Consider the following 72,089-nt stretch of genomic DNA (forward strand, 5'->3'; position numbering starts at 1 on the left):
TCTGATTATTTTTTCCCTACCTACTGTAAAGCCTGCAGGAGAATCACCACAATGAAGTGACATGGGATTTTGTCAGAGGCTTTTTTAGCATCCAATGAGATGTGTTTTGTTTCAGAGGTTTTTGTTGTAGTTTTCTTTCAGTTTGTTTGTGTGTTTACATTTACTGTTTTCCTGTGTTGAACCACCCCTGCATCTCTGGGTTTTAGCCTACTTGATCATGATGGATGATATTCTTTATGTGTTTTTGGATTAGATTTGTGAGTACTTTACTGAATTTTTATATCTATGTTTATGAGGGAAATTAGTCTGTAATTCTCTTTCTTTTGTTGAATCGTTGTGTGGTTTGTGTGTCAGGGTGACTGTGGCCTCATAAAAGAAATTCCTCAATGTTCCTTCTGTTTCTATTTTGTAGAATAATTTGAGTAGTATTGGTGTTATCTCTTTTTTGAAATCTGGTAGGATTCTGTACTAAAACAGTCTGGCCCTGGGATTTTTTTTTTTTTTTTTTTTTTTTTTTTTTTTTTTGCTTGTGAGACTTTTAATGTCTACTTCTATTTCCTTAGGGCTATAGGTCTATTTAAACTGTTTATCTGATCTTGATTTAACTTTTGTAAGTGGTATGCATGTAGAAAATTACCTGTTTCTTTCAGATTTTTCAATTTTCTGGAGTACAGATTTTTAAAGTATGACATGATATTTCTTTGGGTTTCCTTGGTGTCTGTTGTTATGTCCCATTTTCATTTGCGATTTTGTTATTTTGGATATTCCTTCTCTGTCTTTTAGTTGGTTTGGATAAGCTTTGTCTATCTTGCTGATTTTTTTCAAAAAACCAACTCTGTTTTAATGACTCTTTGTATTATTCTTATTTCTTATTGTTTCCATTTTAATGATTTCATCCCTCAGTTTCATTATTTCCTCCTGTCTCCTAGTCTTGGGTATGCTAGCTTCTTTTTGTTCCTTTCAGGTACACTGTTGTTAGTATGAGATCTCTCCATTTTCCTTATGCAGGTACTTAGAGCTATGGACCTTCCTCTTAGCACTGCTTTCATAGGGTTGCAAAAGTTTGGGTGTGTTGTGCATTCATTTTCATTGAGTTCTAGGAAGTCTTTTATTACTTTCTTTATTTCTATCTTGACCCAGTAGTCATTCATTAGAGGGTTCTTCAGTTTCCATGGGTTTGTAGGCTTTCTGTTGTTTCTGCTGTTGTTGAAATCCAGATTTAATTTGTGGTAGTCTGATAGGATGTAGAAGGTTATTTCAATTTTATTATATCTCTTGAGACTTGATTTGTGACCCAGTATGTGGTCAGTTTTGGAGAAAGTTCTGTGAGGTGCTGAGGAAAAAGGTGTATTCTTTTGTGTTTCAGTGAGATGTTCTGTAGATATCTGTTATATATCTGTATGTCTCTATTTAGTGTTTGTCTGAATGGCGTACCTATTGGTGAAAGTGGGGTATTGAAGTCTTCCCCTCTCAATGTGTGAGGGTCAATGTGTGATTTAAGCTTTAGTAGTGTTTCCTCTACAAACGTGAATGACCTTGCCTTTGAGGTATAGGTGTTAAGAATTGAAAGTTCATCATAGTGAACTTTGAAGTATCAAGTTTCCTCTGTCACTTTTGATTAATTTTGGCTTGAAGTGTATTTTGTTAGATATTAGAATGATTACATGTAGTCAAAAGTTTCTCAGGTCCCACCTGACCCCCATGGTCCAGACAAATCTCTCTCACCTGCAGTCTTGTAGGCGCTCATACCCACATAAACACACAGAGGTTTATATTATTTGCAAAATGTATGGTCTTTGGCAGGCCTCTTGCTAGCTAGCTCTTATGTCTTAAATTAACTCATTTCTATTAATTAACCCATTTCTACTAATATATGTTTTGCCATGTGTTCCGTGGCTTTACCGGTCTGCTGGCATGTTGTTTCTTGGGTAGTAGGCTAGCATCTCTACCATTCCACCTTTCTCTTTCCTGTCTTTCTCCTTCATTTTTCTGCCTGCTTCTAAGCTGCCTTCCCATAGGCCAAAGCAGCTTATTTATTAACCAATAGGAACAACATATATTAACAGTGTACAGAAAGACATCCTCCAGCTATTACATCACCTTGTTTCTTAGATCCATTTGCTTGAAATATCTTTTCCAACCATTTATTGTGAGGCAATGTCTATCTCTGATGTTGAGGTATGTTGCTTGTACACAGCTGAAGGATGGATCCTGCTTTCATCAATTCTGCCAGTCTGTGTCTTTTTATTGGGAAATGAATCCTGTTATACTTAGAGATATCAATGACCAATGATCGATAATTCATGTTATTTTGTTGTTGTTGTTGTTTTGGCAATACGTTGGGGATGTGTGTGTGTGTGTGTGTGTGTATGTGTGTGTGTGTGTGTGTGTGTGTGTGTGTGTGTGTGTGTGTGTGTGTGTGTGTTCCTTCTTTTGGCTTTGCTGGTGTGAGTAATTTTTTTTATTTCCTGTGTTTTCACAAATATGATATATCACCTTTACTTGGAGTTTTCCTTCTATTACTTTCTGTAGGGTTGGATTTGTAAAGAAAGATTGTTTAAATTTGACTTTATCATGGAATATGTTGTTTTCTCCATCTATGGTGATTGAAAGATTTGCTGAATATAGTAGCCTGGGTTGGCATCTGTGGTCCCTGAGACACTGTAAAACATCTGTCTAGACTATTCTGGCATTTAGAGTCTCCATAGAGAAGCCAGATATAATTCTAATAGGTGTGCCTTTATATGTTACTTGGCCTTGACCTTCATCCTTAAAGTTTTTAATATTCTTTCTTTGTTCTGTATGTTTAGTGTTTTGATTATTATGTGGTGAGGGAACTTTCTTTTCTGGTCCAATCTATTTGGTGTTCTGTAAGCCTTTTGTACATTTATAGGAATGCCCTTCTTTAGGTTAGGAAATTTCCTCCTCCTCCTCCTCCTCCTCCTCCTCCTCTTTCTTGTTAAAAATATTTTCTGGGCTTTTGAGCTGGGATTCTTCTCCTTTATTCCTACTATTCTTAGGTTTGGTATTTTCATAGTGACCCAGATTTCCTGGATGTTTTGTGTCAGGAAGTTTTTATATTTAACAATTTTCTTGGACCAGTGTGTAATATTTCTTCTACTGCTTTGTCAATACCTGAGATTCTCTCTTCCATATCTTGTATTCTGTTGGGGATGCCTGTGTCTGTTCCTATTCCCCTCCCTACGTTTACCATTTCCAGTTTTCCTCAGTTTGTATTTTCTCTATTGTTTCTATTTCCATTTTTGGGTCTTGAACAATTTTATTCATTTCCTTCAAGTGTTTCTTCTTTTTTTCTTGGGTTTCTTGGCTTTCTTTAAGGGATTAATTCATTTCTTCTGATTTTTTGTTTGTCTTTTCCTTGATTTCTTTAATGGAATTATTCTTTTCCCTTTTAAGGACCTCTATCATCTTCATAAAGTTTGTTTTAAGGTCATTTTCTTGTGCTACAGCTTTGTTGGAATATTCAGGACTTGCTGTAGTAGGATAGCTGGGCTCTGATGATGACCTATTGCCCTGGCTGTTGTTTACTGTGTTCTTACACTGGCATCTAGGCCTCTGGGTTTTGGAGTAATTATAGGTCTACGGTCTGAATTCTGAGTTTGTTTTTGTTACATGGGTGGGGTTTTGTTTTGTTTTCTGTTTCCTCTCTGATTCTTTCGTTGGAGTGGTCTGTGGTTGAGTATAGGGTCTCTACCTGAGTTGGGAGCTGAAGTTCTTGTGGCTGGCATGGCCTCTGTTCCAGTTGAGGGTCCTCCACAAGAGTTGGAGGCCAGGATATGGTGATGGTGAGGGGTGGGGTAACTGGGGGTATGCTGACCAGACCTGAGTGGGGACAGTTTTAGTACTTACTAGCTACCTGCATTTCTAGTGACTGAACTACACTCTGATCCAGCAGGGTGCCTCTGCTGGATATGGTGACAAAGAGAGGGTGGCCAGTTGGGGGTAGGCTGTAGAAACACTGAGAAAGTCATGCCAGTCTACATGCAACCAGCCTGCCTGAGGTTCTGGCAATTGGCATGGCCTCTGATGAGACAGGTGGCTTTCACCAGAGTTGTGGGCCAGGGTACTTATAGGGGTAGGCCGGGCAGGCATTGAAGGAGTGTTGACTGTCTATAGGAGGAAGGCTTACCTGGGATTCTAATTGCCTGCTTGGACACTGGTGGAGCAGAGGAGTTGTGGGAGTTGTGGGTGGAAGATAGAAGCAGGAGGATAAGAAATTCAAGGACTGCCTTAGTTACAAAGTGAGTCGGAAGCTGTGCTGACCAACAGGAGACCCTGCTTTATTTACTTTCTATAATAAGCACTATTCACTGGAACCCACAGAGAACATGGAGACGTTGTCTTCTAAGCAACTAGAAAGCAGAAGCAAGCAGGAGCAGCTTTACTCATAAGTAGCAGAGCAAAGCTAGAGGCCATTATACGTCATTAGAAAGAACACACATCCAGAAGAAGAATGAGAGTAAACAGGTGTGCAATGAATGGTGGTGTGACCAAGGCCACAGGACAAACAGTTCTAGATGTGAACACCACCACAGAACTATAATTAATCATGGAAATACCTTAGTACCGACACCAAAAAATTGACAAAGACATTTCAGGGTGAAACTACACTATAAATCAAATGGTTTTATCAAGTAAGTATAGAAACATTATTCCACCCAGCAACAGAAGAATGCATCTATCAGACACTCGGAACTTTCTCCAAATTAGAATATGTTTTAAATAGAAAGCAAGTTACAAGAAAAAAATGAAACCACAAATTAACAAGAGAAATTATAGAAAATATATAAACATATAGAATAAAACAATGACTTTTTAAATGATTTTAAAAGACAACAAAGGGGCATTAAGTATGATACGTACATGCAATGGAATTATACTCAGTTGTGAGAACCACTGAAATCATGAAATTTATAGATAAATGGATGAAACTGGAAAATAATATACTGAGTGAATATATCCAGACTCAGAAAGACAACTGCCAGTATATTCTCTTACTTGTAAATATTAATTCCAAGTCTTTAGATTTTGGTATATAACTTGAAATAATAGGAGAAGGTAGGGAAGACAAACGGGACCACAAGGACAAGAAGGAGACAGAGCTCTAGCGATGGTAGTGGGAAAGGATGATACAGGTGCTAAGAAAAGGATAATGGGGAAATGTGGACAATTTAACTGGGGGATGACAGGAGGTAATGAAGAGGAGTAAAGAGGGAGGAGGGATGAATAACTGTAAGGATGTGCATCCTTTACCTTTCTATTTCATGACACAATGAAAGCAACTTAGAGGAAAAGGTTTATTAGGGCTTGTAATTCCAACGGCACAACAATCCATGATGGCAGAGCAGAGGCAAAGGGCATGGAGAAGGAATTCAAGCAGGAAGCAGAGAAAGGATGATTTGAATCTCAGCAACTTCAGACCCTGAACCCACTCACTTATTTCTTCCATCAATGCCATATCTCCTAGACTTCATGTTAGCATTTGGGCATCTGTACTGACCTGCTGTTAGAGCCCTGATAGGATTAAAAACCTCAGCTGCAGCCACTAAAAGCACCCCCTGTGTGCATTCATTCATTATGTTTCCTTATAAGGTGGGCCTTGTACACTTCCCATCTCTTTCTCTTTCTCTTCTTCTGCTTTCATCCCCAGGGACCAGTCTCTGCCCCCTTTTCTGCCCCTTCACTCTCCTCCCATCAATAAACCTCCCACATGGGCTCTGTTGTATGGTGTGACTCCTTCCCACTACAGCACTTCCCCAGTCAGTACCAACAACTGGAAACCGAGGATTCAAATGCCAGAACCTGTGTAGGAAATTATCGTTCAAACTAGCACAGGGTGCAGGCAAAAAAAATACTGATAATATAAGTACATACACATATGTGCATATATTTTTAATGGAGATATATTACATGAGGTCATGATACTCCCACCAAGAGCCATGAACTAGCTAAAGAAAATGCCAGAGTCAGTGATAGGGAACCATCACTCAAGTTCTTTATTAGAGGATACAGTTGTCTGCCAAAACAATATGGGCTATTGTCATTGCATGGATGACTTTCAGATGTTGGAAAATGACTGGTATTTCTGAAGACATCATGTTCTTTGTACACAGAACCGGGAGGAATTGATCTGGAACTAAACCTGGTAGCCTTCTCTATGAGGACTATCTCTCATAGTGTAGGAAGGTTTTATGCAAGCTGCCAAGTGAGGAAAAAAAATCAGTTGTCCTACCTAGCTTGATAGCTCATAAACTACAATAACAATTGGTTCAGCAAATATACCTATAAACCAATAGTGACACTTTTATCTTGGGATTAGGCAACAGCTGTCTAATGAATATAAGGCACAACTGGTGGGAGGGAATTCACATCTGGTAGTGTAACATAGCCAACTCCTCATAGTTCTAGAAGTCATAGACCCTAGAAGAGAAATTAGAACTACTACCTTCTTAACAGAATATAATTGAACAATAAATATTCATTTCTATACACACTGATGAGTGTAACATCACTCCTGATCAAAGAAGAATCTTACTGCAAGAGATGGGGACTATTACAGAGAGCCACAACTGGTCAGAATGCAGAGAACTAACCATAAAATGTCTAACCCCAGTTGGTGAATCTTTAATATAACACTTCACTAAACCCAGGGCTTGGGGAAAATCACAGAAAGGGAACAGAAAGAATTTAAGAGCCAGAGGACCAGAACATCTCCGGCTTCTAGACATGACAAAGACTCCAGTCACAAACTCTCAACAATATGATTGCATGAACAAGACCTACTTAATGGTACCACCAGTTGACATGCTGACACAGATTTCAGGATTTCCACAGGTTCCAAACCCTAGGTGAAAATCTACAGGTGGTCAGTGGCTGCTGAGAAAGAATCAGTGTCCTCCAAAGATGATCTCCTGCACAGGTTATTCACTTTCAAGTGGTCAGCCCTGGACACATGTTCATAGAATCAGTGGTAAATGGACTTGTTAAGTTGTATATTCATTGCTGAAAGAGTGTATTAATTAGAAAGGAGGGGAAGGGGGAGTGGGAGGGACAGGAACAACATAGATACAGTGCTCTTGTGTGAAGTTCTCTTTTAAGGCAACAACAAAAGAAACAAAACAAAGCAAACAATTCCACAGGAGCTGAGTGCTGGGATCACATGACAAGGAGCTGAGATTGGTGATAGGGTAGGAAAGCAATGAATGGTGGTCCAACCAGTGCCACAGAACACATAGTACTAGATGTGAAGACCACCACACAGTTGTAATTAACCATATAAATACCTTAGCCAGTAAGTATTGACATAATATTTTACCCAGCAACAGCAGAATACATCCATCAGAAACACAGAACTGTCTCCAAAACAGAAAATCTTTTTGACAGAAAGCAAATTACAAAAACAATGAATGAAACTATAAGTTAATAAGAGAAATTGTATGAAATATATGAACATAAATAAATAAAGCAGTGTCTTTTGAAATCATCAGTGGGTCACTGAAGTCATCAAAATGGCATTAAATATGTTATTTATAAGTAATGTAATTAATATTTAGCTGTAAAGACAATTGAAATCATGAAATTTACAGGTAAATGGATGGAACTGGAAAATATCGTACCAAATGAGAATAATGCAGACACAGAAAGACAAATGCCAAAATACTCTTGCTTATTTGTAGATACTGATTCTAATCTTTAGACTTAAGTATATAAATTGAATAATAGAAGAAGCTAGAAATGTAGAAAGGACCATGAGGGCAAGAAGGAAGGAGGAGATCTAGAGAGAATAAGGAGATGGGATAATACAGGTGCGATGAAGAGGATAATGGGAAAATGGGGAGACTTTAACAGGGAGGGGTGTGAAGGGAAACTCAGGGTGAGAGGAATGGAGGAGAGATAAATAACACAAGGATATGTACCCTTGACATTCCTATCTTGATAATGAAATGCCACAATCAAGACAACAAAAAAGGGTTCATTCGGGTTCATAATTACAAAGGCACAGCAAGAGTCCGTGATGGCAGAGCAGAGGCAAGAGGCATGTGTAGTGGGTAGCTGGTCCAGCTTTGATCTGGAAGTTCCAACCCCCATTGAGGCTTTGGCAACTGTCATGCCTACAAGGCAGGGCCAAGGGAGGCGCCGAGAGACCCGAGATCTGGATGGGCCAGCTCTCTCTCTGTTCCGGGACACTGGACGGTGGAGGTTGACTGAGCAGAGCTCCAGAGAACACCACTGGACTGCCATACACCTTCCCCAGACCCCGTGACCTACCTACCCCTTCATTTGTAAGTTACCCACTAAATAAATCTTCCTTTTAACTACGTGGAGTGGCCTTAATAATTACACCAATAGTCATGCAGGATGGAACTGAAGCAGGAAGCAGAGAAAGCTCACTGGGAATGATGCAAATCTTTGAAACCTCAAATCCTGACCCAAGGACCTTACTTCTTCCATCAATGCAACATCTCATGGACCCACCCAATGAGTACCAACAACCGGAAAGTAAGTGTTCAGATGCCAGTGCATGTGGAGGAAATTATCATTCAAACTCTCACATGGTGTAGACAAATAATAATGATAATATATGGACATATGTACGCATATATATATTTAATGGAGTAACATTTCATAAGGTACTCTCACCAAAGGCCATGAGCTAATTACTAAAAATGCCAGTGTCAGTCATAAGAAACTTTCATTCAGGTTCTTGATTGGAAGAATACAGTTGTCTCCCAAAACAATATGGGCTATTGTCATTGCATAGATGACTTTCAAATACTTATAGGGGCTGGTATTTCTGAAGACATTATGTTCTTTGTACACAGAACTCAGAAGAATTGATCTGGAACTAAACCTGGTAGCCTCCTCTCTGAAGACTATCTCTTCAAGCATAGGAAGGTGTTATGCAAGCTGCCGAATGGGGAAAAAAACCAACTGTCCTTCCCAGCTGGACAGTTCATAAACCACAATAAAAATTGGTTCATCAAGATATACCCAACAATTCCAACAACAGAGAGGGAGAACAAGGAATAGGTGACCATGGTAAATGAAGACCACATGAGAATAGGAAGAAGCAAAGTGCTAGAGAGGCCCACAGAAATCCACAAAGATACCCATACAACAGACTGCTGGCAATGGTCGAGAGACAGCCCGAACTACCTACTCTGGTGATGGGATGGCCAAACATCCTAATTGTCGTGCTAGAAACCTCATCCAACTACTGAGGGATCTGGATGCAGAGATCCATGACTAGGCCCCGGGTGGATCTCTGGGAGTCCAATTAGCGAGAATGAGGAGGGTTTATATGAGTGAGAATTGTTGAGACCAAGGTTGGATAAAGCACAGGGACAAATAACCAAACAAATGGAAACACATGAACTATGAACCAATGGCTGAGGGGCCCACAACTGGATCAGGCCCTCTGAGTGGGTGAGACAGTTGATTGGCTTGATCTGTTTAGGAGGCATCCAGGCAGTGGGACCGGGTCCTGTGCTCATTGCATGAGTCGGCTGTTTGAAACCTGGGGCCTATGCAGGATCGCTTGGCTCGGCCTGGGAGGAGGGGACTGGACCTACCTGGACTGAGTCTACCAGGTTGATCTCAGTCTGCAGGGAAGGCTTTGTCCTGGAGGAGATGGGAATGGGGGCCGGGCTGGGGGAAAGGTGAGGGGGGTGGGAGGGGGGAGAACAAGGGAATCCGTGGCTGATATGTAGAACTGAATTGTATTGCAAAATAAAATAAAAAATAAAAAAAAAGAATCAGTATTTAAAAAAAAAGATATACCCAACAATTCAATAGTGACACTTTTATCTTGGGATTAACCAACAGCTGTCTAATTGGACATAAGGCACAGGAAATGAGAGGGCATTCATATCTGATAGTGTAAGTTAGCCACCTTTTTATGAATCTAAAGTTGATAGACCCTAGAATACCTAGAACTACCCTTTCCTAACATAATGTAATTATATTTTAAATATTTATCTTTATACTCACTTGTAAGTATAGCATCACCCATGGACAAAGAAGAATCTTACTGCAACAGATTGAGACTATGACAGAGATCCACAACAGTTTAGAATGCATAGAACTAACCATGAGGAACCTAACACCAATTGACACATGTTTAATATGGCCTCAGACTAAACATAAAGCTCAAAGGAAATCCCAGAAAGAGAGCAGAAAGACTGCAAGAAACAGAACACCAGAGCGTCTCCCTCTTCCAGACATGAGAGAAGATCTACAGCCACAAAGTCTCAACAATATGATTGCCCAAATAAGCCCAACATAAAGATACTACCAGCTGGCATGCTGACAAGGATTGGGGAACTTCCACAAGGTCCAACCTTGCGAAAAAGGATGAAAGGGAATGAAAATGAAAAGCTACATGTGGTTAGTGGTGGCTGAGAGTCAGTGTCCTCCAGAAAGGTTATTTACTTTCAAGTGGTCAGGCCTGGACACATGTCGATAGAACCAATGTTAAATGGACTCAATTGTATATTCACTGAAAAAAAGACAGGGTATGAATTTAGAAAGAGGATGGGGACACCAGGGAAGTTGAAGGGCAAGAATGATACAGATGCATTGCTCATGTGTGAAGTTCTCAAAAATATTTTACAACAACAACAAAAGAAACAGTCCAATCCATTCACAGAATTTGGAAGGATTATCCAGAATAAAAAGCTTGCAAACCAACTTGAATGGTACATTTCAAAGAGTATACACTGTAATCCACTTGGATTCATTCCAAAGAAGGACAAATGTTTCAACATGCCAAAACTAAATGTCAATTTGACAGACTCTAGAGTCACCAGTTGATAAGCCTCTGGGCATGCCTGGGTGAAGCTATTTTAGCTATGTTAATTGATGAGGAAAGACACATTTTGACTATGGGCAGGACTGTTCCATGAGCATGGGATCCTGGACTGCATGAAGTAGAGAAATCAAGCTGATCACATGCTCACCTTTGTATTTCCCTGTTTCCTCTTAGTGGGTATGTTATATCCAGTATTTTGCAGGCTTTTTTCAACTTAAAGGGTATGTTTCTAAAAAGATTTAAAAAAATAGAGCTTGGTATATTAGATGTTTAAAAAGTCAATCTTACCTAGTGAAATAAAACACCCAGAAACACCCTTTTCGTTTTCTACATTGGAAAAATGTGTCACTGGAGTGAACTCTTTGCTACTGTGCATTTATAAAAAAGTTAATGAACACAATGCAAATAGCCCAGTTACAAAGACTCACTAACAAAGACTGATGCCTAAGTAAAAGAACAAAAGTCATTTATTGTAACGGATGGAGTCTTCTCAACAAGTGATACTGGAATAACAGTGTGTACATGTACATAACAAGATGAATCTAGACTTAGACATCATATCCTCCACAAAAGTTAATTCAAATCAAATCATAAATACCAACTGTAACAGTATAAAAGATCTTTAATAAGGCATGAGAGGAAGCCAGAATGATCTTGCTTATTTGAATCAAACAGAAGGTATCATCTCACAAAAATGTACTTGATTGTCTGGTCTTCACCGAACTAAACCTCTTGTGTAAAACACTAGTTCAAAAGGATAGGAAGGCACTCTGTACATTTCTGGAAACTATGTCTAATATATATATTGATAAAATACTGCTATCCCAATCAGGCAAATAACTCCCAACACAGTAAGGGAATGAAGACAGGGTAGATAGCTCAGTGGATAAGAGTCTTTGTTTCTGTCTAAGTCTGTCAACCTGAGTTTAGGTCACCAGAACCCCCAGAAAGGCCAGACTGAAAAGCAGGAGCATCCATGAGCCCAGTGTGGAAATTGTGACAAGAATGAGGGGAGTAGGGGGTATGGGGAAAGGAGAGAAAAAAAGGCACAGCTTGTGAGGCCTTAAAGGCAATGAAAATACACACCATGATATCTGAATGGCGGACACAATTAAAACACAGGTCAAAAACATAGACAGAGAGCCAGGCAGATCTCTGTGAGTTCAAGGCCAGCCCGGTCTACAGAGCAAGATCCAGGACAGGCAATAAAACTACACAGAGAAATCCTGTCTCAAAAAAAAAAAAAAAAGAAAGAAAGAAAGAAAATAGACAGTATGACACCAGGAGTGAACTCTAATACACAAGATAAGGACTTTAGATGTCAACAGAGAATATAGGCTCACTGATTACATCGATTTTAGAATTTGGTGAAGAATATTGATGATAAATTGAGAGTATATATTGGTGGGTAGGAGCATATGGGAATGCTTATATTATGAATTAATGCATCTCAAATTCTCTAATAATAAAACCTACTTAAATCACTATTTTAAGAAAAAAGACAGGTAATGGGTATGCAAAGGTTATCTTCTGATTTATGAATATGTGCTCTGAAACACGGCATTGTGCCCAGACACACACACACACACACACACACACACACCGTTTACATATACATACACACAAAGAAACCCTTTTAAAAATTATTGTTCTATAAAAATATTTGAAAAAAATTACAATTAAATGCCAAATGAAAATATCTATAACTTAAATGTGTCTCAGAAAATATTAATGTCAAAAGTTTAAAAGTCTTTTGAATTTTCACTTCAGATTAACAAGGAATTTTAAGGACTAGGTAGAAACTGTCCTAAAAACAACTGAAAGATGGCTGGAATTTGTAAAACATAAACAGACAGAGAAGAAATAAATGTGGGCCTACACTTGTCCTTTTGGCTGCCTAGAGAAAATTTTCCAGTTCACAGGGAAGAAAAGGCCACTTCAGTGGACATCCTGGGCTCTGAGGAGAGGACATGCCAATCAAAACATTTTATGCCCTGCCAGGGATGGCATATAAGATGCCTGACGTGCTGCCAGCAGAGATTGGAGAAAAGGGAACCCGAGATTGTGGACCATCAACCCTCCATGTGTTCCCCTCCAGATCTTCTGCTTAGCGTGCCTCTAGAGGGCCAAGGAAGAAATGCCTACGTGTCCCAAGGTCATGCTTTATGGCGTGCACATGACATGTCATCCTCCATATAAATACTTCTTGTAATACTAGTCTTTTTCTTCTATCTGATCTTCATGTTCTGTGTTCCTAGATCAATGGTGATTTCTGTGATGCAGGAAAGGAGTGATATAATTTCACAGAAAATTATACAGAGATGATCACCCAGGCTGAGGTTAAGGCAGTTATGTAGTTCATGGAAAAGAACCTGAAGCCTGGAGAAGCTTTTTAGGCTTGAATAAACTGTGCCAAATGTGTGGTCAACTATAGCAGATGGTATGATGTGTATCAACACACTGGACTTAAATTGGCCATGATGAATAATTCAGTTTCTGAGGATATTCCAAGGACATTGTGTAAAACTTGAGACCCTAAGGGGTATTGACTGAAGACTATGGATGGAGTAACATATAGATGGGATGACAAACTAAAAGTGCTGGAACCTAGAATAGGAGGAAAATAGTGGCCTTCACCAAGAAAGGGAGATGGCAACTTTAATTCAGATACTTTTTATTCCTCCTGAAGGAGTGTGGAGATAATGTGACAATTGATGGAGTGATTGCTACAAGCTTTATTGGGTTCCTAGATTGAAAGGAGCTGCCAAGAAAGGTGAGCTTCCTTTCATAGAAGCTCTATAAATTAGATTAGGTCTTCCTTGGAATTGTTGGAGATAGAAGGACAGAAGTTGCTGACTTGCAGGGACAAATTTCTTGTCTGAGGTCATTGGAGCCCACCAGTCATGGAGCTTAGTGTTTGCAGAGGGCTGAGGAGGAACTTAGGCAGCTACAGGGGTCTTGAGGTTGGAGCAGGCTGTGTTAGAAGGAAATAACTGTCTGGTACATTGACCATTGTTCTTATTTTTATCATTTTTGCGAAAATGCATGTTGCTAGCCTTTGGGTCAAGTACTCAAAAGATTATATACTCATTAATAATAAAAATAGATTATGCTTGCTTTGGTGTTAAGTCTGGGATAGTTCCTGTGTTTAGTAAAAGATGATGAAGAATATATTGGAGATGGTCTAAGAATAACCTTTGGAATCATGAGAACATTTTGTATTGGGTGATTTTCCCTTTTCTTTCTGTTCCCCCTTTACTTATGATAATAAAAGACTGAGGTCACCAGGGCAGAAGCAGAAGCTAAAGAAACTGTAGCAAAAACTAAGTGAAACTAAGAGAAGCCAGAGAAGTTAGAGAAACTAAGAGAAGCCAAGGAAGAAAAAGAAACTTAGCAACTGCAGAAGCCCGAAGTGACCTGTCAGCTTGCATGAACATTGTCTCTGAGTTGTTATTGCTCCTTCCAGGTATCCCATCCTTCAGACCCCCGAAACTGCTGAGGCTGGCCCCCGACAATGCCCATATCAAAGTAATGAGCTTTTCCAATTTGTCATCTTCTAAGCACCAGCTTTTTCAATCTTTATCTTACATACCCATGTTCCTACATCCTTAGTTTTAACAGAAACGCGAATTTATTTGAGGATTTCCAACTGGGCTACCACATTATCTGGAATATTCTCTACAAAGAGAGAAAATTACTCAAAATCAAAGTTAGTGGAAACATAAGGCCTACATTTTTATTTTATTTCATACACAGCCATATTCAGAACAGAAGTGAAAACTGAGTTAATTTTAACAAGATCAAACCACTCTACACACAGAAAGGAATGTTGCTTTATTGTGACTATATGTTAATTTCAACTTTTAAATTTTTTCCTTTAACTGGAAAAAAAAATAAATATTTTAAATAGCTAAAATTTTAAAAATTAAATATTATAAATGTATAAAAGTAACCTGTAATTATAAAATTAGTATAATCATGAAAACATTATGCATAAATCTACACATAAGCATATCAAACCATATTAATATTAACAAATGTCTTTCCTAAACACGCAATGAATTCAGGTTTGGTATTTTTTAATGCAGTGGGGTTTTTTTTTTAAAAAAAAAAAAAACAACTATTACAATCCAGGCTACTTATTCTGTTTTTTTATTTGTTTTAATTCAGATAGAATCTTCTAATGTAGCTCAGGCTGGCCTTGACTCAAAGCAATTCTCCTAATTCAGCTTCATAAGTGACAGGGCTCCAGGTGCATGCCTGACTCAAAGCCCTGATTCTGTTACAGGGTAATTATTTTATTTACTCCTTCTTACAAGATTTAATATTTTGTAAGAGAAACCCTGATGATGTTTTTTTCTTTTCATGTGTTCTGTTAGTTTATTTTACATATTATATTGCTGTCATCTTACTTCAGATTCTCTCATACTCTTCTCAAGTGTAATATTTACTTGTTGTCTATATTTCCCTTTACTATTAGTATAAATCAAATATAAAAGTGTGTGTTTCATCACAATTCCATTCTATTATAAATTTTTATGAGTTCTTGCTGTGGGATGATCTGTATGTCAAATGTGTTGCTGATTGGTCAATGAATAAATCACTGATTGGCAGTGGCCAGGCAGGAAGTATAGGCGGGACTAACAGAGAGGAAAATTGAGAGAACAGGAAGCTGGGAGAGAGACACTGCCAGCCGCCATCAGGACAAGGAAGATGTAAAGTACCGGTAAGCCACAAGCCACGTGGCAAAGTATAGATTAATAGAAATGGATTAATTTAAGCTGTAAGAACAGTTAGCAAGAAGCCTGCCACAGCCATACAGTTTGAAACCAATATAAGTGTCTGTGTATACTTGATTGGGTTTGAGCGGCTTGGGACTGGCGGGTGAGAGAGATTTGTCCTGACTGTGGGCCAGGCAGGAAAACTCTAGCAACAAATGGCGTCCAACGTGGTGGCAAGAGTTTCCACCTAAAACCTGAAAAAAAAGGTTCTAAAACGGAGCTAAAAACAGCTCCTAGTTGTTTCTTTTAAGCTAACGGCAGCCTGCGTGTTTGAGCTACTATGGCGGGTTCCTGGCGTGCATGTTCGACCTGCAGTATGGTGGGAATGAGGCCTCTGCAAGTGGCACATTAAGCTGTGTGGTGGATTTAGCCTTTGCTAGTTCAAAACAAAAAAAAAAGAGGTTTCTGGGCTACACACTGCTTTGATAGAAGCATAGACCCACTATTTCTGAGAGTTGATGGCTCCCAGAGCTGGCGGAAAACGTATCACCGCCATGTTGGGAAGCTGAAGTGGGCGGAGCCAGCAGCCACAGCGCCAGCGCCGTTTCAGGCTTAGAAGGCTGCAGTTTAAAGCAATAGGCTCAAGCTAATATAAAAAAATAAGCCACGTAAAGATGGCTACCACACAGAGAATCTGGATTATGTTCTCTTTGATATTCGTAACTGAAGAAAAACATTTGATTACAAAAGCTGTTGAGTTATGCCAAAATGTATATTTTAAAGGTACCTTGACTTCAAAATTTGGATGTAAGGATATGTTGCTTTGGAAAGGAGGCTCTGCTTTTGTTTCCACAGAAAGCCAGAGGCTATGGATTTGCTCAAGATTAAGACACATCAGGTTTGACCAGCCAAGACCACCTGAAAGGTCTCCGATGACACCATGGCCCACATGATCCAACATCCAGAACGGTTTCAAGGCAACTGGCTCAGATGATACAGCCTCACGGACTACTCCATGATCCTAAAATTTTCTTTGTTTCCCCAGAAGATACAGCGGCCCCCTCCAGCAGGAAGTAGTAAGAGAAGCTACGCCCAAATTCCCAAATATACCAAGCTGACTTTGGAGATGTGTAAAGGTTAAAACCTTCCTTTTTAAGAAAAGAAAAGGGGAGGTGCTGTGGGATGATCTGTATGTCAAATGTGTTGCTGATTGGTCAATGAATAAATCACTGATTGGCAGTGGCCAGGCAGGAAGTATAGGCGGGACTAACAGAGAGGAAAATTGAGAGAACAGGAAGCTGGGAGAGAGACACTGCCAGCCGCCATCAGGACAAGGAAGATGTAAAGTACCGGTAAGCCACAAGCCACGTGGCAAAGTATAGATTAATAGAAATGGATTAATTTAAGCTGTAAGAACAGTTAGCAAGAAGCCTGCCACGGCCATACAGTTTGAAACCAATATAAGTGTCTGTGTTTACTTGATTGGGTTTGAGCGGCTTGGGACTGGCGGGTGAGAGAGATTTGTCCTGACTGTGGGCCAGGCAGGAAAACTCTAGCTACAAGTTCTTATTTTGTATGTTATTTTAAAAGCATTTTGATTATAATCATTCTCTTAGTAACAGCTTTACCTGGGACTGTGGCTTCCATTAAAGAATACAGAATAAATATTCACTCACTCTTAGCTGCATGTGATTTTACTCATAAGCTAAACTTGAGTGTCTTTCAGCAAAGTTAATGTGTATGAACATCTCTTCTTTTTCTTGAGGACAGGGGATGTACCTGGACTGTTCTTTCTCTACCCACTTGGCTAGAATGTGTCAATAATTGAATTCATGTTCCTGTTTCAAGCAATGGAAACCCAAAGCAGGTGATGGCTATGACAACCTCAGGATTTGTCTACCCTGGAATGTTACAGGAAACAAAAACTAGTCTATTTTCTGAAAAATCAAATTTAAACTGTATTTATTATTATCAGTGAGTCAAAATTGAAGTTTCTGAATACACTGTAGACTGGGTAATTATTTATCCCTAGAGTTTGTGTTGTATTGTAGGGTTGTGAGTGTCATCCTCAGCTACTGATGCTATGTGTCTGTACCAGAATCCTGGATGGGTAAATAAAACCTTGGTGACCTGATCCAGTTCCATTGGGGGCTCCTCAGCTATTGGTTCACAGTTCATGTGGTGTTTGCTCAGCCTAGTTGAAGGGAGGAGGGGACTGGACCTGCCTCAACTGAATCTACCAGACTGAGTTGAATCCCCAGGGGAGACCTTGCCTTGGAGAAGGTGGGAATGGGGTGTGGATTGCGGGGAAAGGCTTGGGGGTGGGAGGAGGGAGGACAGGGGAATCCGTGCCTGATATGTAAAATTAAATTAATTATAAAATTAAAAAAAAAAACCTTGGTGAACATCCATAAGGGATTAATCTGTTCCTGTTTGAGAACCACTAGCTCACATAATAGTGGTGTGACAATTGTCCTATAGAGTTTATAATGCCTATTGATGGACTTATAGAGTATACACTACAGTTTTCACATTAGGTATCAGATGGGAGAAAGTAACCACAGCAGCACAGAGATTTGACAGGTGGTGATCGCTCATCCTCCTGCCGTGGCTTTGTTAAAGCCTGTGGTGCTGCAATCATCAGATTCTGTCTGCAGAAGAAAGGCAAGTACTTAAAGGAGACACAAAGTTTCTACAGCCTCTCAGTCCTGATGATAAATTCCACAACCTAAAATGAACACAGACTGGAAACACAAACTGTTGTAATGGGTATACTTATGACAGTAGTACAATTTTTCTTTAAAAAGTTACTTATTTATCTATTAGACAATCATCCTAACATTGGCGATGGCCTAAAATGTATTCTCAGAGTTGAAGAAACCAGCTATTATAAAATGTCATACACACACACACACACACACACACACACACACACACACACACACAATGAGAAAGAATTTTTTCTTGGTTTTTCTAAAAGATCTATGTAGTGAACTTTTCGAGGAAAATATGGGAGCCATTGGGGACCATACCCACAGAGATGTCACCTTCTTGCTGCTTGGCAAACTGATTTCTATGCATAGGAAGGATACATTCAGATTTTGATGTCCAGAGTGAGAGGTCAAAAACGTCATTTCCCTCTAACATTTATTTTTCAGAAAACACATTTTGGTAATAGATTCTCTTTTCATTTATCGTCTATAAGCTATCTAACTAGAGAGAAAACATTTTCAAGTATCTCTAATAAAACAGGACTGTCTCACAGCTAACAATCACTAGAATAAATGAAAGTACATCTACAACTCCTGATTTCAAGAGCAAATTGTATTTCGTTTGCTTCCTGCTTCAGGCTGATAATCTGGTAGCAAAATATTACAGATGTCACCTTAGTCTTAACCAGCAGTGAACTATATTATGGCATACTGACAGGCAAGATGTGCCCACCTGTGCACAAATAGTATGATTGCTATAGTGTAACTAGCTGCTCTCTAGTGGTATTTGAGGCCTACTCCATGGAAGGCAGTTTATGCCTTCTGTAAGTTCAGTCAAATAACCATGCTTGAGGAAGTCTTAGATTCTCATTTGGGACTTACTATTGCTGTGTAAATAGGTTGACATGGTCCCAGAGCTTTCTAAATATGTAAGTTCATGCCATAAACAAATGTGTCAGCACATGCTCTTCCCATCAGAGAAGTTTATCTTTACAAAAAACACCAGTGAATGAACAGACCTATAGTTGTTAGTGTTGATGATAAGCAATGGATGAATGCACAGCCCTAAAGAAGACATTTATGCCATGTCCTCCAAGACTCATGGAACATTGGGAAAAGAGCAGAAAAGCACTGTAAGAACCAGAAATCATGAGAAGGACTCAAAATGCTATCTTCTTGGCATGACACAGTCATTGTAATCTTGACTAAAGATCCTTGAGGTCATTTTCGGTCAGCCTGTATGAGAATGGGTTGGACACTTGCCACTGATAAATCAAGGATGGCTCATAATACCACTGGCCCTCCATGCTAAACTATTGCATACTGATGTAGTCTGAGGTAGGAGCGGTCGTTGTCTTCAGTAGAAGAACTATATATGAAGCCAACAGGCTCCAATGGGCAGTTCCAAACTGGCAGTTACACAGACGGCACTAGTTAACTTCAGTGTTTCATAAAACATAGGACATGAAGGTAAGAAAGGTAGTCTAGGGAAAGTGTTAGGCGGTCAATGGGGATAAGAGGAAAATAGGAGAGTGTAGGAGTTGTGAGACCAACTAGAAGACATAATAGACATGTATGAAATTGTGAAAGAACACATATAATAAAGTTAAAATAAAGGAAATAGGAACAGCAGAATACTTGCAATCTCAGGAAATAAAACAAAACATAAATTAGATTAACTTAAAGTAAGACATACTAGATCAATATCCAGTGAGGCCTGCCCCTAGAATCCATCCCTCGGCCCCAGGCATTACCCGGGAACACCCACCCAACTCAGCTCCAGTTGCTGGCCAGCAGGCAGAGCTCCTGTGGGGAGGCTCCCCATTCACGAAGACCCCCTCAGCGGATCCTGCAATCTACACACCCTGCCCCCATACCCATCTGCCTGAGACCCCAGCCACTTCCTGAGGCTTGGAAACCAACCCCCAGCTCTCATCCAGCCTAGAGAGCTCTCATCTGACCTAGAGAGAGACCTCTTGTTGGACAAAGAGCTGTCATTGGACCAAGAGTAACCTCAGCAGACAGGGAATCTGCCGGCCGTCATTAGACCAAGAGTGGCTTTCTGAGAAGTAGAATCTGCCACCTCTCATTGGACCAAGAGAGGCTTCCTGAAACACAGAATCTGTCAGCTCTAACTGGACCAAGAGCCCTGAAAAGACCAAGAAGGGATCCGTGAGTCACAGAATCAACTAGTTTGGGTTGACCCAAGAGCAGTTACCTGAGACAAAGAATCTGCCTGCTCCAATTAGACCAAGAGCTAAGATTACACCCATAAAGGCCCCCTGAGACACAGACACAACAAGCACAGAGTGGACCAAAAGCAACTCACTCAGACACAGGCACCTGCTATACCTATTAGACAAGGAGATGGGCAGACGTCAAGGCAGAAGTACATACAACAACATAAAGAGCAATACAGCATCACCAGAACCTAGCCCTCCTCCAACAGCAAGACCTGAATATCACAAGGTAGAAGAAACAGAAGAAAGTGACCTTAAGAATAGCATCATGAAGAAGCTAGAGACCTTTCAGAAAAAAATGAAAAATGAAATTGAGGAAAAGACAAACAAAAAAGTCGAAGAAATCAATAAAGAACTTGAGAAAGACAGACAAAAAATTGGAAGAAATATATAAAGAAATAGAGGAAAAGACAAATAAAAAATTGGAAGAAAGCAATAAATCCCTTAAAGAAAACCACGAAAAAGCAATTAAACAGGTGAGGGAAACGGTTCAAGACCTGAAAAGGGAAATAGAAACAATGAAGAAGCCACAAACAGAGGGAATGCTGGAAATAGAAAATCTGAGTAAACAAACAGGAAACACAGATGCAAGCATAACCAACAGAATACAAGAGATGGAAGAGAGGATCTCCGGTGTAGAGGATACAATAGAGGAAATGGATCCATCAGTCAAAGAAAATACCAAAGCCAAAAAGGTCGTAACACAAAATGTCCAAGAAATCTGGGACACCATGAAAAGACCTAAGAATAATATGGATAGAGGAAGGAAAAGAATATCAACTCAAAGGCACAGAAAATATATTCAATAAGATCACAGAGGAAAACTTTCCCAACTTAAAGAAGGAAATACCTATGAAGATACAAGAAGCCTATAGAACACCAAACAGACTAGACCCCCCCCAAAAAAGTCCCCTCACCACATAATAATTAAACAACTAAACATATAGAATAAAGAAAGAATATTAAGAGCAGCAAAGGAAAAAGGCCAAGAGACTTATAAAGGCAAACCCAACAGAATAACACCTGATTTCTCAATGGAGACTTTGAAAGTCAGAAGGACCTGGACAGATGTAATGCAGACACTAAGAGACCATGGATGCCAGCCTAGACTAATATACCCAGCAAAATTTTCAATTATCATAGACGGAGTGAACAAGACATTCCAAGAGAAAACCAGATTTAAACAATACCTATCCACAAATCCAGCCCTATAAAAAGCACTAGAAGGAAAATTCCAACCTAAGGAAGTCAGATACACCCTCAAAAACACAGGCAATAAATAATACCACAGCAGTAAACCCCAAAGAAGAGAAGTATACACACACTACCACCAAAAGATAACAGGAACTAACAATCATTGGTCATTAATATCCCTGAATATCAATGGACTTAATTCACCTATAAAAAGACACAAAGCTAACAGAATGGATACAAAAGCAGGACCCATCTTTCTACTGCATACAAGAAACACACATCAATTTCAAAGATAGACACTACCTCAGAATAAAAGGCTGTGAAAAGTCTTTCCAATAAAATGGCCTTAAGAAGCAAGCTTGTGTAGCCATCCTAATATCAAGCAAAATAGACTTCAAACAAAAATCAATCAAAAGAGATCAAGAAGGACATTACATACTCATCACTGGAAAGATCAACCAAGATGAAGTTTCAATTCTGAACATTTTATGCCCCAAACACAAGGACACTCACATATGTAAAAGAAACATTACTAAAGCTTAAATCACACATAAAACCTGACACATTAATAGTGGGAGACTTGAACACCCCTCTCTCACTACTGGACAGAACTGCAAAATCGAAACTTAACAAAGAAATAAGGGACTTAACTGATGTTGACTCTTATGCTCAGCAGCGCATGGAACCTTCTCTAAAATCAACCACATACTTAGCCACAAAACAAATCTCAACAGATACAAAAAAAATTGGAATAGTCTCCTGTGTTCTGTCAGACCACCATGGTTTAAAGTTAGAATTCAACAACAACAAACATTACAGAAAGCCTAAAATCTCATGGAAACTTATTAATGCTCAACTGAATCACCAGTGGGTCAAGGAACAAATAAAGAAAGAAATTAACCACTTCCTAGAGATCAATGAAAATGAAGACACCACATACCCAAACTTATGGGAAGCTATGTAAGCAATGATAAGAGAAAAATTCATAGCATTAAACACCCACATAAAGAAGTTGGAGAAATTTCAAACTAGTGACTTAACAGCACACCAGAAAGCCCTAGAACAAGAAAAAGCAAAGTCACCCAGGAGGAATACATGCCAGGAAATAATCAAATTGAGAGCTCCAATCAATAAAATAGAAACAAAGAGAACAATACAAAGAATCAATGAAACGAAGAGTTGGTTCTTTGAGAAAATCAACAAGATAGACAAGCCCTTATCCACACTAACCAAAAGACAGAGAGAGCACATCCAAATTAGCAAAATCAGAAATGAAAAGGGGCACATACCAACTGACATTGAGGAAATCCAGAGAATCATCAGGTCATACTTCAAAAACCTCTACTGCACAAAACTGGAAAATCTAAAAGAAATGGATAATTTTCTGGATAGGTACCACATACCAAAGTTAAATCAAGACCGGATAAACTATTTAAATAGTCCAATAACCCCTAAGGAAATAGAGTCAGTCATTAAAAGTCTCCCAACAAAAAAAGCACAGGACCAGATGGTTTCAACACACAATTCTACCAGATCTTCAAAGAAGAGATAATACTAATACTCTTTAAATTGTTCCACACAATAGAAACAAAAGGAATTACCAAACTCCTTCTAAGAGGCTATAATTACCCTGATTCTCAAGCTAAACAAAGACGCAACAAAGAAAGAGAACTACAGACCGATCTCCCTCATGAACATTGATGCAAAAATGCTCAATAAAATACTGGCAGACAGACTCCAAGAACACATCAAGACAATTATCCACCATGATCAAGTAGGCTTCATCCCAGGGATGCAAGGGTAGTTCAACATATGAAAGTCTGTCAATGTAATACACCATATAAACAAACTGAAAGAAAAAAAAAAAAAAACATGATCATCTCATTAGATGCTGAAAAGGCCTTTGACAAAATCCAACACCCCTTCATGATAAAGGTCTTGAAGAGATCAGGAATACAAGGAACATACCTAAACATAATAAAGACAATTTACAGCAAGCCAACAGCCACCATCAAATTAAATGGGAAAAACTCAAAGCGATGCCACTAAAATCAAGACAAGACAAGGCTGTCTGCTCTCCCCATACTTATTCAATATCGTACTTGAAGTTCTAGCCAGAGCAATAAGACAACATAAAAAGATCAAGGGGATACAAATTGGAAAGGAAGAAGTCAAGCTTTCACTACTTGCAGATGACATGATAGTATATATAAGTGACCCCAAAAATTTGATCAAGGAACTCATACAGCTAATAAACAATTTCAGCAATGTAGCAGGATACAAGATTGACTCAAAAAAATCAGAGATGCATCACCCTTTACAATAGCCACAAATGATATAAAATACCTTGGGGTAACTCTAACTAAACAAGCAAAGGACCTGTATGACAAGAACTTTAAGTACCTGAAGAAAGAAATTGAAGAAGATGTCAGAAAATAGAAAGATCTCCCATGTTCATAGATAGGCAGGATTAACATAGTAAAAATGGCAATCTTACCAAAAGTGATCTACAAATTCAATGCAATACCTATCAAAATCCCAACACAATTTTTCACAGACCTGGAAAGAACAATATTCAACTTCATATGGAAAAACAAAAAACCCAGGATAACTAAAATAATCTTGTACAATAAAACAACCTCTGGAGGCATCACAATCCCTGACTTCATGCTCTACTATAGAGCTACAGTAATAAAAACAGCTTGGTACTGGCATAAAAACCAACGTGTGGACAAATGCAACTGAACTGAAGACCCTGACATTAATCGGCACACCTATGAACATATGATTTTTGACAAAGAATCCAAAACTGTAACATGGAAAAAAGACAGCATCTTCAACAAATGGTGCTGGCATAACTGGATATCAACATGTAGAAGGCTGTGAATAGATCTATATCTGTCACTGTGTACAAAACTTAAGTCCAAGTGGATCAAAGACTTCAACATAAGTCCAGTTACTCTGAACCTGATAGAAGAGAAAGTAGGAAGTAGTCTTGAATGCATTGGCACCAGAGATCACTTCCTAAATATAACACAGACACTGAAAGAAACAATTAATAAATAGGATCTCTTGAAACTGAGAAGCTTTTGTAGGGCAAAGGGCACAGTCAACAAGACAAAATGACAGCCTACAGAATGGGAAAAGATCTTCACCAACCCCACATCTGACAGAGGGCTGATATCCAGAACATATAAAGAAATCAAGAAATTAGGCATCAAAATACCCAACAGTCCAATTAAAAAATGGGCTATAGAGCTAAACAGAGAACTCTCAACAGAAGAAGCTCAAATGGCTGAAAGACATTTAAGGAATTGCTCAACATCCCTAATCATCAGGGAAATGCAAATCAAAACGACTCTGAGATACCATCTTACACCTGTCAGAATGACTAAGATCAAAAACACTGAAGACAGTCTATGTTGAAGAGGATGTGGAGCAAGGGGAACACTCTTCCACTGTTGGTGGGAATGCAAACTTGTAAAGCCACTTTGGAAATCGATATGGCGCTTTCTTAGAAAGTTGGGAATCAACCTCCCTCAAGACCCAGCTATACAACTCTTGGTAATATACCTAAGGAATACTCAATCATACCACAAGGACACTTGCTCAACTATGCAGCATTATTTGTAATAGTCAGAACCTAGAAACAACCTAGATGCCCTTCAACTGAAGAATATATAAATAAAAATGTGGTATATATACACAATGGAGTACTACTCAGCAGAGAAAAACAATGACATCATGAGGTTTGCAGGCAAATGGATGGAACTGGAAAAGATATTTTCTCCTGAGTGAGGTAACCCAGACTCAGAAAGACAAACATAGCATGTACTCACTCATAAATGGATACTAGATGTAAAGCAAAGGATAACCAGACTGCAACTCACAACTTCAGGGAGGCTACCTAGTAAAGATGACCCTAAGAAAGACACAGGGATCACCCAACGACAGAGAAATGGATGAGATCTACATGCGAAAACTGGGAGTGAATGGGGGTAATGGAGGGCAATGGTCGGGGGAAAGACAGCTTAGGGGAGCAGGAAGTCCCAGCTGGATCAGGAACAGAGTGGGAGAACAAGGAAAGAGATACCATGATAAATGAAGACCCCATGGGAATAGGAAGAAGCAGAGTGCTGGAGAGGTCCCCAGAAATCCAAAAAGATACCTCCACTATAGACTACTGGCAATGGTCAAGAGAGTGCGTGAGCTGACCTACTCTGGTGCCCTCATGGCCAAACACCCTAACTGTCATGACAGAACTCTCATCCAGTGACTGATGAAAGCAGATGCAGAGATCCACAACCAAGCCCCAGGTGGAGCTCCAGGAGTCCAATAGGCGAGAGAGGAAAGGGATTATATGAGCAAGAGATGGAAACCATGATTGGAAAAAGCACAGGGACAAATAGCCAAACTAGTGGAAACACGTGAACTGTGAACCAATAGCTGAGGAGCCCCCATGGAACTGGACCAGGCCCTCTGGATAAGTGAGACAGTTGATTAGCATGAACTGTTTAGGAGGTCCCCAGGCAGTGGGACCAGGACCTGTCCTTAGTGCATGAGCTGGCTTTTTGGAACCTAGGGCCTATGCTGAGACACTTTACTCAGCCTTGGTGTAGGGAGGAGGGGACTGGACCTGCCTCAACTGAATCTATCAGGCTGGGCTGACTCCCCATGGGAGACCTTGCCTTGGAAGAGATAGGAATGGGTGGTGGATTGAGGGGGGAGGCTGGGGGTGGGAGGAGGGAGGACAGGGAAATCCGTGGCTAATATGTAAAATTAAATTAATTATAAAATAAAAATATTTTTTAAAAAAACATATTAGATCATATTTCTGAATGTTGTAGTTTTAACAACATAAAATATAATAAGATAAATTGAAAACCCACATATTAAAATTGGACAAGCCAAGACAACAGAAAAATAAAAGAGCCCAAAGTGAAGGCACAAGAATCAGAAACTCACTTATCTACACATTCAGGAGTCTCAAAAAAGCACTCAACTAAAAGCTATGGTATGTATGCAGAGAAAGAGACAAGTGTAGGCCCTGTGATTACTGTATCCATCTCTGAGTTCATATGAGCTTTGGTGAGGTATTTTAAAAGGCCTTGTGTCCTCCATGTCCTCTGTCCTCAGAGCTCATTCTCCCTCCTCCTCCATGCGTTTCCCTGAGCTCTGAGGGGAGAGAGTTGATGGAGATATCTCATTTTGAGTGGTTTGTTGCAAGGTCTCACTTTCTGCATAATATCTGGCTGTGGGTTTTTGTATTTTATTCCATCTTCTACTGGAGTAAGTCTATCTGATGGATCAATAATTCTTTCTTTCAACAAATATTTGTTGATAATGGTGGTAGGATAGAGGTAAGCAATATTCTACTAAATCCTCACAAATCTAAAAGAATAAAAATAAATAAAACATGTAGTAAAAAAAATGTGAGAATCACTGAAAGGCAAGAGAGTATTGAGTAAATAGCAGAATAATCAAGACTAGATAAAACACACAAACATTGGGTAATACAGTTAAAATGAGAAAAGCACACTGTGACAGAAAGTGCCAGATAAAAGGCCGGGAGACGAGGGAGACTCTCCTCTCCTCATATCTTGCTTCAAAAAGGAGAAAAGAAAAATCTGCTGGAACAAAGATAGCTAAAGCAAAATAGTGGATAACTGACACACCAAGAAGATACTGGGAAATTACTCAGGGCTGCTGTCCAATGTCACTGTCTTAAGTATTCTGATGAGGAAGACATAGAACCCAAGACAAACTTTGCAATCAAACCAGTCTATTGGGAAGAGCAGGCAGTCCAGCACAACCACGTGTGACCTCAAACTCTAAAGACCTGCCCTCTACCCAGTGAAAGAGAGACCCAGAGATTCACAGAAGCACAGGAGCCTGCAACAGGAGCTGACCTGAACTGAAGGCTCTGGAACAAGCCATTCAAGCTAAGACTGCAGAGGTTGAACGCAAATTCCAAGGTAAGATGACAGTATTTACAATGTTAAGATTACAGTGGCCAGTGACACATCAGAGCCTCAGTCTGTGAAATATATGAGAACACTGAGAGACTGTCCAGCAATCTTGAAATATGAATCTGGTCAGGTGAGAAGTCATATACAGCAGCACATTACACTGATGATAAGAAAATTCAAATGAAATGAGTTTTCTCACCATCCCATAATGAAGAGTGAGGCCACATTCTGTCACACATTTAAGCCTGAAAGTAACTGTTGTAAGGAGCAGAAGCATTCCTTAAAGTTCATACCTTAATGACCCATCTAAACCAAGAATCAAGACTGTCACTCTGGAAGGTCTGGCTGGACACTGAGTGTGTGAAGCTCCAGGGCAAATTGGATGTTTTCAAGATCCTGGGAAGTTTTAGTGACTATGAGGGAAAACCAAAGAAAAAGACATTTCTGATCCCTCTGTGGATGTTTTGACTCAAAACTAACCATGAATCTCAATGGGAAAAAAAAGGAATGAATTTGAAAGAGAGAGGAGTTACAGATTACATGGGAGGGTTGAAGGGAGGAAAGTGAAGGGAATTCATATAAAAATATAAATTGTATTAGATATTTGCTGATAATATCTCCCCAGTATCATTAAGCAGGAAATAATTGAAGCAAAATATATATATTTAAAAAGTATTTTGAAAATTTTCAATGTACATACAGTATATAAAATGGGACACCATACCTTTAATTTACAATGTAAGCCAATTTTATGTGCTCCAAAGGGATGGTGAATGAATGCATCCCACACTAAAAGTTTTTAGCAGTATTCAAAGAATGTAGGACATGAGGATTCATTGAGAGGAGATATTTTGTGCAATGAACAATGTATTTAAAACCTTAATGAAAATATGAAACAACCCATCTATCAAATTATGGATTGAGTGAGCTTTAATAGACTCGATAGGCAATTCATTAATTGTGTTTGTATATTTTTAGTGAAAAAATGAAAATTAGTTCAAGTTGAAGAAAAATGGCATGGCTGAAATTGCTCTTCACATTTTGTAACTTCTAAGGTGTTTGTACGTTTATGTCTGCACCCTGTCACCCTGATTCATATCCAGTACAGATGACACCTATAAACAGGATGTAGCAAAAGAAGAGATGGTACACAGAAATAAAAAGAACTGGATCTGTTTTTTTTTCCACATTTCCCTTTTGAGGACAGAGGAACAGACACATGCAGAAAGAAACTAGGAATGCCCAGCCTTTGCAAGTATGCATCCCAGATACCCGTAAACTTCTTTAGCTTATGTGTTAGATCTATGAGAGGCAAGGTAGGCACAATAAAACAACAGCAGCCACACATGGTAACTCTTCCCTTGTTATATCCTTAATGAATTTGTCAGGTAGAGTTGCTTTGTCATATCTTCTATCAGTGTCTTGTCTAGCTCTGTATCCCTCACACTGCTTAATTCAACCAGGAATTTTTCTTTGATTAGTTTGAGCCATGGCCTCTTCCCCAATGATGTTGTTTCTCATTACTCTGCTGATGTCATCAATGCTCACTGAAGGAAGGGTAAGTTTAAAATGATAATTATTTCTGATCTATCTGGCAACTATGTGAGATGGTACACTACTTGGTAGTTCAGAAATCCAGAAGGTCTGATAGATGACAGCATTCTCATGGGGTCTAGGAGCAGTTAACAGGGCTATGGAGATGAGAGAATAAGACTGCAGTCTCGCCAGGCAGTGGTGGCGCACGCCTTTAATCCCAGCACTCGGGAGGCAGAGGCAGGCGGATCTCTGTGAGTTCAAGGCCAGCCTGGGCTACAGTGCGAGCTCCAGGAAAGGCACCAAAACTACACAGAGAAACCCTGTCTCGAAAAAAAAAAAAAAGATTGCAGTCTCCAACACTGGCAACTATAGTACCCACCAGTGACATGTGGGAACAGGACACTTAAAAGGGAAATGCACAACAAATATAGGGTACTTACCAGATATCAAAGATGCACATTAAAGTGTTTAAGATACAGGTCAGTCAATAAAGCATTAACAGCTTGTCATCAACTGCACTGCTACCACTGTGAAATGGACAGAAGAATCCAAAAGCCAGCAAAGGACTTTGTCTCAAATATAGATGTATCTGAGGACAAACAACAAAAATTATCTATTAACTTCTATATGATGTGAAATCTGCCTCAATCACAAGAGATAAATAATCCCTCCTTCCTCTGCATCATACAGTTGGTTCCTAATTAAGTTTGAGGACATATTGTTCATTCAAAACAAACTTTTTTTTTTTTTTTTTGGTTTTTTCAAGACAGAATTTCTCCGTGTAGTTTTGGTGCCTGTCCTGGATCTCACTCTGTAGACCAGGCTGGCCTCGAACTCACAGAGATCTGCCTGGCTCTGCCTCCCAAGTGCTGGGATTAAAGGCATGTGCCACCACTGCCTGGCCCCAAAACAAACTCTTAAGATATATATTTTGTATATTATTCTCAATATTTTTTAAAATTTTGGACCTCCTAAAAACACATCTCTTCAGAAGAATTTTTCATATATAAAACAAGATAGCATATGAAGTAGAAAATTACTATTATCTTTTCTCCTAGGTAAACTCATTTTGAGTTTTGAAGTGAATTTGCTTTACACTTGATTTCAAGTTTAGTAGGAATTATATGGGGATGAGAACTTTGGCTTAAATAAAATGCAGTGAATCACTGTTACAGATGTCTGGCAAGCGCATACTTTCTACCAGGAATTGGTAACTGTGTGTGGTCTATTTGTTCAAGCACTCACTAATGGTCCTTGTTCACAGGAACATAAAACAGGAGCTAGACATAGACACACAGTAGATAATTGCCATACTGTATGGTGAGGTCTGTGAGGACAGAACTCTGAGACTCTAAAAAATCAATCTTAAGTCACGTTGGAATGAATGACTAACTCAACTCAAAATATCAGAGAAAATACGCAGCGACACTGTGCATTCTGATTGTTTACATAAGTTTAAAGTATTGCTCTTGCCCATAGCTCACTACATCCTTGCTGAAAATCAACCTTAGATCTTGTTCCAACAATTCACATTTTTCTACACCTGCACCTGATCCTCACATACATACATCTACAAGATAATTTGTGTCCATTTGAACCAGGGTTAGTAGCTCATCAGCTGCAATTCTGTCATTCACCTGAACAACCCAAGAAATAGACATTTCACTAGATCAATTTACTATCCCTAAGTAGCCTGTAAAAATTTGTGTTAATAAAGCTGGGAGTTAACCAAGCCTGGAAAATATGCTCCAAATCTAAGAAACAGTCCTGGTAGAGTACTTAGTGGGGCCCCTGCTCTTTCACTGAGCCACATCCTCTCCAAGGGCAGGTGACAAGGAGCCAGTGTTTCCTTCGTGCTCTAGGGTGAGTCATCACAGCCTCTTCCCATCTTACTGTATCCTGAACAAATACACATGGATAGGTCTGATGTTTCTTACTATAAATCTTGTTATAAAAATTTACTTCTACCAAAGGTTCTGGCTCAGACTCAGAAAGAGCCCATTATATCAGCTGACAAGACAAATGTCAAAGCTGTCTTGGAAAAGAGTACTGTCAAAGTGAAGGAAATATAGAGGCCTTGGAGAGGATGCTGTGTGACTCCATTCAAAAATCAAACATAGACTAAAGACCTAGCCAATGAAAATAAGCGCACATTAGACCTGTGTACTGTTTTGATAGTCCTGAGAAAATCCTGTGAACAGAAGCAATAAGTGGACCCAGTAAACTACACGAGCATGGTCCATAGGGTTCTAGAGAGTACAGTTAGGCACCAACAAGAAAATTTCACATGCAAAAATCTCTCTATTTTAGAAACTATATTGGACTTACTGAAAGGTGTGTTTATTTCCCAATAATGTTAACCTGGAGCCTCCTGGTGTCCTTCCTGCTGTGCCTCTTAGCGGGCTCTCTTTCAAGTCATATGTCCTCTTTAGTTAGCCACCCAAATACGAAGAGAGTGGAAACAGTATTAAACACAAAAAAACTCCTCTCCTCTTAAAAAGACCAGAAGCAGGAAAGAGAGTGTTCTGGACCAGGAATGGAAGGAGCAGGCAGCTAGTAATTAGTCACTACAGAACTAATGGTTAACCTTCCTTTATTTAAATGCACACATTGTTTCATTGCTTAAAAGCACACGTTGTTTTGTTGCAAGATTCCTAGTCAAATCATCATGGGTAACAGCCAGTGAAGCACAACCATGTGTGGCCTCAAACTCTAAAGGCCCTCCCTCTACCCAGTGAAAAAGAGACCCAGAGACCCACAGCAGCACAGGAGCCTGCAACAGAAGCTGACCTGAACTGAAGGTCTCTAGAACAAGCAATTCAAGCTAAGACTGTGGAGGATGAAAGCAAGTTCCATGATAAAAGTAATGTATTTACAATGTTAAGATTACAGTGGCCAGTGACACATCAGAGCCTCAGTCTGTGAAATATACAGGAGAATTGAGAGACTGTCCAGCAATCTTGAAAAATGAAACTGGTCTAATGAGAAGTAATATAGAGCAACATACCAAGCAGATGACAATAAAACTCAATTCAAATGAATTTCCTTATGTACTCCTGATTGAGAAGAGTGGGACCACATTTTGCCTAACATTTAGACCCTAAAGCAATTTCATAGGGAACAGGAGCATTACTTATAATTCATTCTTTGCTGATCCACCAAGAACAAGAATAAGGCTGTCATTTGGAAGGTATGAGCACTGAGTGTATGAAGACCCAGAATGAACTGGAATGTTTTCTAGATCCTGAGGAGTTATTGGTGTCTATGAGGGAAGACCAACAAAAAAGACATTACAGATCTCTGTAGTGACATTTGAGTCGAATTTTAGTCATGAATCGGAATGAAAAAACACGGAGTGAATTTCAAACAGAACATTATGGAGTGCATGGGAGGAATTGAAGAATGGAAAGGGAAGGGTAAATGGTATTAAAAATATATAATTGGGGCTGAAGAGATGGCTCAGAAATTAAGAGCAAAGACTCTGCTCTTCCAGAGGTCCTGAGTTCAATTCCCAGTAACCACATGGTAGCTCACAACCGGTGGTGATGAGAAATGTTGCCTTCTTCTGACATGCAGGCAGAACACTGTATACATGAGAAATAGATGAATCAAAACAAAGAAAAAATAAACTACGTCTTTGCTGATAATGGATCTCCATTGTCATTCAGCTAAATAACAATTTGAAGCAAAGCATATATTTAAAAAGTGGATTTTGAAGATTTAAAACATATGCACAGTATATAAAATGAGACATCACACCTTTAATTTAGAAAGAAGGTGAGTTCATTCCACACCAAGTGGTCTTTAGAATCATCTAAAGGATTTAGGACTTGGTGACACATAGAGAAGGGACATTCTGTGCAATGAGTGGAGTGACTTTAAAACTTAATGAAAATATGGAACAATCCATCTAACAAATGATGAACTGATTGAGCTTAAATATACTAAATATACAATTCACTAATTGTTTCTATATTTTCTTATTGAAGAAAAAATAAAAATTGATTTAAGTACAAGAAACAATAGAATAACATGCAATCCCTATTCACAAAATGCCACTTCTAAGGTGTCTGTGTATTTATGTCTGCAAAATAACAATGCTGATGCCCTGAATCATATCCAGTATAGACGAAAGCTATAAACATGGAATAGCAAAATAAGAAAGAAAAAATTGAACTGAATCTGTTTTTTCCACAATTCCTTCACCTTGAAATAACAGAAAATATATAACGACACTGTCTGTTTACATGTGCTTAAAGCATTGCTCTTACCCATAGGCCACCAATTTTTGTGGAGAAACAATTTTAGACCTTGTTTAGACAATTCACAAGCATTGTACTACCATAGCATTTGATCCCCACATAGACTCATCTCCAAGATAATGTGTGAATTTGAACCAGTGCTAATAGCTCATAGTTGCATTTCTACCACTAACCTGAACAAATGCAGAAACAGTCACTTCACTAAATCAATTACTCTCCCCAAATAGAGGAGGGTTTGTGTGTGTGTGTGTGTGTGTGTGTGTGTGTGTGTGTGTGTGTGTGCATGTGTGTGTTCATATCTGAAAGTTGGGTGTTGAGCAGCCATGGAGAATGTGCTCCAAATCTGTGAAACAGTCATAGTAGACTATTCAGTGGGATGCCTGCTCTTACACTAAGCCAAATCCTCTCTAACTGCGGATGACAAGGAGACAGGGTTCCCTTTGTGTTCTAGGATGAGTTATGAGCTCATGGCCTTTTTCCCTCTTACTGTATCTTGCACCAAAACAAACAGGTAGGTCTTATGTTTCTTACTATAAACTGTGTTATAAAAAATTGTCTTTACCCCAGGTCCTGACACAAACTCAGAATGAATCCATCATATCTACTGAGCGCAAGACAAATGTCAAGACTGGCGTGGACAAGGTTGACTGCCCATGTGAACTAAATATCAAAGATAGCTTGGAGAGTAATCTTTGTGCACACCATCAATACAGAACAGCATTTGAAGACCTGACCAATGCTAACCTACACAAGTTAGACCGGTCTACACTCTTGAATTCCCTGAGAAAATGTTGTGATTACATGAACCAAGGGAACTCAATTAACTTCAGTAACAAAGCCCATAAGCTCCACAGGAACAGAGACCAACAAGAAAATTTGTTATTCTACCCTTTGGAAGAATGCATAAACTTAGCAATAATAACTATGCTTCTCCGTTAAAGTTAACCAGGGGCCTCCTGGTGTCCTTCCTGCTGTGCCTCTTATTAGGCTCTCTTTTATGTCATACATCCTCTTTAGTGAACCGCCCAAATACAAGGAGAGTGGAGTCTATAAAGATACACAAAAACTTCCTCTCTTCTCCTTCCAGTAAGATGATAAAAATGGCCAGAGGCAGCAAAGAAAGTCTTCTGAACTAGGTGTGGAAGGAGCAGGCAGCTAGTAATTAGCATTATTTTAGAACTAATCACCTAACTCTCCTTTATTTAAATGCACACAGTTTCATTTCAAGACTCCCAGTCGACTCATCATGAGTAACTCAAACTTCCTCACTCTTGTCTGATCAAAAATGAATGGAAACCTGCTATGCTTCAAACTAAAAACTTTGATGGTTATAAAATATTTACTATCATGATGTTTTCTCTTTAACTTCTGTTTTGATAACTGCATACAAGTATATGGTAAATTTTGATCACACTCAGATCTCAGACTGTTATCTCCCTCCATCTTCCATGAACTATAAACTCACTTCCTATTCTCCTGCTCCATGTGTAACCCAGGCATAATACTGTTATAACACTTTCCTGCTTCATGTCTCATGTTTTGGAGCTCACTGGGTCTAACCTGGACTACCACACATATGTACGAAGTGACCCCTGGGACAAAGACAAATCACCAGGTACTAAGCCACTGAAGATAATGACTTCCCTGCTCCAGCAGCAATAACTGCCAATGCCTCTCTGGACAGGCCTAGGTCCTCTGAGACCCTCTCCCATCTATGACTGAAGGTTGACAAGCCCAGTCTTGTCCAGGAACTGTTCCTGCAATCCTATGTCCCTTCCTCCATGTGGAAAAGAAAAATAAGTCTGAGTTGGATGCTCATATTCATCCAAGTCAGTTAGGTTCTTACAGCCCTCAGATAAGGGGCTGGTAAAGTGTTTAAGACAGGCCTTTGTAAACAGAACAGACTTCACACTTACACTTCAGATGACTGCTCCTGCTGCACCACCAACTTCTCCTGAAAGCCTGGTAGGATTATATTCCTCCTAAATCTTACTGTGTGTGTACCTAGTAGAGCACTTGAAGAAAAGCTTTGAAAGCATAGGGGTCTTCATAAAAAGTGGATCTCCTTGACACTCACATAGCATAAAGTCCTCAAAGCAGATGAAGGATGTATAGCCTGGTATTGCTTCCCAAGGAGGTTTTGATGGTGGATCCTTGACATTTGGATTTGTCATGATCTGGATCTTGTGCCCAATTCTTAGACAGTAATTTGCCATGATGTATACTGTAGTGGGTAGCCATTCCAGCTTTGATCTGGAAGTTCCAACCCCCATTGAGACTTCGGCAACTGTCACGCCTATAAGGCGGGGCCGAGGGAGACGCCTGGAGACCCGAGATCTGGATGGGCCAGCACACTCACTCTGTTCCGGGACCCTGGACGGTGGAGGTGGGCCAAGCAGAGCTCCAGAGAGCACCGCTGGACTGCGATACACCTTCCCCAGACCCCGCGATCTACCTATCCCTTAACTTGTAAGTTACGCCATTAAATAAATCTCCTTTTATCTACGTGGAGTGGCCTTAATAATTTCACCAGTATCTGGCGCTCACGTGGGGCAAATTCCAAAGGCCTGGGTGGCTCCCACCCTCAGCCTCCTCCCCAGCTAGCGGGTACCTAAACCCGCCTGCAAAGTTCCATATAACCTGGGAATGCCTACACGGTTCCATTCCCGAAAAAGGGGGCAGCTAGTCCGGTCTCAGTTCCCTAGCTTAGCCCTGAGACCAGCGAAAGAGGCACTCCCCGGCTTCCTGAGTGCCGGCGCCGGCTCCCGCCATCTCGACTCCAGCGAGCTGCAGTCAGCCAAGATCACCAGCAGGCCCTGCTTTGGAGCTGTACCAACGCCACCTGCTGGCTGAAAAGTGCCACTACAGTATACTTTCTAGTTTGCTTGAGGTTTCTCAACTTGGCAGGGCAGGGTATCAAATACCATGATTTAATATACAGTAGAAGACAGTGAAATCTGCTTTTAATTCTGTTTATTTAACTTTACAGATAATGGTTTGAAACATCTGGCTTTTTAGATCCCTTAAGCTTTACCAGGTTTTCAAACACTTTATTCTAATCTGTTCTTCCAATGCTTTTTGTACTGGCTTGTTTATTCAGTTGCATGAGTTCATCATTTGTCCTTCCTTCTCTACAGTACAGCAAGTGTTTTAAACAAAGACCTGAAGCCCATGTAGGAGATAGTATAGAAAGCTTCATTAATAAATGTTTTGTAAAGTTTACTTGGGCTATAATTCCAAGGACTTCAGAGACTGTGGTACTGTGGGTCTAATTATAAGCTAAAAATGTAAGTCATCCTCAAATTGTGGGATTTTCTTCAAAATACTACTAAAGTGACTGGGCATTGCAAAAACACTGAAACTTATGAAAAATAAAGAAATCTGAGAAACAGTTGCAGGCAACTAGAGACTAAGATGTGACAATTGAATGTAACAAGGCATTTTGAAACAGATTGTGGAAGAAAAAAGAGGATGTGGGAGAATTGATGAAATACATAGGAAATGTAAAATTGTTTGAGTTCCGGTGTTGGAGCATTAGTCTTAACAAACACAACAAGCTACGTAAAATCATATAACTGAATAAGCTAACAGTGAATGAGGAGTATCTGGAATTTTGATGGAATGTCTTGCCAAATTACCTTAAAATCTAGGAAAACTCTAAAATGATCATGATTTTTTTAAAATGAACGATAGGAAGAATATATTTCTTAGTTCAATGAGAACAATTCCTTTATTTTCTGCAAAATATTTTTTAATTATGTCCCAGAATTTCTCCATAAACTCCAAATATCTCAATTGAATTGTTTTATTTTGTTTTCTTTTCCTGTGGACCATTCATATTATAACAATGAACTGTCAAATATGAATTGTGTGTCTATGCAGTATCAGGATTCTCTAATAATGACAAGGATAAATAATTCCTCCCTTCAACAAACATTTGCTGATAAAGATTGTAGAATAGAGGCAAGCAATCTCCTATTAAATCCTCACAAATCTGAAAAAGGAAACAATGTAATCACACACGTGAGAATCATTGAAAGACAAGGTAACAGTGCATTAAATAGCAGAATAAGAAAGACTACAAACAAACACAAACACTGGATAACACATTTATAATGGGAAAAGCAAACTGGGACCCAACATGCTAGATAAAAAGCATAGAGATGAGGGAGACTCTCCTCTCCCCATATCTTGCTTTAAAAGGAGTAAAGGAAAATCCCCTGGAGCAAATACAACAAAAGTAAAATAGTGGATCACTGACCCACCTAACAGATGCTGGGAAATGACCCAGGGCTGCTGTCCCATGTCACTCTCTCACATATTCTGATGGGCGAGAAGCAGAACCCAAGAGAAACTCTGCAACCTAACCAGCCTGCTGGGAAGAGCAGCCAGTCCAGCACAACCACATGTGGCCTCAAACTCTAAAGGCCCTCCCTCTACTCAGTGAAAGAGAGACCCAGAGACCCACAGCAGCACAGGAGGCTGTACCTTGAGCTGACCTGACTGAAAGCCTATGGAACAAGTAACTCAAGCTAAGACTGGAGAATGAAAGCAAGCTCCATGGTAAAAGGACAGTATTCACAATGTTAAGATTAAGAGTATAGTGGCCAGTGACACATCAAAGCCTCAGTCTGTGAAATACCCAGCAATCTTGAGAAATGAAACTTGTCGGATGAGACATAATATAGAGCAACACACCCAGCACATGACAATAAAACTCAATTCAAATGAATTTCCTTATGATTGAAAAGAGTGGGGCCACATTTTGTCTAACATTTAGACCCTAAAGTAAATGTCATAGGGAACAGGGAACTACTCATAACTCATTCTTTACTGATCCACCAGAAACTGGATTAAAAGCTGTCACTCTGGAAGGTATGGGCACAGAGTATAAATATCCAAAGTGAACTGGATTTTTTTCTTCAGATTCTGAGCAATTATTGGTTTCTATGAGGGAAGAATAACAAAAAATACTTTACAGAATAAGAAATACTAGATACAAGCATTGGGTATTCATTTATAATGGGAAAAGCAAAGTGGTACCTCAAGTCTAGACACAAAGGGTAGAGATGAGTGTGAAACTCCTCTCCCCTTATCTTGTTTTTAAAAATGAGCTAAGAAAGATCCTCTAGAGCAAAGACAGCCAATGTAATAGGAAATTACTCAGGGCTGCTGTCCAATGTCACTCTCTTAAACATTTAATGAGGAAGAAGCGAAAACCAAGAGAAATCTGCAATCAAATTGATTTGCTGGGATCAGCAGCCAATTCAGCATGGCCACATCTGGAAACAAATCTCTAAAGACCCACCCTCTACCCAATAAAAGAGGAGACCTAGACAACCATAGAAGCACAGCAGCCTGCAACAGGAGCTGACCTGACTGAAAGCCTATGGAACAAGCAATGCGATCCAAGACTGTGGCACAGGAAAGGAAGCTCCCTGGTAGGATGACATTATTTACACGGTTAAGATTATGGTGTTAGTGACACATCAGAGCCTCCAACTTTGAAATAGACAGGGAAATGGAGGGACTGTCCAGCTGGGCACCTGAAGACTAATATAGAGCAGCACACCATGCTCATGACTAGAAAGGTCAATTCAAATGAACTTCCTCATCTGCCCATGATAAAAAAGAGTGAGGCCACATTTTGCCTACACTCTAGGCCCTAAAGTAAGTGTCCTAGGGAGCAGAAGCATTCTTTGCAATTGACTCCTACTGGCCCACCAGGAAGAAGAAACAAGGTTGTCATTCTGGAAGGTCTGGGCACTGAGTGTGTGGAGATCCAGGGTAACCTGGAATGTTTTCTAGATCCTGGGCAGTTGTTGGTGTCTATGAGGGAAGATCAAGGAAAAAGACATAACAGAATTCTGTGGGGGCACTTTGACTAAAATTTTAGTCATGAATTACAATGAAATTCAGGCAGTGAGTTTGAAAGAGTGCATTTAGGAGTATATGGGAGGGCTTGAATGGAAGAAAGGGAAGGGGAAATGGTACAAAAATGTAAAGTGTGAGCCAGGCGGTGGTGGTGTACGCCTTTAATCCCAGCACTCGGGAGGCAGAGCCAGGCGGATCTCTGTGAGTTCAAGGCCAGCCTGGTCTACAAAGCGAGTTCCAGGAAAGGCGCAAAGCTACACATAGAAACCCTGTCTTGAAAAACCAAAAAAAAAAAAATGTAAAGTGTACTAGATCTTTGCCAATAATGGATCTTCCTTGTGATTGAGCAAATTACATACTTTAAAAAAAAAAAGGACTTTGAAAGTACACAAAGTATACAAAGTGAGACACCACACCTTTAATTTACATGTAAGCCATTTGTATGAGTTCCAGAAGGAAGGTGAGTGCATCCCACACACTAGTGGTCTTTTAGCAGCATGTAAAGGATGTACAACTTTGTGACTCATTGAGAAGGAACATTTTGTGCAATGAGTGGGGAATGTTTAAAACTTAATGAAAATATGAAACAGCCCACCTAACAAAACATGGATTAAGTGAGATTAAATAGAATAGATACACAATTATTATTGGTGCTCATATTTTCAAATTGAAGGAAAATAGTGGAAATTGATATGACTATAAGTCAAAATTGGCATAACTTTCAATGGTTCTTCGCAGATGACACTTCTGAGATGTTTGTATATTTATAGCTGCATAATCACAACCCTGGCATTTTGATTTGTGTCCAATATAGATGAAAGCTATTAAGAGGGAATTGCAAAACTTGCTGTGGTACAAAGTGAAAAGAAAATCTGGAAAAATTCAAACTGGATCTGTTTTCCACATTTCCTTTTAAGGACAGAGGAATAGACCTGTGCAGAAAGAAAGAATTCTCTAGCCTTTGCAAGTTCACATCAGGGACATCAGTCAAGTCCTTTAGCTTATGTATTGTGTCTAACAGAGGCAAAGTGGGCACAATGAAACTACAGAACCCCACATGACAATTCTTCCCTTATATTGTTATGAATTTGTCAGCCATACATACTTGCTTTGGCATGATTTTGGTCAGTGTGTTGGTTAGTTCTGTGTCCCACCCATGCTTAATTAACCAGAACTTTTTTCATTGATGAGTTTCAGTCATGGCTTCCTTCCCAGTGATGTTGTTTCTCACAACTCTGTTGCTGTCATCTAGTCTCACTAAGGGAGAGGTAAGTTTAAAATGCATAATTATCTCAGATCTACCAAACAACTTTATGAAATAGTACACTGCTTGGAGAGTATAGGAATCCAGAGGATCTGTTGGGTGCTGCATTCTCATTGGGGTCTTGAAGCACTTAAAAGTCTTTCTAGATAAGAGAATAAGGATGCACTCTCTACCACTGGCAGGTAGAGTACTCATCAGTATCATATGGGAACTGGACACTTGAAAAGTGAAATGCACTACAAATGCATGGTCCTTATCAGACATCAAAGATGCACAGCAAGAGGTCTGAGATACCTGTCAGTCAGTAAAGCATTAAAACTTGAGTTTAGATAGAAAGCTTGTTTTCAATGGCAATACTCCCACAGGCAGAAGAATCCAGCAGCCAAAAAAAGGACCTTGTCTCAAATAAAGTTGAATCTGAGTACCAACAACCAAAATTATCCTTTAAACTCTATAGCATGTGAAGTTTCCTGCAATCTCAAGAGATATATATAACCCCTCCTTCCTCTGTGTCATACAGATGGTTGCTAACCATTTGATTACATATGGTTCAATCAAGATGAAGTCTGGAAAGTTGCTATAGTTTATACATAATTGTGAAAAATGTTTTAAATTTCTGCCCTCCTAATAAAAACTCCACTGATACTCATTAGAAAACACATCTCTTCAGAAGAATTTTATACAAATAAACGCATAGCATAAGAGGTAGAAAATTACTATTATTTTTCTGTAAGAAAACTCATTTTGAGTTTTGATATAAACTTGTTTTGTACTTGATTCTGAGTTTTAAAAAATGCAGTGATTCGGTATTACAGATGCCTAGCAAGTGCTTTCTTTCTACCAGGAATTGGTAAGTGTGTTTAGTCTATTGGTTTAAGCACTCACTAATGGCTCATGTTCATGGAAATGTAAAACAGGAGATAGACATAGATATTGGTAGAAGTATTAAGGCAACCCTACGTAGTTAAAAGGGAGGTTTATTTTGTGGGGTAACTTACAAGTAAAGGGATTGGTTCCAGGGTCCGGGAAAGGTGTAGCGCAGTCCAGCAGTGTTCTCTGGAGAACTCTGCTCAGTCTGCCTCCAGCGTCCAGGATCCAGGAACCAAGAGAACCAGCACTTCTGGATCTCAGGTCTTAAGGGCTCCTCTCTCGGCCCTGCCTCATAGGCGTGACAGTTACTGGAAGCCTCAATGGGGGTAGTACTTCCAGGTCAAAGCTGGAACAGCTACCCACTACACATAGACATAGAGTAGACAATTGCCATACTATATGGTAAGGTCTGTGAAGAAAAGAACTCTGATACTCTAAAAGAAAATCATTCTTTGGTTATGGAGGAGTGAATAAACCTGGAAATACTAGAGAAAATATATAATGACGCTATGTTCACATATGCTTAAAATATTTCTCTTACCCATAAGACCCCACACTGTTGTGGAAAAACATCCTTAGACCTTGGTCAGACAATTCACAAGCATTGTTCTACACCTACACTTGATCCTCACATACACACATCTAAGTGATAATGTGCCAATTTGAACCAGTGCTAATAGCTCATCAGTTGCATTTCTACTACTAACTTGAACAAACTTGAGAAACAATCCCTTCAGTCAATCAATGATCAATTTACTATCCCCAAATTGTCTGGGAGTTTTGTTTTGTGTGTGTGTGTGTGTGTGTGTGTGTGTGTGTGTGTGTGTGTGTGTGTGTGTTACTATCTGAAAGCTGGATGTTAAGCAGCCCAGGAGAATGTGCTCCAAACCTGTGAAATAATCCTGATGGAGTACAGTGGGACTATGGCTCATGCGCTGAGCCAAACTCTCTGTAACTACAGATGACAAGGAGCCTGTGCTCCTTTTGTGGCCTAAGATAAGTCACAAGCTCAACCCCTCTTCCCATTTTATTACATTTTGCACAAATATAAATAGATAAGTCTTATGTTTCTTACTGTAAACCTTGTTATAAAAAAATTATCTCTACCTCAAATTCTGACTCAGACACAGAAAGAATCCACCACATCTGCTGATCATAAGGCAAACGTCAAGGCTGTTTTGGACAAGATTGACTGCCAAGGTGAAGAAAATATCGTAGAAGCCTTGGAAAAGATGCTCTGTGCCTCCCATCAAGATGATACATCATTTGGAGACCTGGCCAATGATGATCAAAACATGTTAGACCTGTCTACAGTCTTGACTTCCTTGAGAAAATGTTGTGCTCACAAGCAACAAGTGGAGCCAGTAAACGTCAGTAGCATGGCCCATAGGCCTGAAGGGCCCAGAGTTGGGCACCAACAAGAAGATTCCACACAGAAATACATCAACATGCTGGACAAATTCTTGGACTTAGTGAGAAATGTGTTGGTTTCCCATTGAGTTTAACTAGGAGCCTCCTGGTGTCCTACCTGTGCCTCTTATTAGGCTCTCTTTCAAGGCCTGTATCATATTTAGTGAATCACCAAAACACAAGGATAGTAGAGACTCTAAATAAATACAATAAAATTAGTAAATCAATCTCTCTTCCTTCCAGTAAGATGCTAAAAATGGCCAGAGGCAGCAAAGAACGTGTTCTGAACCAGCTGTGGAAGAAGCAGGCAGCTAGTAATTAGCATCACTTCACAACTAATGGCCCAACTTTGATCTTTTTTTTTTTAATTTTTTTTTTTCTTTTTTTGGTTTTTCGAGACAGGGTTTCTCTGTGTAGCTTTGCGCCTTTCCTGGAACTCACTCTGTAGACCAGGCTGGCCTCGAACTTACAGAGATCCGCCTGGCTCTGCCTCCCGAGTGCTGGGATTAAAGGCGTGCGCCACCACCGCCCGGCTTTGCTCTTTTTTTTAAATGCCCATGTTATTTCATGGCAGGATTCCCTGCAAAAATCATCATTCACCACTCAACTTTTCTTCACAGTTGTCTAATCAAAAGTGAGTGGAAACATTTTAGGCTCCTGACCTTGAACCTTTGTGCTTATAAATTATTAACTATCATGATTTTTCCCTTTAAGTTCCTTTTTGATAAGTTCATACAAGTATCTGATAGATTTTGATGACACTCAATCTCAGAATCTTTTATTTCCCTCCAACTCCCATGAATTATAAACTCTTTTTCCAATAACTCACTCTCCTGCTTCATGTCTTTTTGTTTGGTTGGTAGTGAACCACTGGGTTTGATCTGAGCTACACATACGGTCTTGTGTATAGTGATCCCTGGGGCAAAGACAAATCACCAATGGCTCAATCTCTGAAGATAATGACCCCCCCTGTTCCAGAAGCCACCAACTGCCAATGCCTCTCTGGACAGGGCCTAGGTCCTCTGAGACCCTATCCCATCTATGACTGAATGTTGACAAGCCCAGTCTTGTCCAGGCCCTGTTCCTGCAATCCTAGGTCCCTTTCTCCATGTGGAAAAGAAAAGTCGGCACGCGAGCGCAGGCCCCTCGTCCCCCTAAACCACGAGAACCCCCAGGGCTCCAAGCATGCTGTATGATGACCGCTCTTGCCCCGCATGATCCCTCCCCAGAGGTGCCAGCGGCAGTAGGCGGCGGGAGCACAGATGGGGGGCGGGGTGCACCCGGCCAAAGCTACGTGCATCAGAAGGTCGGGCGGGGGAGGGGGACATGCGGGAGGGAACCCCAACGAGACCGCAAAAACACGTCCCTACTTCGAATCGCTAGAGAAGACACTTTTTCTTACTGGGGACGGGATGGACCCAACCCGACGACAAGCCTCCAGCCGGGACAGCCAAGAGCAGCGCATGTGCGAGCAACGAGTACACTGGATAGCCAGAGAAGAACGGGAAAGAACGCAAGCACATGGGCGAACGTGGGGAGGTCTTAAGTCTGAGCTGGATGTTCATATCCACTCAAGTCAGTTAGGTTCTTACAAACCTCAGATAAGGGACTGGTAATGTGCTCGTTTTTGAAGACTGGCCTTTGTAAGTAGAACAGCCTTCACTCTTACGTTACAAATGGCTGCTCCTGCATCACCACCACCTTCTCCTGGAGGCCTGGTAGGGTTAAATGCCCCTGATATCTTCACTGTGAAGACCTGGTAGAACACTTAAAGGAAAGCTTTGAACGTGTTGAGGGTCTTCCTCAGAGAATGGATCTCCTTGACACTCTTACAGCATAAAGTCCTCAAAGCAGATGAAGGATTCATAGTCTGGTATTGCTTCCCATAAAGCTTTTGATGGTGAGCCCTTGCCATTTGAATTTGTTATGGTCTGCATCTTGTGCCCAATTCTTTTTTTTTTTTTTTTTTTTTTTTTGGTTTTTCGAGACAGGGTTTCTCTGTGTAGTTTTGCGCCTTTCCTAGAACTCACTTGGTAGTCCAGGCTGGCCTCGAACTCACAGAGATCCGCCTGTCTCTGCCTCCCGAGTGCTGGGATTAAAGGCGTGCGCCACCACCGCCCGGCTTGTGCCCAATTCTTAGACAGTGATTTTTCCATGACGTATTTTTTTCAACTTGGCAGGGCAGGGTATCAACTACCAAGCCACATTATACATTGGAAAACAGTGAAATCAGCTTTTAATTTTGTATTTTAAATTGTAACTTCAAATGCATTTTTAAATTCTTAACATAGCCATTCACATATTATTTTATGTAATGGAATAAAATGGAGAAATAAATATCAAAGATTTTTAAATCTGCTAACAGTGGCTTCCTTCAAAGAAATATGAAGCAATAGAAGCTTTATCAGTAGAATTAAATTACACAGGAGACATTTCTCGTTCTAAAACCTCTTATACTTCAGATTGCATGAATTTTCACCTTCCAGTTCAATAACAGCAGGCTAATCTCTAACACTATTGTTATTGAAACTGTCTTTTTCCTGTCTTCTCTGAAGGCATGAGCTACATCACTTTGGTCATGTGAAAGTGCATCATTGTCTGTTCCAGTATCCATTCTTTGTTACTCAAAACTAAAGTCCATTTTTAGTAAAATTCTAAACCCCTGGATATGTTTTGTCCCTCTTGGGTTCTCGGGTTTTAGGTTTAATTCTTCTTGATTGGTAATGAAAAACAATTAGTCATAAATTTTTTCACTAAGACAAATACACAACATCATTTTAGAAGAAATAAATAAATCTTTATTTGTACTCATGGATTCAGAAGTTTCAGTACACTTGCTTAACAATGGCAGAGCACCTGCATCCCTCTATTGAAAGGAGGAAGCAGCAAGGAAGATGATCTCCAATCCCTCCCCTTCTCTTTCTCTATTCATTGCCCACACTACCACTGACATCATGGGCTAGGCCCTGCCCAAAGATGCTCCTCATTGTAAAGACCTGATTTTCATGATAATCACTCCCCTGGTGGCCTTAATTTTACAAGTAGTAACTCTCTTCATTTAGACATTAATACAGAGTTCAACTGACTCTCTTCCTTCTTGTAAACATGAAGGTCATTTTTGCCCTGCAGGAAGAGAATGATAATAACTTATTCTTGAGTAAAATAACACCTAGTTGTAAACTCATTAAAATTGATTGGAACCATCTGAGCACATGAGAGTTTTCAAAACATATCAGGAAAACAAAGCCAAAGAATTTCAGCTCAAGAAGATCAGAGCAACCTCACCTGGTTATTCTAAAAGGAGACACAGCATTGAGATGTGTGGATCCCCATGTGTATGTTAAGGGACAGAAATGCAGAGAATTCCTGATTGTCCTAGGGATTCTAGCTCCTATCAGTCCCCACTGCTGACATGGCCTAGTAGAGCTTTCGATCATCCACCTACATTTGGACCCTCCAGATATGACCCTGTATCTCATCTCTGGAGCTGAACTTATCTTTGGGGTCAGGGCAAATCTTTGGCCCTTGGCTTGGCAATACTAACACCTATAAAAAAACATAAACATTTATACAGAACTATAGTTAGTTCTAGAAGTATCCATACCATCAGCAGACCTAATGATATTGACCTTTGTGCAATGGAAAATAGCTTATGAATATTAGATAGTAGAACTGACCAGGGAACATACCCATAGCACAGACAGCCCACCTTAACTGTGGTCCCTAAGCGTTTGTCCATCTGCACAGGTATTGCCCTTGCTTCTGTGGCTGCCATGGTCCTGTACTCACCTTCTCTCAACCCTGAGGCCAGGTTCAATGCACTGATATTCTGACATATGTGAAAACCAATGAAATACAAACAAAATGTAAAATCTTTTGAACTCTGATGTCCGTTTCTTATTCTTAACAGACATGCCAAGCTAAAGTGAAATCGTATAACTGAACGTGCTTGTCAGTGAATGAGAAGCATTTGGGATTTTGCTGTAATGTGTTGGCAAATTCCCCTTAAATCTAAGACTAATCAAGAATGAAAGTGATATTTTAAATGAATCAAAAATAAGAATATTTACCTTAGTTCAGTGAAAACATTTATTTTTTTATATAAAACACCCTCTTATTTCTCTCAGACTTTTTTTTTCCATGTGTTTCAACTCCTCAATTGAATTGCCATTTTATTCTGTAATATTTCTCATGGACCTTTCATATTATAACAATGAACTCTCATATCTGAATTACATGTAATGTATTAAGATTCATTAATAATATCAAGGATAAATCATTATTTCCACAAATATTTGTTGATATCAATACAATGGTAGAATTAGTACAAGCAGTATTCTACTAAGTCTCCACAAATTAAAAAAAAAAACATAATCCATGCGATCAAACTGTGAGAAGCACCGAATTGCAAGTGACCATTGCAGTCAATAAGCAAGAATGGATAAAATACAGAAATATTAATAGAGTTATAATGGAAACAAAGAGTAGAAAGAGTCCCAGTCTCCTCTCCCCAACTCTTGCTTTGAAAAAAGAGAAAAGGGAAATCTCTAGGAGCAAACACAAACAAGTAGATTGTTTTTCCAACAGGCAGACACTGGGAAATTACTCAGGGCTGCTGTCCAATGTCATTGTCTTAAATATTCAGTCGAGCGAGATACAGAACCCACGAGGAACTGCAATCCCACCACTCTACTGAGAAGAGCAGCCAACACAGCACAGCCGAGTCTGGCCCTCAAATCATGAGAACTAGGACTCTTGGGTAATTTTTTTTTAAGCTTTCTGTGAAAGCGAACTAAAATTTGGAAATGCAAATTGAGAAACGGTTCATTTGACTCATTTTCTACAAATTGAATTTCAGTCAAAACACCTTCCTTACTTCGAACCTTACAGTGTCTTTAAGAGTCATAGAACATGGCACATTGTGGGTCACTGTGTCAATATATTTTACATATTTCTTTATGTTAATCTCTGTGAATCAAAAAACTGGATTGGAGTGGTCCTGTGGTGTTTCCAAGCATGCAAACGGAAATCAAAGCCAATAACTAACAGTTTGTGTGCGAAGAGCAGTCATCGTCCTTTTCTTTGTAAGAAGCCAAATGGAATAATTTTCCTCCTAAAGATTAAAACCTTCTGTGAATTGAATTAACTATATCCTAGGAGGGTTTCAAACCTTTCCTTATTGGTCAATTAACTTCTCACTCAAACTTCCAAGTATTCATTCTTGAAAAGCCATTCTGTATGTATTTCATGCTTGTTTCAGAAGTTACAGTAAGATATTATCCCAGGATGTGACAACAGTAAAACATAAAAATAACCAGAGGATTATATATTTATGAAAAGTACAGTTTCCCTTTGGTACTGAAATGAATTAGACTGCCCTTTCCTATAATTTAGATCACAACAGGCTTCCTGGTGTTCTTGACCTTAAAATCTTTTTGCCCCTCGGTGCTGTGATGTTCTCTGAGTTGTATATCTTTAGTGTAGATGTATCTGTTGGGGCTAGGATCCCCACAATATTTTGATCCCTGTATTGAATCTACTTGTGGTGGCCTGTGATAGGATCCATTTGCAATAAAACTTATCTGTGGATATAAGGATAAGATTTAGAATACAGCAAGGATTTGTGCTAGTCTAACAAAGTAGAGGTAGTAGATTTTCTTATTTTTATTTTATAATTAATTTAATTTTACATATCAGCCACGGATCCCGCTGTCCTCCCTCCCACCTATCCACCCCCCATTCCCACCTTCTCCAAGGCAAGGTCTCCCCTGGGGATTCAGCTCAGCCTGGTAGATTCAGTCCAGGCAGGTCCAGTCCCCTCCTCCCTACACCAAGGCTGAGCAAAATGTCTCAGCATAGGCTCTAGGTTCCAAAAAGGGAGCTCATGCACTAAGGACAGGTCCCAGTCCCACTGCCTGGGGACCTCCTAAATAGTTCAAGCTAATCAACTGTCTCACTTATCCAGAGGGCCTGATCCAGTTCCATGGGGGCTCCTCAGCTATTGTTTCATAGTTCATGTGTTTCCACTAGTTTGGCTATTTGTCCCTGTGCTTTTTCTAATCATGGTCTCAATATCTCTTGCTCATATAATCCCTCCTCTCTCACACCGATTGGACTCCTGGAGCTCCACCTGTGTCTTGGCGGTGGATCTCTGCATCTGCTTCCATCAGTCACTGGATGAGAGTTCTATCATGACAGTTGGGGTGTTTGGCCATCTGATCACTAAAGTAGGTCAGCTCAGCTTCCTCTCGACCATTGCCAGTAGTCTACTGTAGAGGTATCTTTGTGGATTTCTGGGGACCTCTCTAGCACTCTGCTTCTTATTTCCATGGGGTCTTCACTTATCATGGTATCTCTTTCCTTGTTCTCCCACTCTGTTCCTGATCCAGCTGGGACCTCCCACTCCCCTAAACTCTCTTTCCCCCAACCCTTGGCCTCCATTACCACCACCACCCCATGTCCAGTTTGCTTATGTAGATTCTAAGGTTCACAACCACACTACTTCTGGAATGTTGTCTACATGTCTAGGCATGATATCCCTCCTGTTGAAAGGGCCTTAAGTCCAGTTAGACCACTGTTTGCCACCACTAACATGTAAGCACCACTTATTGGACATTTATGGATATTTTTCCCTGATGATAATTGTTTCTGATTCAAAGGAGGTGTTGCAACTGGGTATGACTATTGATTGCCTAACCTCCCTTAGAAGCTTGTACAGTATTGCCTGGTACCAGGAAAGCTAGACTGCAGGATGAAGTCTTTCAAGTTTGATCCAACCTAAATTATCTGAGTCCTGTGTCCTAAGTATGAGGTGTCTTCAAAAACACTCTCTTTTTTTATATAATTTTTTAAAGATTTAATTATTACATATACAGTGTTCTGCCTGCATGTATTCCCGCAGGCAAAAAAAAAAAAAGCCAGGCAGTGGTGGTGCACGCCTTTAATCCCAGCACTTGGGAGGCAGAGCCAGGCAGACCTCTGTGAGTTCGAGGCCAGCCTGGTCAACAGAGTGAGATCCAGGACAGGCACTAAAACTACACAGAGAAACCCTGTCTCAAAAAAGAAAATATCTCACATTCAATATCTTAGAGACAACCAAGAGACTCACCAACAGTCCTTGTTTCCTTGGGAGGAACAAACATTCAAAAGATTTTTTATGCTTAGCACTGGGGTCTTTGTTAGTCTATGGTTCTTTGGAGGCATAACTTCATTTAACACACACACACACACACACACACACACACACAAACACACAAAACCTCTATGTTTGTATATATACATACAGATATATATGCATACACATACACTTATATGAATTGTGCATAATTCTAGTTAAATGTAAAATATAATACCATGACACTGTATCAGTAAGCCTTTGTGTTATGTGTTCCTTGTGCTCTGTTTCCTTCTGTATTGACCCCCCAGCACTAGTTAGAGCCCACCTCCCTGTATTTTTTTTTTTGATTCCCACTTCTTATCTCCTGTATCCCACTGTTCCTCTCTCAAGCCCAAGCCCTTGTGCTGACCTATGTAATTCTAGGTACTTGGCAAACTGAGGCACTGTGGGTCTAATTATAATTTAAAAACAACAGTCATCCTCAAATTGTGGGATCTTCTTCACATTAGTACTGAAGTATGTGGGTACCTCACAAAACACTGAAACCCCAGAGAAACAAAGAAGTCTGAAAAAATTTGCAGGCAACAAGAAAATAAAATGGAATTCTGGATTTGATTCTCAAAGAAAAAAAGATGACGTGTGGGATGAAATACAAATGAAATGTAAAATCCTTTGAGCTTCAGTGTTGGATACTTATTCTTAGCAGACATGCCAAGCTAAAGTGCAATTATCTAACCTAAAAAACTGGCAATGAAAGAGAGCACTTGGTATTGTGGCATAATATGTTGGAAAATTCCCAGTAAATCTAAGAATACTCTAGAATGAAAATGATATTTTGAAATTAACCAAAACTCAGAATATTTTTCTTAGTTCCATAAAAACATTTCATTTTGTCTACAAAATATCTTAAAATTCTCTCTCAGATTTTTTTCCATATGCCTCAACTCCTCAACTGGATTACATTTCTCCCAGACTTTGATGACAACAAGCCATCAAATGTGAGTCATGTATATCAAGTATCAAGATTCTGTAATAGTGTCCAGGATAAATGATTCTTTCAACAAATATTTGTTGGTTCTCAGTCTCTGCCCAGGGACCTCTGAGAAAATGCTTCTCAGAAGTGAGGGAAAGGTTTCTATAATAATTTCATACACACAGGCAAATGCTCTTCATTCTATGTGCTCTTTATTTCTTCCATCTTTATTCTTCTATATTTTTTCTTCTCTTCATTTTTATTCTTCTCTACATATATCCATTCATTAACAACTTGTTAGTAATTAAAAAAACTACATAGCAAATTCTCAGGGACAAGCATTCTGAAAAGAGTCATACCTGGCCAAGACTTGGTGAGGTTAATTGATGATTGACAACAGCGGCAGATCATTCTGGCTCATCTCTCAAAGGGATAGCTACAAGGGTACAAGCGAAGAAACTGAGCCAATGAGAGATGTAAGGAAAAGGCAAAGAGTACGAATACTATTTTACATTTCTTAAGTGTGATTAATCTGGCCATGGTTAGTTGGTTAATAGCCTTTTTTCTGTTAATCACCTGAATCTCGGGACCTAAACATAGTTAGTCTACTAAGCCTGAAATCTTGCATTATAAATTGGTGTACAAATAAATACAAAGTGTTAATTGATTTTTGAATCAGAGTAGGGAGGTGCCAGTGGAGGAAGCTGAGGGCAACATAGGTGTTATTGATCTCTTGAAAGACTAAGACAAAACAAGGCCAGACACCTACCCTATCACTTCTAGTTAGCTATAATTCTTTTTGAAGGGTTTTAATCCAACAAGGCCAGGCACCTGCAATTCCACTCTGTGAAAATTCCACAAGGACATTTTGTTGGCCAGCTTGCCTTGTCAGTGGCTAAGGACGGAGAACAAGACCTCTAAGTGTCTACAATCCACATGGAACAATAGATCTAGTTATGAAGCATATTTTAGTATGTTTCTATTCATCAAAATTATTCAGTTAAATAAGAAACCATCTTCTTGACCATCCACCATTATATGTGCCCATAAGATTAAGATGTAATCAAGAGATTACATATACACATTATGTGGAAATGCGTGTTAAATGGGAGATATCACTCTGTTCTTAAGGAAGGAATGCAGTTCTTAGGGAAGAAGTGAAATGGCACAAGAAAGAAACACAGACAAGGAGCAACTGGTCATTTATAGTAAGTAACTTGGCATTGCCAAGTGGGGCTTCCCATCAAAGAGTCATTCATTTGGTGGGTTGACACAAGAACACCAGTTATCACCTGCTGTATACTCTCACAGCCCGTCAACAGGAAAGTAGATCTCTGGGAGAAACAGATGATTACCAAAACAATGAAGAAAGAAATACTTGGACCATATTGATCTGCTAATCATCGTGATGTAGAATGATTACTGTTTTATCCTCTGTATCTATTATAATAACATATGACATCATTGAAGTACTGTATCTAAAATTAAAATAAATCAAGATCACAGTATATCTTTAAAAGTAAAGGTAGCAGATAAAGGAAGTAAGAATTTTAAATTAGACTTAACAAGAGTTATTTTAAAACCATTGGATATTCTCCAACTAGAATAAGTGGATTGGAATTCACATTGCCAAGTTAACCTTCTTCCTCTGTCCTGGTAGAAAAGATCCTGTAAAGACAATGGCTAGTCTTTAGTGACATAGGATGTCTGGGTAAGTCAACAGTTATACCAAACCACAAATTACATAAAGACACAATGTCATCTTCACCTATAGCTAAACTAATTGAAATTAGTTTAATTTTTACCGTTTAAGAATATACAAAGAATTCAAGAATCCTCCAAGTAGTGTCTTTCACTCTAGGCTTGAGGGAATCTTTTCTAACTAAGGAAAGTATCTTTTCGACTTCATTTCCCAGGAATTTACTGTGAAAGGTAACCAATTTTGAAAATTAAGTTATCTTATATAAAGTACCTCCTAACAAGGACAGAGAACACCAGAAGAACAAGGCCCTCTAAAACAACTGAAAAAAGCTCATATGAACTCGCAGAGACTGAAACAGGAACCATAGGATGGAAACAGGTCGATACCAGGTCCTCTGCATATATAAGATAGCTTTTAGTTAGTACTCTTATGGGATTCCTGAATGTGCAAACATGTGAGTCTCTGATTTTTGTCCCTTTTCTTCGGGCTCTTCTATTTTTCTCTTGGCCTGTCTTGTCCAGCTTTGATATGATGGTTTTCATTCTAACTTATATTTTGTTAAGTTTTGTTGTTATCTCTTAGAAGACTGTTCTTTTCTACAGAGAGACAGAAAGGGAATGAACTGAATGGAAGGGGATGTGGAGAGGAACTGCGATGAGTAGAAGTAGAGGAAATAGTATTTTTATTATATTATATTTATTATATTATATTAGAAAAAAGCTATATTAAATAAAAAGGGAAAATAAAGTACCTCATGATGACTTGGGTGTAATCATCTTATTTTTCTGTTTAATTTCAATTCTCACAATACTTATTAAAACAATCTAGCTTTTCCTTTATCAGTAAAAATGATTTATAAATTCTCCCTAATCAAAAATATTTCTTTCATACTACCATTCTTTTATCAAAAACACATGCTTTATATCTACATATCTTTTCCATTTGATATATTTTGTAAATAAAAGTAATTACATTTGGGTCAGCAAGATAGTTCATGTAGTAAAGATGCTTTCAGCCAAGCCTGTTGACCTTAGTTCAATCCTCAGGAACCACATGTGGAAGGAGACTGTCTTACAGGTTTTCTATTGCTGTGAATAGACTCCATGGCTATAGAAACTCATATAAGGAGACATTTAATTAGGGCTAGCTTACAGTTCAGAGTTTTAGTCATTATCATCATAGTGGGAAGCATGGTATCATGTAGGCAGACCTGGTGCTGGAGATGAGCTAAGAGTTCTACATTCGGATTGGATGGGCAGGCAGCAGGAAGAGATTGAGACACTGGGCCTAGCTTGAGCATTCAAGACGTCAAAGCCCACCTCCACTGACACACTTCCTCCAAAAAGGCCACACTCACTCCAACAAGGCCACACCTTCTAATAATGCCACTCGCTATGGGCCTAGCAGGACCCTTTTCATTCAAATCATTATGGAAACTATGGATTATCCAGATTGTCCTCCGACATCCACATGTATAGTATGGAATATATTAATCACTACACACACACACACACACACACACACACACACACACACACACACACACACATCAACACACAAATTTCAAAAAAAAATATTACAAATAAAACTTGGTAGATTACATTGCATCACAGAAGTTAGTTATTAGCCAACTATACTGCAAAAGAGAAATTATGTCCATCATACAATAAAATGCATTAAGATTATTTCTAAATTCCAAGGTATTCCTGAATGTTTTTGAAAAGAAGTTCTTTACCTAATTATATTTATACATATGTATTTATATAGAGAAAGCAAAGTGGGAGATTTGTCTCAGTATAGCTCATGGGGACCAGGAGACAAGAAAGAGGTATGGTTAAAGGTGTTTTGAAATCTAAAGAAGCATCTTCGATGTATGAAATTTAAATATAGATTAGTTATTTTAGACTGTAATATGGAGGTTATGACCTCCTGTGTATCAAACTCTGGTTCTCTGGAATAGCAGCAAATGCTCTGAACCCCTGAGCCTGCTATTGAGCTTTCTAGATGTCATTTAAATAAGTAAAAAAATTGTACCTTTGTCTGTGTTGCCGAAAGCAGATCATTATCTTAAGAGAATATAGGTGACATACACAGGACCACATTTTATGTATATATCAGTGTATTGAATTTTGATTTGAAGAATTTAAAAATCTTGTAATTATCATCAATATAGTTATAACTCTTTCTGTTTTCATTTTCATAACCATTTTACAAGCTAGTTTGACTTCCTAGTTGCATTTTTATCTTTATCATTTTTAGAATATTCTGTCTTAAGACAAGTCTGACTTTTAATCTAATCTTTTCAAGTTGTCTTTCTTTTTCCTTTAACCATTTTAACAAAAATATATCTTCATATTTACATCATTGCAACCATTCTCTCTGTTCTGCTTTCTGGATTTCCTTCTATTTTTTTTAATATCATGGGATATAATAGCTTAAACACAGACCTTTACAAGCATACTAAAGAGAAAAACACATAACCCCTATGTTATTTACCCATTAGCCATACAATTACAGTTTTATCTATGAAGGAATCTGCTCCCCTAAAGCATTTAGAGATAGCAAAGAGTTGATTCTTCATATTATCACAAGCAAAGCAGACTGATTTACCAGAACATGCTTCATGGAGCTGGTTCCAGGAATGGAGTCTGTGTAACCTACTTTCACAATCAGAACTGAAATAAGTCAGAAAGCAGTAGCCACAAGCTGAAACCCAGAAAGACAAACCCAAATAGATGGATGCCTTATATCTCACTTACAAGATATAAGATGCCTTACAGATATAAGATGCCTTATATCTGACTTACAAGTCAAAACAGGTAAGTATATTAGACCAGGAACCACATGGGTGACAACCTAGGAAGACAAATCAGAACAGGTCAGTACTCTAGACCATGGAAGGGATGAATGGGCCATCATCTACTTAATAAAGAATGGTCGAGAGACAGCCCGAACTGACCTACTCTGGTGATAGGATGGCCAAACACCCTAATTGTTGTGCTAGAAACCCCATCCAACGACTGAGGGATCTGGATGCAGAGATCCATGGCTAGGCCCCGGGTGGTGCTCTGGGAGTCCAATTAGCGAGAATGAAGAGGGTTTATATGAGCGAGAATTGTTGAGACCAAGGTTGGATAAAGCACAGGGACAAATAGCCAAAGGAATGGAAACACATGAACTATGAACCAATGGCTGAGGGATCCCCAACTGGACCAGACCCTCTGAATGGGTGAGACAGTTGATTGGCTTGATCTGTTTGGGAGGCATCCAGGCAGTGGGACTGGGTACTGTGCTCATTGCATGAGTTGGCTGTTTGAAACCTGGGGCCTATGCAGGGTCGCTTGGCTCAGCCTGGGAGGAGGGGACTGGACCTACTTGGACTGAGTCTACCAGGTTGATCTCAGTCCGCGGGGAGGCTTTGCCCTGGAGGAGGTGGGAATAGGGAGTGGGCTGCTGGGAAGGTGAGGGGGGCGGGAGGGGGGAGAACAAGGGAATCCGTGGCTGATATATAGAACTGAACTGTATTGCAAAATAAAAAAAAAAATAAAATAAAAAAATAAAAAAAAAAAAAAAAAAGAATGGAAGAGTGTTTTTTAACTGTGGGAAAGATAGGTTGTTAAACTCAGGATTGAAACCAGAGAACACAGAAACTCAATTTGTTCTGTGAAGTTAAAAGTGCTAGAACTGGGAAATGGAAAGCCCCCAAACAAAATTACTAGGCAGCACCTTGTCAAATTTCTTGTCCAGAAACACAAGGGTGTTCCGTTCTCAAGCAGCCTTCAGAATGAAGTACACACGTATATACATGTGATGCAAGAATACCGTCTATGAAGTTCCCCTAGCAATCAATTAGAGAGAAGGATATGCGAAGTGAGAGGGCTTCAAGGGATTCCAGAACAACTGGTAGTGGTTTCCTGCTTAGCACAGCTCTACCATAGACTTGCAACATGCCTTTCTATGTTTAGTGTATTGAAAGTCTTTACCAAATTAAAGGACAAATCATCCTGTCTCCCTGACTCCCACTGAGTCATGAAAGAAGCTTGGAGACATTTCTAAATATGATCTGTGATGGCTAAGCTTGGTTGTCAACTTCACTACATCTGGGATCAACTAAAACTCAAGCAGCTAGGTAGAACTGTAAAGGATTTCCTTGATTTGATCATTTGAGGTGAGAAGACTCACACTACATCTGGATCATTTGAGTTCAGAAGACCCATCCTAAATCTGGGCCTCACCTTCTGGTGGCAGCCCACATAAAAGGACATGGAAGAAGGAAGTTTTGCTTTTTGCCTGCTTGCCCTCACTCTCATGCTGGAAAATTCATCTACAAATACTGTTGAGCCATTCCTTTGCTGATATTAGAACCTATTTCTTAAAGATTCCAAAGTAGACTAAAGATCAGCTGAGACACCCAGCCTTGTGAACTGAACAACTATCAGATTCTTGTACTCTAGGTAGATAGCCATTGTTGGATTAACTAGACTACAACCTATAAGCCAAGCTAATAAACCGCCTTTTAATAAATATAGATCCATTCTATCAGTTCCTCTAGAGAAACCTGACTAATACAGGATTTTCTGCGAAGTAAAATTAAAACTTAATTTTGTGGGTACATGATTATGACACTGAATAAAATAATTTGAAAAGGAGAATTGACAGAAAACAGCTCATGAGACAATCGATTTCTCAAAGCTACAATGAAGAAAGATTCTTTCTGTGGATTTCCACAGACACTCATGGGTCTGAGACAAGAATGAATGTGTTCAACAATGGCCATGAATCCTCTTGATACTCAATATAAGGCCATTTATTCTAGAAACTTGTTTCAAGTCTTAGTTCAACATCCACTTGACTTTTACTCCTGGACAATTTACTAAGTGTTCTTTTAGGATTTTTCCACGCATATGATAGTTATACATCTGTATCTTCCACCTTAAATTTGTTTTAGTATTAGGATGACATAATCACAAAGAATGAATTGATAAATATTTCCTTTATTCGGTTTCTAGAACAGACTGTGTACAGCTATTCTAAATACTTTTCCATTTTTTGGCAGAATTCTGTGGCAAAAGCACAGAGGCCTGTAAATTTTCTTTTAGAGGCTTTAGAGTTATGAGTTCATTTTCTTCAATGGTGCAGAAAAGTTCAGATATCTATTTCATATTGGGGACATTGGTAGTTCATGGTATGTCACCATCTATCTAATCAGACCTGGTTTTTTACTATTTCTGGTAACTTTCACTGTTTAGGATGTTTAATGTACTTACATTTAATCTTATGAAAAGTGAGCTGATTTACATGTCATTGTCAAACAATCTTGAGTGAAATGTACAGAATTATGAATGCTAACTTCTCTAGGACATTCATTAATCTTAATTGTTTCATCAGATGACTAGGCTTGTATATTACATTGAACCACATCCTCTATATAGTGATTACTTACATACCCATAAAATAAAATCAAGATGTAATTGTTATGTTTTCTGTTTAAACTTTAGTAATCTATTTAATAGATTTTTCCCTGTATAATTATTTGCCTGTGCTTAGTTATTGTCAGTTAAAAAGACAAGCTATATAAATATTACATGAAAATCGAATCATGTAGTTGCTTGAGTTCTTTATTGAAAAAGATTACTTGTGTTTAATTAAAAGGACATAAGACAAATACAGATGTCTAGCTTCATCCTGGTAGACACTATAGAGTAGGTTGACGGTGATATTTCTACAGTCCATTATTCCATTGCAAGTTGTTTTAGGACACATACAGGTTTTTTTTTCAAAGTTCTAGTGATGAATGACCTGTGTTCGTACAACTTTCAAAATTATCCACCAATTCAATTCACTACATTTAAAGCACCAAAGTTGGTCATAATCCAAAGTTGTCATCCTAAATGACACTTTTTTTTAATGGCTGTATGAAAGAGATTTCTGTATAAATCCTGGAAGGGAAGAAGCCTTGTCATTTGGGATCCGACTTGTCACTAATCTCCTATAGGTTTCCCTGGCATGTCTCAGCTAAAGGCTGCATCCCCTTTTCATGTAGTCCTTCATGCCACACACTGGACATGTTAGTGAATTTTGCCGTCACACAGGCAAGTAGCCTGGCACTTTTCCTTGAGCAGCTCATGTCCACAGCCTGCTGAGTTCTTCAAGGACTCACAGTTACTAAGCAAATCTTCATACTCACAGCTATTGGCTGCAATGAAAGCAGATTTGGTTATCTTACTGCCAATATCTGAAGTAGCAACAGAAAAGTCCACCCATTAAAACATCCATGGAGAGGTAGGAAGGAGAAACACACTGGCATCATTGCCACTGTGGTGGTCTTGAGAAACCCGGGTAGGAAACTTGGCTGAGCCTGCTGGTTCACCCATCACTTTTTCTTACTTTCAATTCAATGGTATATTTCTAAAATGAATTGACTTACTTATATCCCCTGGCAGTCAAAGAGAAAGAAAAAGATGTAAACGTATCTCTAGCTGCTGAGTCTGATGTGGTACCCACTAGGCAAATGTAGCTGTTTTAGTACATGGTAAGTTAAATTAGCTTCTTAGCCTAACTGGCCCATTTCAAGTCCCCAAGGCCATACTCGTGGCTAATGTGCTAAAACAAGTGTTATAGAGACTCCTCTCATCTTGCATTTTGGAAACCCAACTTTACACTTTCAGGAGTAAATGCCCTTTGTGGGTGGACTGAAACAAGGGCAGTGTGCCATGTTTTCCTCTGAACTCCTCAGATCCTCAAAGTTGATTGGTCATGGGTGTGGTCTCTTTACAGCCCTCCTACAATTTCAAGGACATGAAATCCCAACAACTCTGCATTTGAGTCTGAAGCAGGAACCAAGCTGGTATAGTCCCTTTTCTTCTGAGAAGCATGCGAACAGCACTCAAAGACTAGCACTATGGGACGTAAGACAGGCAAAATACGGTTTCAATTCATGTAGGCATATGCGATTTGATTTTTTTTTTAAGTTATGAATATATGTATGCCTGCATGTCTGTCTGTCCAGCACCTGTTTTCAGGTGCCTAGAGAGGGCAGAAAAGGACATCAGATATCCTGAAACTGGTGTCACAGGCAGTTGTTGTGAATCACCAAGGTCAATTCTGGGAATGGAACCCAGGTCATCTACAAGAGCAGCAAATACTCGTAATCACTGAGCTATCTCTCCAGGACCATGTTTTGATTTTTTTTAAATACTACTTTGGGTCTATTGATATTAAGTTTAAGGAACAACTTATGAATGCAGCACACAGTGAATAGTCTCTGCACATCACAGTCACTGAAGATAAATGTTCTGTTAGGGAACACAGGTAAAACTCTTTTCATTGTAAATAAAATGTAAGTTAGTAGTGTGTATAAAATACTTATTTTAATGCTTTTCTTGAGTAGATTTTTTTCTTCTTCTAAGAATACATCATTTATTTGATTTTACAGATCATTGAATAAAATAAAACGCTATACGAGGAACCACCAATGGTCCCCTTCACACTTACTGCATAGTCCATTGTCACAGTTATTGGGACAGCTAGCACAAGCTTCCCCTTGCTGGTAAGGAGTGCTCTTTTTCAACGCATTGTTACCCCTGCAATGTGAAACATATCATTATTTCTCCCTTTGCTTCTTGTTTTATGCACTGAAGCATCAGTGAACATACCTACATACATGGTTGTGCATGGTTTTCAATTTTGTTATTGACAACAATAGCAATTAAGCAAGCACATCAAACACGAACACATTTGTCCTAGTTTGCTGTCTGTGACTGAGATAAAACATTGACTAAAAGTGACTTGAGGGGTGGGGAGGGGGAGAGGGTTTTATTTTAGGTCACAAGTTATAATCCACCACTGAGGGAAGCCGAGGCAGGAACCTGGAGGCAGGAACTGAAGCAGACACAGTGAAGATTTAAATGCTGCTTACAAGCTGCACCCAGGTTCAAGTTCAGCTGCTTTTCCTTCATGGTCCAGGTCTAACCACCTAAAGATGGCGTGGCCAGCAGTGGACCAGGCTCCCCTACATTCACTAGCAGTCGAGAAATTACCTCACAGACACAGGCCAATTCGACATAGGAAATTCCTTAATTTGAGGTTCCTTCCCAGCTGTGTCAAGGTGACCACCAAGGTTAGCAATGACATGCCATCTCTCTGACTGCAATTCACCAAATTAAGTAAGGAAACTGAGGCAACTGGCATCTTGAATTTTGCCCTCTGTTCCCAGATAGATGAAATAATTACTAAGGCAAGACCCTGCAAGGTGTGGGTTACAGAAGCACATCACTCCTAAGAAAGACTATCTCATAAATGGTACTGGTAATGGAAAACTGTTTATTACTAAATATATTCTATCTGAAAGCTGAACTATCCCACAGTTCCTCTAAAATGGAAAGCAAAGTTTCTGCATTTGTTTCTTGTTGCTGAGAGTGAGTTTACATTGTTTGTGCATGGTTAGTAGCATATACTTAAGCAACGCTAGCTAGTACTTAAAGAATATGTGAGAATGTTATGGTTACTAAGAAAAGAATGCCAGTTTCCCAAGTTTTGATCTGTGCCAACATCCAAGGTATACTATCCTACAGGAATTAATATGTGACTCGTGATGATCATCACCACATGGGCCAGTTATGAACTTGAAAATATGAAGGAATCCAAATCTTAATTGTGCAAAGTGGGAAAAGAGCCCAAGGCAACACAGCTGAGTCTCGGTGTATTGAGTGAGCACTTAGAAAAACAAGCCATGAGGGTTCTAGAAACGCTCTGTAGGTTCATTCCTCAGCTTCCTCCCATTATCCATTCCATATATTGTTTCTTGTGCCTGCCCATGGGATGCTTTTATGATCAAGCAATAGATTTAGATATACATCTCCCTGTTCTATAAATTCTCTCTAGTAAATGCTTAAAAGTGTACTTGCAGAAAAACAAATTCTGAGTTCACAGCTCTCCTGCTGGAGTCTTCTATCACCTGAGTAACCATCTCTCAGCAAGTCTGACAGGAAGGGTGGTCCCCACCCCTTTCAAAAAGTAAATATAATTAAGACTAAAAATTATGTTGTAGTCACACACGTAAAATAGCAAGGTTTGTGGGAACAATGTAAGATTCTTCTCTTTTGTAGGTAACGAGCAATTGAAATATTTGAATAGAAAACAAGCTTCAATCAAGGTATATCATCCCATTTGCAAGCCAACAGCTTAAGTCATTTGTCCTAGCATTAAACTTATACAGTCCTGCAGTGCAAAATTATCAAAATAGATAACGTGAAATCTTAGAAAAAATCCACAGCATGAATGGTCCTTGAATGAGGGACCTAGGGAAGGCTAGTTGAAAGAAACAACATCATTTCATAAGTGAAGATGGAGAGCTTAGATCTTTACATTCAGAACTGGGGAAATGTACTCTTCTATGACGAATTAACGTTGCCTAGATCTTCAAAGAAAAACCCTGACATTCGCCCTTCCCCTGGTGGGGCTACTCTTGTGATTCTGGTTTGCTTTATATAAGAGCTTTCCCATATTATTTTGCAGGTAAAATGACACACATTTAATTCTGAAGTGCATACTTACGCAGGACAGTATTGGCAAACATAAAAATATTTTAGGATGTCTTGGTTGGGACAGTAAGCAATTCCACATCCAACTTTGTAAGATGAATACCAAACAACCTATAAGTCCATGGGAGATAAAAAGCATGGATGTTTATTAGAAAACTGGTAAAACACTCAAAAATAAATATTAATATATATAACATAAATATGTGGCTACTACAGTCTATAACATTTACCTTATAAAATTTCTATTTTGGGAATCACAGTAATAAAATTTTATTCCTAATACCCTTTAAAACTAAACATGTCATGTGGGATCACTATTTTTCCCATATATAATGAAAGTATAAACTGTATGCTTTCGTATCAAGAATTCTTCAGATCCTGGGAATAGATTAATATATCTTAAGGTTTCAGTCAAATGACAGAACTATACAATACCTACTCAGTCTGTCTCAAACTGAACATAGGAATGGGTCAGTGGTTGGCAAAGCTTTGGTCATTGCATTACAGTGTTTATTACTCCAGCATCTTCATGCATCTGCTCACCTGAGTGTAATGTCCAACAGCTGCATTGGGTTTTGCTCCTACACCATAAGTAAAGAACTCACTTTCATCGTACCAGTTTTGAATTACGGCTGACCAAGAAGTAGGGTCACTTGACATATAGAGATTCTCACCACATTTTGTATCTGGAAAGGAACATTTTTTTATGAGGAAAACAATAGAACTTTCAATCGCAAAATAAATTGACTACATGAATGCAAAATGCTGTACTTCAGCCATACAGCCTATGGTGGGTAACTGTTGGTTGAGGTGGGAGCAGGGTGCCTGCTTCTTAGATTAATTAATTAATCAGATGAGAAGACAGCCATCTGACACACCAAGCTTGCCTAAGCATGCAAATACTTGAACAGATTGTGAATAATCCGTTCTTTCAAAGGCCTTCTCCATTTGCACTGTCAAAACTGCACTCATCTAGGCACTAAATTCTCCATGTATATGTGTCTCATGTGCTTTGTGATGCAGGCTTAGTGAAGACAAGTAACCAACACTTGCTTGTTTTCTCCTCTGTCACACTCACCAGTTTCCACAAAGAAGACCCTAAAGAAAAGTTCATGGATTTTTTGTGAAGGAAGACGAAGGCATTTTTGACAGATTGTTTTAAAAGACAACAGTCAGCAGGAAAGGTGATTTCACAGGCTTAATCCTCTTCCTCGGTGAACCAGACACAGCCAGGACAAGTGTTACAACAGCCAAGTCATTTAATCTGTGTGAGCTTGAAAGGCCATGTCTATACTACATACGATGAATATCAAACGTGCTAAGATACCCCCATTAATAGTGAAGGTAAAGGTAACAATCAAATAGTCCACTTGATCTCCAAGACTGCTTCAGGGTTCTACTGACTCTGATCATCTCTTCACAATTATTTTATTATTATAGCAGCAATGATACAATAACAATAGATCAACTGAAACAATGCTAGGATGACTAACCACTTCCACAGCAGGCTTCTCTACATGCTTCAATATATTAGTAAACATCCTGTGTGAGGTCTGTGTATCAAATTTCCTCCCTCATTGATCTGTACTCCACAATAAAATGGGTCCTGTTGTTCCTTAGAGTCTTGCACAGCAATCTACACATCCATCAAATACAGAACATAGAAAACAAAACATATGCTGGGCTTGGCATTGCACACCTTTAGTCCCAGACCTGGGAGTTAGAGACAGGAGGATCATAGCAAGTTCATGGACAGCCTGTTCTACATAGCCAGTTCTAGTGCAGCCAGGGTCACATGTTGTAGAATATTATTTTAAGGTATGCTGCTTTTGTTTATGTTGCATTTGTTTAACTCTGTGAAGCTGTGATTCTTTGCTTGTCTAAAACACGTGACAGTCTAATAAAGAACTGAATGGCCAATAGTGAGGCAGGAGAAAGGATAGGTGGGGCTGGAAGAGAGAGACTATATAGAAGGAGAAATCTGGGAGGAGATAAAAGAAGCCAGAGAAGTAGGAGGACTCCAGGGGCCAGCCACCCATCTACACAGCAAGCCACAGAGTAAGAGTAAGATTTACAGAAGTAAGAGAGCAGGAAAAGCCCAGGGGCACAAGGTAAGCGGGGTAATTTAGGTTAAGAAAAACTGGCGGAAAAAAAAAAAAGCCAAGCTAAGGTGGGCATTTGTAATTAAGAATAAGCCTCCGTGTGTGATTTAATTGAGAACTGGGTGGTGGGCCCCCCAAAAGAGTAAAAACTAAACAACAACAGTTGCATAGTGAGGTCCCACCTAACCAAAAGAGAGGGGGGAGAAAAAAAGAAAAGAAAAACTTCACTGCTTTACATAATTTAAAATCATTCTCAAAATATTCAGCTTACATGGATATTGAATATTATTTCAAAACATTAAGTATTTTGTGGCAAAAACAAGCAACAACTGAACACAATTACATATATCTTAAAAATAGATATCAAAACACTGAACAGTTGTTTATTATCAAAATGAGGGGGCAGGTGATTAGATTTGATAAAGCACAAAAAAAAAAAAAAAACCATCTAGTATGGCATGACCTTGGTGTGTTCTCTGGCCTGGCCATTTTCTTCCTAATGTTGTGATTCTAATTTGAGAATTTTTGTTAAAAAAGGATGATCCATGATCTTCTTTGCTTATGAGCTTGGAGAGAACAAATGATACATGGCAAGAAATATTTGCATAATATAGACAAACATGAACCACATTGTTGTTATAATTATATCTCAATCACAAATAAATGACTTTGAAAGACAGCATGAATAGCATTTATGTGCAAATTCTTAATGTTATATCCTACAAAGGCCTGTTAGTATTGAAGTTATTCGTCTATTAAATAGCCATATATAATGTACATACTGGTCTTTCGGTCTTGCGAATTACTGTGCTCTAAAATACACTTGTTAGCCCACTTTTGAGAATTTCCTGATGCTGCTATGCTCCACTCCTAAATAGCAAGAGAAAGAGAAAACTAAATTTAATGATCCCACCATAATGAAAGCATATAATTCAATTGGCTAGCAAAACGATAAAACTCCCGTGGAAATATTTTCTAATTATCACTGTTATTAAAATGTCTCTTTGGCTTGTTTTAATTTTTGTGTGTGCTAGTGTCGACATGAAGAGAAGTCCATCAGAGATGGGTATAAGGGCAAAATATCTAACCATAAAGGCACGTTTACAATGTTTGTGAATGATGTTAAATATTGATACATGTGAAACATTCTAATAATATTAATATTATAGGCTGCTCTGAGTTATTCCAAAGTCCCTTGATGCCTATTGCTTTCATGTGGGAAATATGGGCTTGAATAGGATAAAGGGATGTTAGCACTGTGTCCTGGGAAATACTTTACATTAAGAAGGGTATAGTGGCTCAGTCTAGATCCCATCCCTGGGCACCTGCCACTCAGGGGAAGACCTGCCCAACTTGGCCCCAGGTTCTGGCCATCAGGCAGGATCCCTTCTACCCCCACCTCCACCGGGAAGGCTCCCCTTCTCCAAGACCCCCGGCAGACCCTGCAATCTCCACGCCCTGCCCCCACGCCCATCTGCCTGAGACCCCAGCCACTTCCTGAGACTTAGAGACCGGCCCCCAGCTCCCATCCTGCCCTGGACTTCCCATCTGGACAAGAGGTGAGTGCCTGGGATCAGCCTAGATCCCATCCCTGGACACCAGCCATTCTGGGAAGACCTGCCCAACTTGGCCCCAGGTTCTGGCCATCAGGCAGGATCCCTTCTACCCCCACCTCCACCAGGAAGACTCCCCTTCTCCAAGACCCCAAGCGGACCCTGCAGTCTCCACGCCCTGCCCACATGCCCACCCGCCTGAGACCCCAGCCACTTCCTGAGACTTAGAGACCGGCCCCCAGCTCCCATCCTGCCCTGGACTTCCCTTCTGGACAAGAGCTCCCATCTTGCCCCAGACTTCCCATCTGGACAAGAGAGCTCCCATCTGGACAAGAGAGAGAGACTTCCTGAATCTGCCAGCTCTGTCTGGACCAAGTGCACTGATAAGACCAAGAACGAACCACAAGGAAATGGGCAGACGTCAAGGCAGAAGTACATACAACAAAATGAAGAGCAATACAGCATCACCAGAACCTAACCCTCCTCCAACATCTAGACTTGAACATCAAAAATGGGAAGAAGAAAACAGCCTTATGAATAACATCATGAAGACAGTAGAGGCTTATATAGAGGAAAAGACAAACAAAAAATGGGAAGAACGCTATAAAAAACTAGAGGAAAGGACAAATAAAGCAAAAGAAAACAATAAAGCCCTGAAAGAAAATCATGAAAAAGCAATGAAACAGATGAAGGAAATAGTCCAAGACCTGAAAAGGGAAATAGAAAAAATGAAGAAGACACAAACAGAGAGAATGCTGGAAATAGAAAATCTGAGTAAACCAATGGGAACTTCAGATGCAAGTATAACCAACAGAATGCGAGAGATGGAAGAGAGGATCTCTGGCATTGAAGATACAGTAGAAGAAATAGATTCATCAGTCAAAGAAAACACTAAAGCCAAGAAAGTCATGACCCAAAATGTCCAAGAAATTTGAGACACCATGAAAAGACCAAACCTATGAATAATAGGGATAGAGGAAGGAGAAGAATACCAACTCAAAGGCACAGAAAATATATTCAACAAGATCATAGAAGAAAATGTTCCCAACTTAAAGAATGAAATGCCTATGAAGATACAAGAAGCCTATAGAACACCAAACAGACTAGACCCCAAAAAAAGTCCCCTCGCCACATAATAATTAAACAACTAAACATACAGAATAAAGAAAGAATATTAAGAGCAGCAAAGGAAAAAGGCCAAGTGACTTATAAAGGCAAACCCATCAGAATAACACCCGATTTCTCAATGGAGACTTTGAAAGCCAGAAGGACCTGCACAGATGTAATGCAGACACTAAGAGACCATGGATGCCAGCCTAGACTAATATACCCAGCAAAACTTTCAATCATCATGGACGGAGTGAACAAGACATTCCAAGACAAAGCCAGATTTAAACAATACTTATCCACAAACCCAGCCCTACAGAAAGCACTAGAAGGAAAATTCCAACCTAAGGAAGTCAGATACACCCTCGAAAACACAGGCAATAGATAAAGCCACAGCAGTAAACCCCAAAGAAGAAAAGTACACACACACTACCACCAAAAAATAACAGGAATGAACAATCATTGGCCATTAATATCCCTGAATATCAATGGTCTTAATTCACCTATAAAAAGACACAAAGCTAACAGAATGGATACAAAAGCAGGACCCATCATTCTGCTGCATACAAGAAATACACCTCAAATTCAAAGATAGACACTACCTAAGAATAAAAGGCTGGGAAAAGACTTTCCAATCAAATGGTCTTAAGAAGCAAGCTTGTGTAGCCATCCTAATATCAAGCAAAATAAACTTCAAACTAAAATCAATCAAAAGAGATCAAGAAGGGCATTACATACTCATCACAGGAAAGATCAACCAAGATGAACTTTCAATTCTGAACATTTATGCCCCAAACACAAGGGCACCCACATATGTAAAAGAAACATTACTAAAGCTTAAACCACATATAAAACCCCACACATTAATACTGGGAGACTTCAACACCCCACTTTCACCACTGGACAGATCTCCCAAATCGAAACTTAACAGAGAAATAAAGGACTTAACTGATGTTATGACCCAAATGGTCTTAATCAATATCTACAGAACATTCCATCCTAACTAAAAAGAATATACCTTCTTCTCAGCACCCCATGGAACCTTCTCTAAAATCGACCACATACTTGGCCACAAAGCAAATCTCAACAGATACAAAACAATTGGAATAACCTCCTGTGTTCTATCAGACCACCATTGTTTTAAGTTAGATTTCAACAACAACAAAAACTACAGAAAACCTACAATCTTATGGAAACTGAATAATGCTCAACTGAATCACCAATGGGTTAAGGAAGAAATAAAGAAAGAAATTAAAGACTTCCTAGAGATCAAAGAAAATGAAGACACCACATACCCAAACTTATGGGACACTATGAAAGCAGTGAGTGCTAAGAGGGTAATTCATAGCACTAAATGCCCGCATAAAGAAGTTGGAGAAATCTCACACTAGTGACTTAACAGCACACCTGAAAGCACTAGAACAAGAAGAAGCAAAGTCTCCCAGGAAGAAAAGATGCCAGGAAATTATCAAAGTAAGAGCTGAAATCAATAAAATAAAAACAGAGAACAATACAAAAAAAATAATGAAACAAAGAGTTGGTTCTTTGAGAAAATCGACAGGATAGACAAGCCCCTATCCAAACTAACCAAAAGACAGAGAGAGAGCATCCAAATTAACAAAATCAGAAATAAAAAGGGGGACATAACAAAAGACAATGAGGAAATCCAGAGAATCATCAGGTCATACTTCAAAAACCTCTACTCCACAAAACTGGAAAATCTAAAAGAAATGGATAATTTTCTGGATTATCTTAGGTACCACATACCTAAGTTAAATCAAGACCGGAAAAACTATTTAAATAGTCCAATAACCCCTAAGGAAATAGAGTCAGTCATTAAAAGTGTCCCAAACAAAAAAGCACAGGCCCAGATGGTTTCAGTGCAGAATTCTACCAGATCTTCAAAGAAGAGTTAATACCAATACTCTTTAAATTGTTCCACACAATAGAAACAGAAGAAACATTACCAAACTCCTTCTATGAGGCTACAATTACCTTGATTCCTAAACCAAACAAGGATACAACAAAGAAAGAGAACTACAGACCGATCTCCCTCATGAACATTGATGCAAAAATACTCAATAAAATACTGGCAAACAGACTCCAAGAACACATCAAAACAATTATCCACCATGATCAAGTAGGCTTCATCCCAGGGATGCAAGAGTGGTTCAACATACAAAAGTCCGTCAATGTAATACACCATATAAACAAACTCAAAGAAAAAAACTACATGATCATCTCACTAGATGCAGAAAAGGCATTTGACAAAATCCAACACCCCTTCATGATAAAGGTCTTGGAGCAATCAGGAATACAGGGAACATACCTAAACATAATAAAGGCAATTTACAGCAAGCCAACAGCCAACATCAAATTGAATGGAGAGAAACTCAAAGCGATTCCACTTAAATCAGGAACGAGGCAAGGCTGTCCGCTCTCCCCATACTTATTCAATATAGTACTTGAAGTTCTAGCCAGAGCAATAAGACAACATAAGGAGATTAAGGGGATACAAATTGGAAAGGAAGAAGTCAAGCTTTGCTATTCACAGATGACATGATAGTATACTTGAGTGACCCCAAAGATTCAACCAAGGAACTGATACAGCTTATAAACACCTTCAGCAACATAGCAGGATACAATATCAACTCAAAAAAAACCAGTAGCCCTCCTATATACAATTGACAAACAGGCTGAGAAGGAAATCAGAGATACATCACCCTTTACAATAGCAACAAATGATATAAAATACCTTGGGGTAACACTAGCCAAGTAAGTGAAAGATCTATATGACAAAAACTTTAAGTCCCTGAAAAAAAAAATTGAAGATGTCAGAAAATGGAAAGATCTCCCATGCTCATGGATAGGCAGGATTAACATAGTAAAAATGGCAATCTTACCAAAAGCAATCTACAGATTCAATGCAATACCCATCAAAATATCAACACAATTCTTCACAGACCTGGAAAGAATAATATTCAACTTCATGTGGAAAAACAAAAAACCCAGGATAGCCAAAAGAATCCTGTACAATAAAACAACCTCTGGAGGCATCACGATCCCTGACTTCAAGCTCTACTATAGAGCTACAGTAATAAAAACAGCTTGGTACTGGCATTAAAAACTGACATGTGGACCAATGGAATCGAATTGAAGACCCTGACAGTAATCTGCACACCTATGAACATATAATTTTTGACAAAGAAGCCAAAACTATACAATGAAAAAAAGAAAGCATCTTCAACAAACAGTGCTGGTATAACTGGATATCAGCGTGTAGAGGGCTGCAAATAGATCCATATCTGTCACCATGCACAAAACTTAAGTCCAAGTGCATCAAAGACCTCAACATAAATCCAGCTACTCTAAACCTGCTAGAAGAGAAAGTAGGAAGTAGTCTTGAACGCATTGGCATAGGAGATCACTTCCTAAATAGAACACTAGTAGCTCAGACACTGAAACAATCAATCAATGGGACCTCTTGAAACTGAGAAGCTTGTAGAGCAAAGGATACAGCCAACAAGGCAAAGCAACAGCCTACAGAATGGGAAAAGGTCTTCACCAACCCCACATCTGACAGAGGTCTGATATCCAGAATATATAAGGAACTCAAGAAATTAGACATCAAAATGCCCAACAGTCCAGTTAAGAAATGGGCTATAGAACTAAACAGAGAATTCTCAACAAAGGAAACTCAAATGGCTGAAGGACATTTAAGGAATTGCTGGACACCCCTAATTATCAGGGAAATGCACATCAAAACAACTCTGAGATACCACCTTATGACTGTCAGAATGGCTAAGATAAAAACACTGAAGACACCTTATGCTGGAGAGGATGTGGAGCTAGGGGAACTCTCCTCCACTGCTGGTGGGAATGCAAGCTTGTACAACCTCTTTAGAAATCAATATGGTTCTTTCTTAGAAAATTGGGAATCAATCTCCCCCAAGATCCAACTATACCACTTGGGCATATACCCAAGGAATGCTCAATCATACCACAAGGGCACTTGCTCAGCTATGTTCATATCAGCATTGTTTGTAATAGCCAGAACCTGGAAACAACCTAGATGCCCTTCAACTGAAGAATGGATAAAAAAAATGTGTTACATATACACAATGGAATACTACTCAGCAGAGAAAAACAATGACATCATGAGGTTTGCAGGCAAATGGATGGATCTAGAAAAAATCATCCTGAGTGAGGTAACCCAGACTCAGAAAGACAAACATGGTATGTACTCACTCATAGGAGGATACTAGATGTGGAACAAGGATGACTGGTCTGCTACTCACAACACCAGGGAGGCTACCTAGAAAACAGGACCCCAAGAAAGACACGGGGATCGCCCAATGACAGAGAAATGGAATGAGATCTACATGAACAGCCTGGACGTGAGTGGGGGTAATGAAGGGTGAGGGGCGAGGGAAAGAGAGCTTGGGGGAGCGGGAGATCCCAGCTGGATCAACAACAGAGAGGGAGAACAAGGAATTGGAGACCATGGTAAATGAAGACCATATGAGAATAGGAAGAAGCAAAGTGCTAGAGAGGCCCACAGAAAGCCACAAAGATGCCCCCAACAATAGACTGCTGGCAATGTTCTCGAGAGACAGCCCAAACTGACCTATTCTGGTGATAGGATGGCCAAACACCCTAATTGTCGTGCTAGAAACCCCATCCAATGACTGAGGGAACTGGGTGCAGAGATCCATGGCCAGGCCCCGGGTGGAGCTCAAGGAGTCCAGTTGGCGAGAAAGAGGAGGGTTTATATGAGCAAGAATTGTTGAGACCAAGGTTGGATAAAGCACAGGGACAAATAGCCAAACGAATGGAAACACATGAACTATGAACCAATGGCTGAGGGTCCCCCAACTGGATCAGGCCCTCTGAAGAGGTGAGACAGTTGATTGACTTGATCTGTTTGGGAGGCATCCAGGCAGTGGACCGGGTCCTGTGCTCATTGCATGAGTTGGCTGTTTGAAACCTGGGGCCTATGCAGGATCGCTTGGCTCGGCCTGGGAGGAGGGGACTGGACCTACCTGGACTAAGTCTACCAGGTTGACCTCAGTCTGTGGGGGAGTCTTTGCCCTGGAGGAGATGAGAATGGG

The 72,089-nt window shown here is 39.5% G+C and overlaps 3 protein-coding genes across 3 annotated transcripts in view; 2 read left to right on the forward strand and 1 right to left on the reverse strand.

Moving 5' to 3' along the window:
* Positions 1 to 29,143: 29,143 nt before the first annotated feature.
* Positions 29,144 to 34,403, forward strand: LOC128113943 (exocrine gland-secreted peptide 1-like). Its single transcript, XM_052743795.1, has 2 exons — positions 29,144 to 29,224; positions 34,032 to 34,403. Exons 1-2 carry the CDS (start codon positions 29,156 to 29,158, stop codon positions 34,401 to 34,403), a joined length of 441 nt encoding a protein of 146 aa, XP_052599755.1. The 5' UTR covers positions 29,144 to 29,155.
* Positions 34,404 to 40,519: 6,116 nt separating this feature from the next.
* Positions 40,520 to 43,183, forward strand: LOC128114122 (hemoglobin subunit alpha-like). Its single transcript, XM_052743975.1, has 2 exons — positions 40,520 to 40,606; positions 42,597 to 43,183. The coding sequence occupies exons 1-2, from the start codon at positions 40,538 to 40,540 to the stop codon at positions 42,969 to 42,971; spliced, it is 444 nt and encodes a 147-aa protein (XP_052599935.1). The 5' UTR covers positions 40,520 to 40,537; the 3' UTR covers positions 42,972 to 43,183.
* A 15,227-nt stretch (positions 43,184 to 58,410) lies between these two features.
* Positions 58,411 to 72,089, reverse strand: part of Crisp2 (cysteine rich secretory protein 2) — a 22,157-nt gene continuing 8,478 nt past the window's right edge. The window contains exons 3-7 of the mRNA XM_052743976.1: positions 65,101 to 65,188; positions 62,760 to 62,902; positions 62,230 to 62,327; positions 60,169 to 60,257; positions 58,411 to 58,870 (exon numbers count right to left, since the gene is read on the reverse strand). Coding sequence (XP_052599936.1) covers positions 58,743 to 58,870; positions 60,169 to 60,257; positions 62,230 to 62,327; positions 62,760 to 62,902; positions 65,101 to 65,188 — 546 coding nt within the window. The 3' untranslated portion in view covers positions 58,411 to 58,742. The remainder of the gene's footprint in view (positions 58,871 to 60,168; positions 60,258 to 62,229; positions 62,328 to 62,759; positions 62,903 to 65,100; positions 65,189 to 72,089) is intronic.

This window comes from Peromyscus californicus, unplaced genomic scaffold, assembly GCF_007827085.1.
Source record: "Peromyscus californicus insignis strain IS unplaced genomic scaffold, ASM782708v3 Scaffold_19__1_contigs__length_69161282, whole genome shotgun sequence".
Lineage (NCBI taxonomy): Eukaryota > Metazoa > Chordata > Mammalia > Rodentia > Cricetidae > Peromyscus > Peromyscus californicus.

What these genes read in the sequence shown, in the direction of transcription:
- LOC128113943 (XM_052743795.1), top strand. Translation starts at nt 29,156, where the DNA reads ATGGCCTCTTCCCCAATGATGTTGTTTCTCATTACTCTGCTGATGTCA. An exon ending in CAATGCTCACTGAAGGAAGG is followed by an intron (nt 29,225 to 34,031) that starts GTAAGTTTAAAA and finishes TCTTTACCCCAG; the next exon opens with GTCCTGACACAAACTCAGAA.
- LOC128114122 (XM_052743975.1), top strand. Translation starts at nt 40,538, where the DNA reads ATGGCTTCCTTCCCAGTGATGTTGTTTCTCACAACTCTGTTGCTGTCA. An exon ending in CTAGTCTCACTAAGGGAGAG is followed by an intron (nt 40,607 to 42,596) that starts GTAAGTTTAAAA and finishes ATTCTGACTCAG; the next exon opens with ACACAGAAAGAATCCACCAC.